This window comes from Pinus tabuliformis, chromosome 6 (genome assembly GCF_031772625.1).
Source record: "Pinus tabuliformis cultivar Carrire ecotype Pingquan chromosome 6, CPIR1, whole genome shotgun sequence".
NCBI classification, from domain to species: Eukaryota; Viridiplantae; Streptophyta; class Pinopsida; order Pinales; family Pinaceae; genus Pinus; species Pinus tabuliformis.
Genome location: NC_142292.1, coordinates 2000023645 through 2000095733, shown reverse-complemented (window position 1 = coordinate 2000095733; position 72089 = coordinate 2000023645).

Here is a 72089-nt window from a genome sequence, read left to right as displayed (position 1 = left end):
CATACCTTGTACCTAAGATTGAAAAGGATTTTGAGGTTGGGACCAGGATTCCAATTTGGTTGGGGTTGAAAATTCATAGAGTTGTTAAACCCTTCATTTTGTTGCCCCTGCCAAGGTCTCCTTGCAACAAAACAAAGAGATTCGATTGTATTTGGATCTTCTTGAAAGACAGCTTTGAGCCCAGGAATTGAAGGACAATCCTTGGTCTCATGGTTCTCTGAAAAAATTACACATGTTTCTACAACTTTTGCATCCAAGGGACATTCCCTTAGAGCATGTTTCTTCCTACACTTTGGGCAAAAGATGGCCAAAGCCTCAGCTTCTGCTTTCTGCTTATTGTGAATCTTAAGGGTGTATAGTTGCTCACTAAGACTCCCTAAGATGTCAGTTTTGAATTCATCAAGCATGTTGCCAATCTCAGCCCTACTTACCGATCCAGTTGCAAATTTATTTGCTCTGATGAGAGAAGGATCTCTAGGCCCTTTTTGAATTTTGGATTTCCCCCTTGAGAGATGGACACATAATTCTGCTATATCAGAGAGTGGAAGTTGAGATACATCTCCTTTTCCCATCATATTCAAAAGATCTATCCATTCATCTCTAATGGCTTTTAGTAAAAGGGCTTTCAAGGTCTCCTCATCCAAGTTACTCATTTTTTCTCTTTTCAGATTATATTGAAATCTTTCAAGTAATTCCTCCAAGTTTTCATCTTCTTTTTGCATCATTTTGAATACCTCATCCTTGTGATTGGTGGGCATACAATAGTCCAGGTACCTATCCAAAAATGCCTGTTTCATATCATTCCAAGACCTAATGGATTGAGTGAGTAATCCCATGAACCATTTCAAGGCTGCTCCTTTCAATGTTGAAGGAAACAGTTTGAGTTTTTGAGAGTCATCCAGATAATCATAAGTTCGACACACTACCTCAAACTCAAATAGAAATGTTTCAGGGTCCTCATTCCTAAACCCATGGAAGTTTGGGAGGACAGATGGTGAGATGTTTTTCATTGTGGCTCGGGAGTCCTCATCAACTATAGGAAACCCGAATGAGTTATCCCCATCCCTATTTCCTCCAATGTTACCTCTACCTCCTCCATTGTTTCATCCTCCTCCTCTACCTCTACCTCTACCAAATCCAGTTGCTCCTTCCTCTGTCATAGTAGTTTCCCTGGAGACTTCAAAGTCTTCTGGTTCTTCTACTAAGGGTGTACGAGGAAGAATTTCTCCCTCTTCTTCAGGTGATTCTACTTCTTCAATTACAATTTGTCTCTCTGGAGAAAGAAGGAAAGGATCTCTTTCTAATTCAGATTCGATGGAAGGTATGGGAGAGTCGACTCCTGCCTCTCGAATTCCAGGAATCCTAGGGCTAGGAGTGTAAGTTGGAGATGATGGAGGTGTCTCTTGTCTATTCCTTGAAGTAGATGGAGTTGTAAAAATTGAACTTTTGGCTCTAGCTAAAAACCTTCCCCTAGAATCTCTTGCTCTATGCATGTCATTTTTTATTTTTCTTCAAGTGAGGCTAATAATTTTCTTTCTGATCTTCTAGGTCACTCTAGGTGCAAGAAGAGAGCATACTCAAGAAATTATTAAACCAATAACTTTCTCTTTTCTGATCCTCCAGATCACATTAAGTGCAAGAGGAGAGCATACTTTGAGATGTTATCAATTTCCTTCCTTGAAATTTTCTTGTTTTTTTTTTTTAAGAATTTGGCTACCTAATTTCACTTCCCCGGCAACGGTGCCAAAATGTTTGGTCAATTTAGTGATGTCTAAATTGAAACTTTTAAATGTCAACCCGGGGCTCGTAAGCTGATGAAGTGAGGTGTACTATATGTACTTAGATAACCTTTTCTTAATCTTTTGTCGTTTTTATCTTTTTAGTTTGTTTTTTATTGTATCTTTCCTAATGTGATGTGATGGAGACGTAATAAAGCGAGTGAATGTGGGTGATTGTGATGATTTCTCGGTGACTTCTTGAAACTTAAAGAGTATTCTAAAAGAAAACTTGAGCAATAACTGAAATAAAATCAAAGCTTAAAATCAAATAAAGGACTAATGGCATCGGCCCAGTATCTCTGCTGCTGATGAAAATAAAAATGAAATCTATATTAACTCAATTAAAAACAAGAACAACTACTTTACACTACTTTACACTATTTTAACTCTTCATTTTAATCTAATCAATGTGAAATTTAAGTGAGACAAATCACACTATTTTAACCTTTTCCTAATCATGTGAGAACAATTATGAACAGGTCAGTAATGTGAGTCTTAAAGCAAAATAAACCAAGCTGCACTAAGTGATATTTTGGCTCCAATAAAGTTAGTTGATTATAGAAAAAGAACCATCAATAAATGAACAACTTGATCACTACTAAGCAGAAAGTAAAGTGCAAGTAAAAGAAATGATACTAATGAAAATCAAACTGCAGAAAAATAAAGGTCAGCAGCCTAGACAAGATGATCACACATGCCACTAGTTGTAAAAAGAAAAGAAAGAAAATTGTCCCGGGTTCGCCTAAGAAACCTGCATAACACACTGATCAGTCATGAACAAAAGTGCAAAAATGTAAATCAGCGGAATTCAAAGTTTATGTACACTAATATACATGTTGAAAATAAAATGCAACAATTCATAAAGATAATTGTACATTAATATACATGAAATCAGAAAAAGAAGTGCAAGAAATTAAAAGTAAAACTACTGTACAGTGGCTACAGCAAACAGGGGCCCTCTGCCTACTTCAGCCAATCCAAAGAGCAGTTACACACTTAGAAACAGAACAATCTTCTCATAGATTAACAACAAATGTAAAATACAGTGGGGAGCTTATAAAACGCTTTTACAAAAGAGGTTTCAACAGTTTTTACAAATGGATTAACGACTAACTATCCAGCGTTCAAAGACACTTTATTTATAACAGAGGAAAGCAAACTAACTTAACGAAAACTAAGCTATTCAAGCAGCTGTGTAAAAACACGTAATCTTGTTGTGTCCTCGGATTTAGGCAACGGTCGTTGTGGGCATTCAATCTGTTGTTGGATTCATGTTTCCCACTGTCTTCGTGGCTGAGGGAGATGCCACCTGTTCCTCACGTGCTCCATAATAGAACACACAGATCCGTGCCACCGCCAATGACCTCTGTTGACCGTATTTGCTTCCTCGTTGACCACAGGTTTTTATGACCGGTTTGGGTGAGCTGGAAGGACACACACCATGTCCTTGGTTCCACGAACTTGCGCATGTGGCTCTTCTTCCCGGAGGACACCTGGAACATATCATTTAATAAAATAGCTGCGGAATCCGGAGTTGGCTGCGGAAACCGGGATCAGCTGCGGAAACCCTGTGTGAGCTGCAGAAACGCAGCACTTCGAACCAAAATTCTAAACCAACAACAGTTATTAGCATAATTAGCAAACCATGTAAAAAGTCCTAAAATACAATGATTTGAGCAATTTTATGGAGGGAATGAGTGGCAAAAGAAGGAAATGAATAGGAAAAGGAGGCTAAGAGGATGTGTAAAGAAATGCAGGTTTGAGGCTCAACACAGTTCCAACACCGCGGTCTTGCAACAACAGGTCTAGGAGATTCAACAAGGAACTGCTCAGTGCACTGCCGACCTTGTGGCAGTTCGAACAGAGTTGGAGGGACTCTGCATGAAGATCTCTGCACTGATAGAGTGACTCAAGGATGAGTCACGATGTTTGTGTTAGGGGCCTGTTGGGCATGGAATCCCCCCAAGGCATGTTTTGGGGCTTAAAGCCCAAGTTTTGACCAATTCCTTTGTAAAGACTCTGTGATTTGTGGGCATGGACCACGAAGTCATAATAGAGTCATAGGTTTTTCCACCCTTGTTTTTGTAAATGTAATGTTGGCTTGAAAGATCCAGCCATGGTCCGCGGACCATGGGATTGTATAAATAGAGTGAGGCTCTAAGTGTAAAAGAGAGCTAAGTGAAGATAGAAGAAAAGCATGATGAGTCTAAGAGATTGATCCGAAGTGTAAAGTGTGTCTTTGGGTTGTAGAGTAGGAGAAGGCTCTGCAACTAAGTGCGCAGAGGCCTAGTAGTCCGCAGCTGAGTGCGCGAACCCTTGCAGGTATAATTTGCAAGTTTACTATTTATGTGTTGCATGAAGTTGTACGAATGTGCTGTATAAATAAATATAACACAAGGCTTCTGTTTACGTGAAGATAACTAACCGGTGTAAGAAGGTAAATAATATCTCAGGTGTGATTTATGGGAATAGTGCAGAGCACTGCTCCAGCAGCACGAAAGCCCCACAGCCCCTAGTTAGGGTTGCGTGAAGGCGAATCTATCCAGGTGCGAAGGCTAGGAAAGTACATGAAGCGATGTGCATGCAGGGACTAACTGTTGGACCAAATCAACCCCTCAGACATCTCAAGGGTGCAGAAACCTGGTTCTAGCACCCCCCCATACTACTTTGGGTGAGACCTCAGTCCACGCTCTGTGGATTGTTGCTGAAAGGGCCAGTAGTATAGGGATTTGTTTGGCTAATTAACTCCGAACCTAGGTGAGGCCCCAACATATGGACTGATAAGAAACCCTCTCTTTCACATTTGGGGGTATTTGGATGTGATTCATATGTACATGTTCCAAAGGAGAAAAGAACAAAGTTGGATAGCAAATCTGAAAGGTGCATCTTTATTGGGTATAAGGATGGTTTAAAGGGTTATAAGCTTTGGAACCCGGTAACAAGGAAGGTTGTGTATAGCCAAGATGTGGTGTTGAGAAAGGTGAAAAATGTTATTAAACATGAAGTCCCATCAAAGGAACTTGAGAAGATAGAGTTTGAGCTAAAGGAGGAAGAATCAAACTCTACAGCAGAAGAGGAATCAGAAGATGAAGAGCCACAAAATCTGATTGTGAGAAGATCAATTCGAGAAAGAAGGTAGCTAGAAAGGTATAGTCCATCTGCTTTCTATTCAGTTTTTTCTTTATCTATTACTGATGATGATCCCAGAACTGTGAAGGAAGCAGTAGATTCAGAGGATGGAAAAATCTGGAAAGAGGCCATGGTTGATGAAATGACATCTTTGCACAAAAATGAGGATTGGTATTTGGTGGAGTTGTCAGCTGGAAGGAAACCCATTGGCAGCAAATGGGTGTTCAAGAAGAAGACAGCTTTAGAAGGAAAGGTGGAGAAAAACAAAGCTGGGTAGGTAGAAAAAGGTTATTACTAGGTGTCGGGAATTGATTTTGGTGATATTTTTTCTCTTGTTGCCAAGGTAGCTTCTATTAGATTACTTTTATCTGTTGCTGCTACTTTTGATTTTGAGGTAGAACAGATGGATGTGAAGAAAACATTTCTTCATGGGGATTTGGAAGAAGAGATCTACATGAAGCAACCTAAAGGCTTTATAGTGAAGGGTAAGAAAGAACTAGTATGCAAGTTAAAAAAGTATCTGTATGGGTTAAAACAGTCACCAAGGATGTGGTATCAAAAATTTGATACATTTATACGGGGACTTGGCTTCACCAGAAGCAAAGAACATCACTATGTGTATTTTAAATTAATTGGTGACCATGTTATTTATCTGGTCTTGTATGTGGATGATATGTTTCTAGTTGGAAATGACAAAGAAATTATCTAGGATTTGAAGACCCAGTTGTCCTCCAAATTCGACGTAAAATATCTTGGTGTTGCAAACTATATTTTGGGCATGGAAATTAAAAGATATTAGGTAAAGAGGAGGCTTTGGTTAAAACAGAGAAAGTATGTCGAGAAAATACTACAGAGGTTTAATATGCAGGATAGTAAATCAGTGAAGGTTCCTATTCCGCTAGGTGAAAAGTTATCTGTTGAACAGTGTCCCAAGACACAAGAAGAGGAAGAGGACATGTCTCGTGTTCCATATGCAAGTGCAGTCGGTAGCCTGATGTATGTGATGGTCTATACTGGACCAGACATTGCACATGCAGTGGGAGTATTGAGAAGTTTTATGTCAAAACTAGGGAAGGAGAATTGGACAGCAGTGAAGCAAGTTTTCAGGTATTTACATGGCACTAGTGATTATGTTTTTGGATATTTGTGGGTTTGTTGATGCAGATTGGGCTAGAGATCTAGATTAGAGAAGATATACAAGTGGGTATGTGTTTAACCTATTTGGAGGTGCAATCAGTTGGATGATTAAGAAATAATTTGTAGTTGCACTATCAACTACAGAGGCAGGATACATGGCAGCCACTCATGCAATCAAGGAAGTAGTTTGGTTGCAGAGATTGTGTTCAAGTATGGGGTTAGTACAGGGAGCTATAAGGATAGACTGTGACAGCCAAGGTGTAATTTTCTTGGCAAAGTACCCTACTTACCATTCAAAGACAAAGCACAATGATGTTTAGTATCACTTTGTGAAGGATATGATAGAAGACAAAAAGGTATTGCTGGTAAAGGTGGACACTTTGAAGAATATTTTAGATGCATTGACAAAATATGTGAGCTCTGAGAAGTTCTCTTGGTGTAGAGAAACAATGGGTGTTGCAAAGATGGATAAATGACTAAGCTATCCTGTGGCCTCCTATGGAAATAAAACAACAAGTGGGAGAATGTTGGGTTATGTTATATTCTTTCAACAACTAGCCTCCCTAGTTAACCGGGTGGTTAGAGGGGGGGCAAAGCCCCCCCTTCGTTATGTCGATTGCGCAGCAGGGGCGTCACAGGGGGGCAATAGCCCCCCCTTCGTTGTGTCGATTGCATAGCAGGGGGGTCACAGGGGGGCAATAGCCCCCCCTCTCTAGGGGGTTTGAGGGGAATGGGTAGCCCCCTACGGGGTCTGAAGCAGCGCCCCAGGGAAGTTCTTCTTAGACCCTATATTAGGTGGGTTGAACGTACCTACAGTTTTGTGCATGATTTAGGGCACGATGGGTTTTTTTCCATGGTATTGGATGCTTTGGCATGTATATATATGTATTGTAACATTGAAAGGGACATAATGAAAAATCAAGTTAGTAGTCTCGGTTCTTGGATCCAGAGGAAAATCTCTGTGTATATGTGTTTTATGTGTTATGCTCTCACATTGTTTATTTTATGTGTTTTAAGATTTCATATGCAGTTAATTTCTGTATGGGATTAAAACCTACACAGTTGAAGGAGGGTTGTCAGATAGACATATTTTTTGGAAAAATGACTATGTGTGAAAGCAAGTGGAATTGTAAATTCATGACATTGTTGTTGGCTTGAGGGGGCCTAACCCAAGTTTGAAGTTAATTAGCCAAACAAATCCCTACACTACTGGCCCTTTCGGCAACAGCTCGTGGAACACAGACTGAGGTCTCATCCAAAGTAGTATGGGAGGATGCTGGAACTAAGTTTTTGAACCCTTGAGATGTCTGAGGGGTTGATTTAGTCCAAATGTGAATACCTTCGCACAGGTCACTTCGCACACTGCCCTGACCTGTGAGACCTCTGCAATCTATTATAATTGCCTTCGCACATCCCTAACTAGGGGCTAAGATACTTTCGCGCTCCTAAGGCAGTGATCTGCGCTATTTCCCCAAGTTACACCTCAGTTCTTACTTATCTTCTTATAATTGTTAGTTAACTTCGCATGTAAAAGATACTTTGTCTTATATTCTCTTAGTCAACATAATCATATAAGTTCGCACATATAAATAATAAATATGCAATTCATACCTGTTAGCTCTGCTGTGCAATGCTGATTCTCTAAGATCAGAAAGGATCATGGTATGATTGGCTACATTCAAAGGGAAGCTCGCATCAGTCATGTTTCCCTTTTCCTCCACCCTGCTCATCTCTGAACCCTTTCCATTCCCTAAATAAACCCTCTAAAATCTAACAAAGTCCCTTTTAGCCCCAGTTCTAAGCGCAAAGCCCAAACCCGCCATAAAACCTCACCCATATGACCTCGCGTGCTCATAAACCCCTCATTGAATCCCCACCATTGATCGACCCTGCTCCGATCCAACGGGTCCCATCACACCCGAAAAAGGCAACCTACTCTACGACTCCCCACCATTAGATCATCTCCATAAATATCTAACCTCTTTTCCTTTCATCGCGCCAGAAACTTAATCAAAAGTTAGAGCGCGATGAGATCAGTTTTCTCTCTCATTCGTCACTACATGTCGATCGATGAATGGAATCATGCGACCACGGAAATTTACCGCTTAGGGCCCAAAAGCAGTGTGATGAATACCATTTACCGCCCAACCAATCCACCCCACCCATTAAATGCCCGCGTTACTCCATTTCCTGATGATCGTCTAATCTGTCCACTGCAAATCTGATAGCCCTAACTCACCCTACTCTCACCTCGATCGGTAACCTCTGTCGAACCATCTCCACCGTCCATTTCCTCGATCTGACGACTATCCTCCTTGCTCATCCAAATCTTCCACTCGCCCATGCATTCCACGTCCTCTGACCATTTTGTTTGCCCAAATAAGGAGATAACCAGTTTTCCAGCATCAGTCACAGTCAAACTTCCAACAACCACATTCAACAGAAAGCATGGCCAAGGGAGAAAATGACAAGAACGACCTTGTAACTGAATTTATCGGTCATGGACTCCACTGATACGAGCACTCCAACCACTTAAAAGGATAGCACAACACCTGAACAGATCGGATTCACCCACTGAAGCAAGCAAACACGTTCAGGGACTCCATTAGGTAGTTAAATGTAGTTAGTGGTCAATTATGACCCCTCCATACCTAAATGGCCAAGTGCCATAGTATTGTAAACTTATAAATACCAAGAAGAAATATGAAATCAGGGTTGGCATTTCATGTAAGGTTCAACTTCTGGAGACTGTAGATATTTTGTCACTTGCAGCATCTCATCTTCATTTTCAGCTAATACGAGATTCTTTTGCTGTTAACTACTCACTTTCCATTTTCCTCTGTTCCAAGCTTGTGCTTGATACACTGTGTTCCTGATCTTTTGAAGTTTAGCACTAGATAACTGTCATCTCATCTCTATGTTAGATTGTTGAACACATCATTGAATAGGTTACTCAGGTTCTTTTCTATCTGATGCAAGAGAGTTTCATCCTGTCTGTGCATTAGTAGAATAGATTTATAGGTTTCTTTACTAATTGTAGCTGGCCATCACATGGTCTTGTGCATCTTTTGGTGTGGTTAGTATTCTCCATATTCACCTAATATCTAAACTGTGATCATTGGTGGTCTAAAGCCTTGTAGTCTGAGGGTGTTCACGCATGTCTAGAGTGAAACAAAGTAGAAGTGGTTATCTGGCTTGAACCAAACCATCATTCCTTCCATTAAACCTGCAACAATAGTTGAATTTATATGTTACCAGACATCTCCAAGCTACAACCTAGGAGAGTTTCTTAGAATCCTAACATAATTGGCGTCGTTTCTGAGGAGAGGAGATTGAAGCTCAGCTTCCCTGGGAGAACGACATAGATCCAACTTTGATGATAGACAAATTCTGGACACACTTTTGGTTGTAATCATCTATCTGGCGACTCTACTGGAGGACCAACCTCTTGGTGACTCCACATTACAGTTCTGGCTCAATTTGTGAGACATACTCGGAAAAATCCTTAGAAATCACCAGCTGACCCAGTACCTGACCCTAAGAAGATTGTCAAGTAGAGAAAGGCATCACAAAAAGGAGCATCAGGATCAGGTAAGCCTAAACAATCTTATGTATCTCTGTAAGAAAGGCTTGTAACTGAGCATGTACCTGTTGAAAATATAGAGCCTAGCACTCTTAGTGAAGAAATACTCTCAGAGATTCATAAAGCTCCTTGTCTAATAAGTTCCCCTTTTGATCTCAGTCCAAAGAAAACTTCCCCTATAGTCCATCCTATTCCCTTATCCTTGTCAGTCATTTCTCAGCTCCCTACCTTCCAAACTGCCAGTACCCTTCCATCTACCCCAGTCATGGCAGGCCCACAAGCACCTACCAAAATCGAAATAATCATAGCTGCTAGGTATGGACCCCTAGTCCTGCCTATTCCTTTGAATTCCATGCCTACAAGAGAATATCAGAAATACATGCCTAAGTTCACTGGTACAGAGGGAGTAACAACTGAAGAACACTTTGAGTATTTTTATAGCTATGCTGATAACCTAGATATCAGTGAGGATGATGTGTGGATGAGAGTGTTTGTCCAAAGCCTTGATGGAGAGGCAAGAAAGTGGTTTAGAGAGTTGACCACTAGGTCTATTGCAGACATTGAAGCATTAGATGATGCCTTTTTAAAGCATTGGGGAGATAAGAAAGAACTGTTATATTACCATAGTGAGTTTGGCAACCTGAAAAGGGAAAATGGGGGCCATTGTTTGATTTTAATAAAAGATTCAACCATATGTATAGCAAAATACCAGCTGAAGTAAAGCCTATGCCCACCTCTGCCAAACTCACCTATGCCAATGCCTTTGACTCTGATTTCTGCCTGCTATTAAGAGAAAGAAGATGTGCTACTCTAGCTAAAATGCAAGATGCAGCCTTAGAGGTGGAATCATCATGGCTACAAAGAAACTCAAAGGGCATGCTGATAGAAGGAGGTAGAGAGGTGAGGCTTCCTCCTCTTATTGATCTTCAGAACCTAAAATAGACAAAATGACTAAAATGATAGAGTCATTGGCTACTAAAATATCCAAACTGAAGGTTGAGCAGAGTTTTGGGAAATCAAGAATTCCTAATACATTTTCTCCTAGGAACCCAAACTCATTTAGAAGATCAAATGAGCAATTGCAGATCATTCAAAGGGGTAAAGAGGCAAGTGAAGAACAAATGGTTAAGACTCCTCTCCAGAAAGTAGTCATGGAAGAGGAACAGTTTGATGAAGACGATGAGATTCATTACATGGAAGACAAGGGCAGTGTTGCCTTTTTGATATTAGCTGCCTACGCAGAGTCATTACTTAAGGACCAGACCAGTCAAGAGTGGGACAGAGAAGCCGTTCTGCAGACTGAAGACCAGCAAAGATATAGCTTGAGGTCAAGAACAAGTAATGTCAAAGAGAATATTTCCCCACAGAGCAGTAGATCAGCAAACGGAAAAGACCAACAACTGATCACAACATCCTCAAAGCACTAGCTCAAGAGGTAAGAGGCCCTGAAAAGCCCCCTTCCCCTTTTAGTTTTGAATCAGAAATCCAAAAGTTGAAAATATTTGTACCTCTTATAGAACTTGTAAAGAGTGAGGCATTTAGGAAGCCCATCATTGATGCCCTTGAGTTGAAAGCCACACAAGCATCCAATGATTATGTGAACTTACAAGATGATAAACCTACAGTTGTGCTTAGCCCAATGACTGAACCTACTGATAATAATTCCCCATCGTTTTATGTCTCCTTGACCATTCATGACAAAAACCTCCATAACTATTTTCTGAACACAAGGGCCAGCCATAATCTGATGCCCAAAGCTATCATGGAAGAGTTAGACCTTGATATTACCTGACCTTATCATGACTTGTTCTCCTTTGATTCGAGGAAGGTGAAATGTCTAGGGTTAATCAAAGATTTGGCTATCACCCTAACTCAGTTGCCCATGAAGAGCATGGTGATGGATATTGTGGTAGCAGATGTCCCCCCTAAGTTTAGTATGCTACTTTCCAGAGGGTGGATTAAAAGGTTAGGTGGGACATTACAAAATGACTTATCTTATGCCATTGTCCCAGTTTTTGGAGGAGAAAGTAGAAGACTATACAGGGAAGCCCAACTGGCCTATATCATCAATGATGAGAAGAATCCCACTAATCACCCCATTAACGTTGTGGACACTAATTTTGGAGCATGTATTATCCAAATTGAAGAATCTCAGAGGGCCTCGCTGTAGATCAAGAGACTAGTATGCTAGGTCAAAGAAAAAGAAGGGATGCAAGTTTGGGATATGTTCTTTGATGGAGCCTATTCAAGGGAAACTATAGGAGCAGGAGTGGTGCTAGTGTCTCCTAAACAAGAAAGCAGACATCTGTCCTTCAAGCTAACTTTTCAGGTCACCAACAATATAGTAGAGTATGAGGCTCTGATAATGGGCTTAAACGCTTGCAAAGACATGGGAATTAGAGACATAAAGGTGTTTGTAGATGCTGATCTCATCATTCAACAAGTGAACAAAGCGTTCCAAGCAAGGCACCCAAGGCTAAAAATACAGAGATGAGGTATGGAGACTCAAATATTCTTTTGATAGTTTTTGTATCTCATATATTCCTAGAGTAAAAAATCATCTCGATGATTCCCTTGTTGTATCTGCTAGCATGTTCATCCCTCCCATGCCCCCTAAACTAGTTTATGAAGTCTTGATAAAATATAGACCAACCTTGCCTGATAATGTCCAGCACTGGAAGGTCTTTGAGGATGATGATGAAGTAAATAGATTTCTGCAAGTCATTGGTGAATTCTCCGAAATGCAAATTGATCAAGAAAATGAAACCTTGGGGGAAAGTCCCTAGCCCTAGCTAAGGAACAGAATTGGTGAAGACAGTATTGTGCAGTTGCCTAGCAATCATATACCTAAAGGCTATTGCCCCTAGAGAATTTGTTTGACCATAATGATGTGCCTCATAAGATTTCCCAAAAATAAGATCAGTTTTCAGTCCATAAGCATAACATAGGGAGTCCAGATCATCCAAAGTATATAAATCTATCCACTCATTTTTCTGCTGCCCAAAGTTCTGAGTACTTTACCTTAATGAAGCAATTTGCTGATGTCTTTGCCTAGGAATACAGTGACCTCAAAACTTATGACAAAAACATCATCCAGCATAAGATCCCATTAGAGAAAGACACCATTCCTTTCAAGCAGAAACTGAGGCCCATAAATCCTTTGCTCCTTCCATTGATTGAAAAAGAAATCAAGAAGCTATTGGCTACCAAAATCATAGTCCCTCTATGATATTCAAAATTGATAGACAACTTGGTAGTGGTGAGGAAGAAAAGTTGAGAAATCAGGCTGTGTGTTGATTTCAGGAACCTAAACAAATGCTCTAAGAAAGACAATTATCCTTTGCCCAAGATGCAGCATTTGCTGCAAAAAGTCTCAAGAGCCAAACTTATGTCTTTCCTGGATGGATTTTCAGGGTATAACCAAGTTTTTGTACATCCAGATGAACAAGAAAAGACTGCATTCACCACTCCTTGGGGCACTTTTATGTACTCCAAAATTCCCTTTGGGCTGATGAATGTTGGGGCTACCTTTCAGAGAGCTATGAATATAGCATTTGTAGGAGAGAAGGATAAATTTGTCCTAGTCTATCTGGATGATATAACGGTATACTCCAACAGCCATCAAGACCATTTTCAGCATTTGAAGAAAGTGTTTCTAAAGTGCAGAAGGTTTTGGATATTAGTGAATCCTAAGAAGTCACAGTTTGCTTTAGAAGAGGGAAAGCTGTTAGGACACATTGTTTCTACTGTAGGTGTCAAAATTGACACAAAAAGAGTGAAAGCCATACAAAACTTGTCTGTCCCAAGATCAAAAAAGGACATCCATTCTTTTCTGGGAAAAATAAATTTTGTGAGGATGTTTATTCCTAATTTTGCAGAATTGGTAAAACACATCACCTCCATGCTGAAAAAGGGATCAGAGGTCAAGTGGACAGATGCAGCAAGAAGGTCTTTTGAAGACATCAAAAGAGCTATTATAGAATCTCCCACTTTGATCAGTCCAGATTATAGCAAGGAATTCCATATCTTCTCCTTTGCCTCAATGACACCCTTGTAGCAGTCTTATTGCAGAAATATGATGAGCATTCAGAGCATCCAGTGGCATTCTTCAGCAAAACATTAAGGGATGTTGAACTAAGGTATGATATCATCAAAAAACAGGCCTATTCTCTTATCAAATCTTTGAAAGCTTTCATAATATACATTCTGCACTCCAGGGTAATTGCATATGTGCCCTCTGCTTTAGTAAAGGATGTCCTAACGCAGCTAGATGTTGATGGAAGAAGGGCTAAATGGATTGCAAAGCTTATTGAATTCAACATAGGATTGAAACCCACCAAGCTTGTCAGAGGTCAAGGCCTTGCCAAGCTGATGGCAGAAGAAAATTTCAGGATGCTGGACATGAATTGGATAGGCACAAATTCAGAGGATGGATAGACAGAAGAAGCAATAGTAGGACATGACCAGTCATTGGCTAAAAATATAGCTTCTTGTGAATGGTACTCTACAATAGCTCAATTTTTGCTGAAGCTAGAAGTTCCTCTGGGTCTTATTTCAAGAAAAGCTAGGACTTTTAAGCTCAGAGCAGCCAAGTATTGTATCCATGAAAACCTACTTTACTGGATGGATCCATCTGGAATCCTTTTAAGATGTCTGGACAAAGAAAAATCTATGGAGTTCATGCACCAGTTCCATTCGAGCATATGTGGAGGACATCACTTTTGGAAAACCACAGCCCATAAGATCCTCAAAGCTGGGTAATATTGGCCCACTTTATTTCCTGATTTCTTTTCATTTGTAAAATCTTGTGACAGGTTCCAGAGGTTTGAAGGAAAATAGCAATTGAAATACGTACCCTTGAAGCCAATACATGCCAGTGGCCCTTTTCAATAGTGGGGTTTGGATTTCATAGGAGAAATTAATCCACATTCTAGTGGCCAGCACAGATGGATCTTAGTAGCCACTGACTACTTCACTAAATGGATTGAGGCCATCCCTACTACGAAAGTAGATCACCATGTGGTCATGAAGTTCTTGACAGAAAACATCTTCACTAGGTTTGGCTTCCCACACAAATTGGTTACAGACAATGCAACAGCCTTCAGGGCAAAAGAGTTGGTGGACATGTGTGACTCAATGGGCATTAAGCTAGTTCATTCCACCTCATATTACCCTCAAGGTAATGGTCTAGCAGAATCATCCAACAAGAGCCTAATAAGGATAATCAAAAAGCTACTGGAAGACAACAAGAGGAACTGGGATTCCAAACTGAAATTTTCATTGTGGGCTGACATGGTAACCACCAAGAAATCCATAGGGAATTCTTCGTTCAAGCTAGTGTATGGCACTAAGGTTGTATTCCCAATCCAGTTGACCCTCCTTGTGGCAAATTTATTGCAGGAAGAACAGAACGAGGAAAATGATATGGCAAAGAGGATTAGTGACTTGGCTGAAGTACATTAGATCAGAGATCAATTGATTGAAAAGTCTGCAGCACATCAAAAGAGAATCAAGGAGGCTTTTGACAAAAAGGAAAAGATGGAAAATTTTCAGATTTGAGACTTAGTTCTTAAATGGGATGCACTGAAGGAAAAGAAAGGCAATCATGGGAAGTTCGATGCTCTGTGGACTGGACCTTTTGTCATTTCTCAGATCCAGGGGAACAACACTTTCATGTTGCAAAGTATGGAAGGAGAAATAGTTTTTTATGGCCCAGTAAATGGATGGTTTTTAAAGGTTTATGTTGTTTAAGGCCTCTAGGGCTCAGTATTGTAAAGATGTTCTTTTTACAAGTTTTAGTGTAGGCTTAGTTAGACTCCATGCCCAATGGAACACTAGGAAACATTGTTGATCTTGTTCTTGTATGAAAGGCAGTGGTCTACGGTTCTTGAAACCTCACAGGGAGGATTTCATCCCCGGAAGAAGCCAATGTTAGCTCTGATGTGCAATTATGATTCTCTAAGGTCAGAAAGGATCATGGTATGATTGGCTACGTTCAAAGGGAAGCTCGCATCGGTCATTTTTTCCTTTTCCTCCACCCTGCTTATCTCTGAACCCTTTCCATTCCCTAAATAAACTCTTTGAAATCTAACAAAGTCCCTTTTAGCCCCAATTCTAATTGCAAAGCCCAAACTCACCATAAAACTTCACCCATATGACCTCCCGCGCTCATAAACCCCTCATTGAATCCCCGCCATTCCAATGGCTCCCGTCGTGCCCGATAAAGGTGACCTACTCTATGACTCCCCACTGTCAGATCATCTCCATAAATGTCCTATGGCTTTCGCTCTCATCGCAGCAACAACCTAATAGAATGTTAGCGCGTGATGATAGTGGTTTTCTCTGCCATCCGCTACTACGTGTCGATCGCTGAATGGAATAGCGCAACCCCAGACATTTACCGCTTAGGGCCCAAAAGCGGTGCGATGAATACCATTTACCTCCCTACCAATCCACCCCACCCATTAAACGCCCATGCAACTCCATTTCCCGATGACCGTCCGATCTATCCGCTACAAATATGATGGCCCCAACTCACCCCGCTCTCACCTCGATCAGTAACCTCCATCAAACCATCTCCACCATCTGTTTCCTTGATCCGACGGCCATCCCTCCCACTCATCCAAATCCTCCACTCGCCCATTCATTCCACATCCTCTGACCATTATGTTTGCCTAAATAAGGAGATAACCAGTTTGTCAGCATCAGTCACAATTATACTTCCAACAACAACATTCAACAGAAAGCATGGCCAATGGAGAAAAGGACAAGCACGACCCTGTAACTAAATTTATCAGTCATGGACTCCACTGGTACGAGCACTTCAACCACCTAAAAGGACAACACAACACCTGAATAGATCAGATTCACCCACTAAAGCGAGTAAACACTTTTAGGGACTCCATCAGGCAATTAAATGTAGTTGGTGGTCAATTATGACCCCTCCATACCTAAATGGCCCAATGCCATAGTATTGTAAACTTATAAATACCCAGAAGAAAGATGTAATCAGGGTTGACATTTGATGTAAGGTTCAACTTCTGGAGACTATAGATATTTTGTCACTTGCAGTGTCTCATATTCATTTTCAGCTAATACAAGCTTCGTTTGTTGTTAACTGCTCACTTTCCATTTTCCTCTATTCCAAGCTTGTGCCTGATACTCTATGTTCCTGATCTTTTGAAGTTTAGCACTAGATAACTGTCATATTATCTCTTTGTTATATTATTGAATGCATCATTGAATAGGTTACTTAGGTTCTTTTCTATCTGATGCAAGAGAGTTTTCATCCTGTCTGTGCATTAATAGAATATATTTACAGGTTTCTTTACTAGTTGCAGCTGGCCATCACATGGTCTTGTGCATCTGTTGGTGTGGTTAGTGTTCTCCATATTCACCTAATATCTAAACTGTGAGCATTGGAGGTCTAAAGCCTTGTATTCTGAGGGTGTTCACGCATATCTAGAGTGAAACAAAGTAGAAGTGGTTATCTGGCTTGAACCAAACCATCATTCCTTCCACTAAACCTGCAACAATAGTTGAATTTATATGTTACTGTTGGCATTATGACACAGGTTTGGCTCGATAACATAAGTGTTGTCCTTGATGGAAACTCACTCAAATAACAGATCACCAGTTCAAGCTCTCAAAATAGTAGAAAATGAGATACCCACAGGTTCCCATTCACAAAGCTGCGGACATACGCAGGTGCGCCGAACAAAAGGTGCGGACATATACGCAGGTGCTCTGAAAAAAAAGTGCATACGTAAAGTACACACACTTTCATGCAGAGAAAAATGTGCGCACGTGGGAAATCTTGTGGTTGGTCCATGGTATTTAGTCTGACTTTTTTGATCCTATGGTTTTGGTCCGTGGTTTTGCATCTAAAGTATTGAACCCAGGTTTTGGGTCCCTAGTATTGGATCTTTATGGTTTTGGACCATGGTTTGAGTAAGGCCCAGACTATAAAAGGAAAGGAGATCATTTGGCTTCAAGTGACTAATGTGTTGAATATCTTGAGAAGAGCAAGATCTGAAATACTGGTGATCGGTTGGTGAGTTATAGCTGGACTTGAATCAAGGAGAAACCTGAGCATTACAAGATGGATCTACTGATGGGTCGAGATCTCTTTGGCGCATGATCAGATCTGTAAATCTAATAATCTAGGGTATAATTGAAGTCTGATAAATTATATATACCCACAGGTTTGACACAGCGCATGCACAGATACCCGCAGGCTCGACACAGCGCAGGCGCGGATACCCGCAGGCTCGACATAACGCAGGCGCGGATACCCACAGGCTCGACATAGCGCAGACACGGATATACGTAGGTTTGACACAATGCAGGCACAAATACCAGCAGGCTCGACACAGCAGAGGCGCAGATACCCGCAGTTTAAGGAAGTGAATACTGCGTATGTACGCAGGTTTCTATTGGTGAAGTTGCGGACTTTTCTTGAAATATGTTTTAGTTGCTTTTGTCTATTACTGCAGTGTTCTAAATTGGTGTCTGGTTACTGGTACTATGTTCTAAGAACTTATTGACTCGGTATTTGTACAAGGAAGTTGGTTGATTACAGATCTATTTGATGTTTGATTGATGTTCATGGATCCAGTCTGAAAATTTATGAAATGTGGTCCCTGAAAGAAAAGAGAAGTCTTATGTAGGTTGGCACCTACATACGAGTACCTTTACTAGTATAAGAGCTAAGGGGTTTGTAGCTCCCTTCCAGAAGAGTCTGGAGAATGGGAGAAGGTTTTAGCCCTCTGCAGGTTGAAGCCTACGTGCTGGTATAAGACTGCACCACTACAGAATCTTTGTAAAAAGAAGTTTCTAATTGGAAGAAGATAGAGACATATTGCAGCAGGTGGTTTTCACCAACATTGGGTTTCCACCTTATATCTGGTGTTCTTTTGTGTACCTGTCTGCTCTACTTTTCTGTTCCTGCTTACTGTTATATGGTTCAGACACACAGATTAATGATCAACATCTGAAGAATAAATTAAAATTATAAGTCAGGAAGGCATACACAAGTTTCATTAGTATCGTTGTATAAATTGAAAAAGAATCTAATAATATTGATTCACCCCCCCTCTCAGTATTATTTTCAACAATTGGTATCAGAGTAGGTCCTTCAGGAAAATCTTGATTGCTTGAAGGAAGATCTATCATCATGAGCAACTATAAAAAGGAAGCATCTATTAGGCCACTGATTTTTTATGGGAGAAACTTTGTCTATGGGAAGGTAAGAATCACTGCCTATCTTCAATATCTTGGTATAGAAGTTTGGGATATTGTGGAAACAAGATACACATTTCCATCAGCAACTCCTACAGATGTAGCTGGTAAGAAGCAGTATGAAACAAATGCAAAAGTTGTCAATACTCTATTAGGAAGTCTATCTCAATCATAATTCGTCAAGGTTATGCAGCTCAAAAGCGTAAAAGAAATATGGGACAAGATCGTTCTGAGCTATGAAGGAGATGAACAGGTAAAATGAGCAAAATTACAAACTCTTAGAATTCAATATGAAAGTCTCAGAATGCATAATGATGAAAGTGTGGCTAGCTATTTCCTACGTGTATAGATGAGATCGTAAATTGTATGAAAAAATTGGGTGAAGAAATAAAAGAAGTCGTTTTGGTTGAAAAGGTTCTAAGATATTTGTCTCCTAAGTTTGATTCAAAAGTTTTTTCCATAGAAAAAAAGCAAAATCTACAGAGCCTTACCATGTCACAACTGCACGGAATTCTAACTACTTATGAAATGAGAAAAGGAGAACCATCAGACAGAAGAGAAGTTGCATTCAAGGCTTCAGGAAAAGAAGATTACTATGAGTTAGGACATATGTCAGAAGAAGACGAAATCAAATTTTGTCAAGAACCTTCAATGGGGAACTAGAAGATTCAGAGGTAAGCGGCCTTTCAAATGCTTTGCTTGTGGAAGAGTCGGTCATTATGCTGCAAAATGTCCTCATAAAGATCAACTAGACAAAGGTAAGGAACCTGGTAGATTGCACAAAAAACAGAATGTAAATAAGAAGAGCTATTACGTGCATGAAGATAGTGATGGATTGTCAAATAGTGATAAAGATGAACAAGGTAATGATGATAGAATTTTGATGGCTTTTGAAGATGATGATTTCTTGGATGCTGTAAATGAAGAAGGTCTTTATGAAGAAATGTCTAAACTTAAAGTTTGTTTAGAGAAAAAGAATATGATTATAGATACTCTAACATTCCAACTCGCTGAAAAAGATAAACACAATGAATAGTTAGAATGTGAAATTGTGGGACTTAGAAAAGAAATTGAGAAAACAAAAGCCCTTAATCTCAGATTTGCTAAAGGATCTGAAACTCTAGATGAGATTATCAAAGTGTAGCATTCTCCTCTAATCAAGACTGGTCTCAGATATTCCAAAGAAGCGTCTCAAGCTCAGAAGCAAGCGCAGAATCCATCCACCTCCAAAAGTTATCTTGATGTAGCAAGGAGAAGTGAACAAGTTGACAATCAACAGCAAAAGCATAATGCAGATCACTAGGTAAATCAGGGACAATTTGCTTCAAGAATGATCAAATATTATCAAGTAAATCGGGGGCAATCTACAAGGATGAACAGAAGCGTCAACGGACCACAGGTAAATCATTCTCAATTTGTCTCAAGAATGGATGGAAACTACAATCATATGGTTGGTAGATTTGATAATCGCAGGAATTTATTCAATGGCCAATGTTTCTCTTGTCATAACTTTGGTCATAAAGCTGCTCAATGTGTTGCCTACAAGACCATCATGACTAGGGAAGCTCAAAAACAAAGGAGTATGACAGGAATCATGAAAAGAACCTACAATAACTTCTCTGCTCTTGAAAATAAAATAGAATGTTCTATCTATAACAACTTCGGTCATAAAGATTCTGAATGAAGAAGCAGGTTTTGGAAAACAACTCAGAAGGATCAAGCTTCATTGAGTTCCAAAACATGGAAAAGGAAAGAAACACAATCGGAAAGATGTGGGATAGCCTTATATGCTGAAGGATAGGAAAATCAATGGTACATTGATAGTGGATGCTCGAAACATATGACAGGTAATAAAGAAAAACTTCAGTGATATAGTGCCTTAGAAAAGGAAAAGAAGGTCTCATTTGGAAATGACACCCCTGCATTCATCAAAGGTAAAGGCTCTGTTCATTTGAAAGAAAAGGTCAAGGCAGGAAATGTTATGTATTTTGATGGCTTAAAGCATAATCTATTGAGTGTCAGTCAGATGTGTGATCAAGGAACTAAGGTAATATTTCGATCAAATGGATGTATTGTTCGTGAGCTTGATATAAGAAAGACAGTAATCAGAGGCATAAGAACTCCAAATAACTTATACGTACTCAAGGGAGAACAACAACAATGCTATTTAAGCAATAATTATGAACACTGGCTATGGCACAGAAGACTGGGGCATCTTAGCTTCTCTCAGATAAGGAAAGCATGCAAATATCAGGCAGTTCGTGGTCTTCCTAACATCATAATTCCAGATAATACAATATGCAAATGATGTCAATTTGGTAAGCAAACCAAAACTAATTTCCCTGAGAAAGAAGGATCAGCTAGCAGGCCTTTTGAACTTGTCCACACTGATATATGTGGTCCAACTAGGAAGAGGTCACCTCGAGGAGAAGAGTATTTCATATTGTTCATTGACGACTTTCCAAAGATGTGTTGGATAGGACTCTTGAAGTATAAAGATGAAGCTTTCGAAAAGTTCAAGTCATTCAAAGCCTTGGTTGAAAATGAATCAGATTGCAGAATCAAATGCCTCAAATCTAATCGAGAAGGGTAATTTACCTCAAATGAATTTTTCGATTTTTGTGAAGAGCATGGAATAAGAAGGGAATTTTCTGCTACAAGGACTCCTCAACAAAATGGAGTTGTGGAAAGGATGAATAGAATGGTTCAACAAATGGCTCGTGCTATTCTTGACGAGTCTGGAACTCCCGCAACCTTCTGGGGTAAAGTCGCATTTTCCGCTGTTACTATTCTCAACAAGACAAACGTCCAGGTAAACGCACTCAGACTCCTGATGAACTTTGGTACGATAAGACTCCCACGGTAAAATACTTCAAAATTTTTGGAAGCAAATGCTACATTAAAAGGACTGATGAAAATCTTGGCAAGTTTGAAACTAGAGCAAATGAAGGTATTTTACTTGGCTACTCTCCCAATAGCAAAGCTTACAAATGTTACAATAAAAGACTTGGTAAAATTGTTGAAAGCATTGATGTAGTGGTTGACGAAGAAGGAAACACTCCTAGGCAGGTAAAATCTGAAGATTTCGAAGATGGCAAAGACTATCCGTCAACATCAAATCAGATTCATGACGAAGAAGAAACCCATGAGGCACCAGAAGAACAGATAAGGATAGAAGAAAAGACTCCATCCAGATACGTTTAGAAGAATCATCCAGAATCTCAAATTTTGGGGCAGAAAGAGGCAGGTGTACAAACAAGAAGAACCATTTCAAAAGCTTCAAGTTATCTAGCATTGCTCTCCTCCACTGAACCGCGGAATGTAAGAGAGGCTTACAAAGATGAATTTTGGGTCAAGGCCATGGAGGAATAACTCGAGCAAATTGAAAAGAATAACACTTGGGAGTTGGTTCCTAGACCAAAAGATAAGAATGTCATAGGGACAAAATGGATTTTCAAAAATAAGCTGAATGAAAATGGGGATGTGGTTAGAAACAAGGCAAGACTTGTTTGTAAAGGATATGTGCAACAAGAAGGCATAGACTTTGAAGAAACTTTTGCTCCAGTTGCCAGATTTGAGGCTATAAGAATGTTCCTTGCTCTCTCTAGCTTTCAGAAGTTCAAAGTATTTCAGATGGACGTCAAATCTGCCTTTCTGAATGGAGAATTAAATGAAGAAGTATATATTGAACAACCAGATGGTTTTATTCTTGGAAATGATCCGAAACTTGTATGCAGACTCAAAAAGGCTCTCTATGGCCTTAAACAGGCTCGAAGGGTGTGGTATTATCGGTTGGATAAGTACCTCCATCAACAAGGTTTTATAAAAGGATCAACTGATAGCAATCTGTATATAAAAATTGACAATGATAAGTTGTTGATGCTTGTTGTGTATGTTGATGATATCATCTTTGGTAGCAGTGAAGAAGACATGAGTCAAAATTTTGCCTTGGTAATGCAGAAAGAGTTTGAAATGTCCATGCTTGGTGAGCTTACATATTTTCTCGGTTTACAAGTCCAACAAAACAAAGATGGCATTTTTCTATCACAAACCAAATATCTCAAGCAGATCTTGAAGAAATATGGGATGGAGGATTCGAAACCAATATGTACCCTTATGGTGATAGGATGCAGCCTCAGCGCAAATGATGAATCAGTAGTTGTACATCAACCAACCTATAGATCCATGATTGGTATTTTTCTCTATCTAACAGGTACCCGACCAGACATTATGCATGCAGTGGGAATAGTTGGAAGGTTTCAGGCAAATCCAAAGGAAACTCATCTTCAGGCAGTTAGGAGAATTTTGAAGTATCTTCAAGGAACTCAAAACTATGTATTATGGTATCCTAGAGGTACAAATCTCACACTTCATGCATACAGTGATGCGGATTGGGCAGGAAGCGTGGATGACAGGAAATGCACTAGTGGTGGTTCATTCTTCCTGGGTCCTAGATTATTATCTTGGTTTAGAAAGAAACAAAGCTCTATTGAATTATCTACAGCTGATGTAGAACATGTAGTTGCTGCATCTTGCTGCACACAACTCCTTTGGATGATGCAAACATTGCAAGATCTTCAAATCACTTGTACTCCACCTATCTCCATTTTCTGTGATAATACAATTGCAATCAATATTTCAAAGAATCCTATCATGCATTCAAAGACTAAGTACATACCGATCAAGTATCATTTTCTCTGAGAACAAGTGCTTGAACAAAAGGTCAGATTGGAGTATGTTCCCTCTAAGGAACAAGTTCTTGATATTCTCACCAAACCACTGCCCAGGGAGACCTTTGAATACCTCAGACAAAAGTTGGGGGTAGTTGATGCATCATCTTGCTGTTGAATCTTGTCTGTTTCAGAGATTGTTGGTTGTACGTGAGTTTCATATGGGGTATACACGTACATACGCTGGTTTATGTGGGTACAATTGGCTTGAAGAAAAGCAAGGATGAGAAGAGTCCGATATGGGTTTGTCAGAGACCATCTAGCACAAGTTTAGGGGGAGCATATATTCTTCTAATAATGCATTGTTGGCATTATCATAGAAGATCTTGGTTCAATTCTTCAGTTGTTTTGATGTCAGGAGGAGCAAGTGCAGAAGGAGAACATGGATACTGATCTATGATTGACAAATGCTGCTGATATTTTGTCTCTATATTTCTTTTTGTCAAGGTCATGTAACGGCCTATCTTGGTTGCCCCTCTATGCCTGGGATGGATAATGTAATGTGCTTATTATATCATGTATCCCCTCTTGGTTGAGAGTCGTATGTATGAGTCTTTGGTGATAGGAAGGTTAGTTATGATGTATAAAGTTAGATTTCTTTTGTAGAACATCTTCTTGGAGATCTTGCCTATATGTCAGGGGGAGTTTGGACAGCACAGTAGAGCAGGGAGTTCAGTATGTACTCAGGGAGAGCATAACCCTTTTCCCTTGATGTCAAAGGGGGAGGGAAGACTTTGAGTGACTTTGGGTTGCCATCAAGTCCAAAGGGGGAGATTGTTGGCATTATGACACAGGTTTGGCACAGGTTTGGCTCGATGAAATAAGTGTTATCCTTGATGGCAACTCACTCAAATAGCAAATCACAAGTTCAGGCTCTCAAAATAGTAGAAAATGAGATACCCGCAGGTTCCCATTCACAAAGCCGCGGACATACACAGGTGCATCGAACAAAAGGTGCGGACATATACGCAGGTGCTTCGAACAAAAAGTTTGTACGTAAAGTACACGCACTTTCATGTAGAGAAAAATGTGCACACATGGGAAATCTTGTGGTTGGTCCATGGTATTTAGTTCGACTTTTTTTTATCCTATGGTTTTGGTCCGTGGTTTTGCATCTAAAGTATTGAACCCAGGTTTTGGGTCCCTAGTATTGGATCTCTATGGTTTTGGACCATGGTTTGAGTAAGGCCTAGACTATAAAAAGGAAAGGAGATCATTTGGCTTCAAGTGAATAATGTGTTGAATATCTTGAGAAGAGCAAGATCTGAAATACTAGTGATCGGTTGGTGAGTTATAGCTGGCCCTGAATCAAGGAGAAACCTGAGCATTACAAGACGGATCTACTGATGGGTCGAGATCCCTTTGGCGCATGATCAGATCTATAAATCTGAAAATCTGGGGTATAATTGAAGTCTGATAAATTATCTATACCCACAGGTTTGACACAGCGCAGGCGCGAATACCCGCAGGCTCGACACAGCGCAGGCGCGGATACCCACAGGCTCGACATAGCGCAAGCGCGGATATATGCAGGTTTGACACAGTGCAGGCGTGGATACCCGCAGGTTCGACACAGCGGAGGAACAGATACCCACGGGTTAAGGAAGTGAATACCGCGTACGTACACAGGTTTCTATTGGTGAAGTTGCGGACTTTTCTTGAAATATGTTTTAGCTACTTTTGTCTATTACTGCAGTGTTCTGCATTGTTGTCTGGTTACTAGTACTGTGTTCTAAGAAGTTATTGATTTAGTATTTGTACAAGGAAGTTGGTTGATTGTAGATCTATTTGATGTTTGATTGATGTTCATGGATCCAGTCTGAAAATTTATGAAACGTGGTCCCTAAAAGTAAAGAGAAGTCTTATGTAGGTCAGCACCTATGTACTAGTACCTCTGCTAGTACAAGAGCTAAGGGGGTTGTAGCTCCCTTCCAGAAGAGTCTAGAGAATGAGAGAAGGTTGTAGCCTTATGTAGGTTGAAGCCTGCGTACTGGTATAACATTGCACCACTGCAGAATCTTTGTAAAAAGAAGTTTCTAATTGGAGGAAGATAAATACATATTACAGCAGGTGGTTTTCACCCACATTGGGTTTCCACCTTATATCTGGTGTTCTTTTATGTGATTGTCTGCTCTACTTTTTTGTTCCTGCTTATTGTTATATGGTTCTAATACACAGATTAATGATCAACATTTGAAGAATAAATTAAAATTATAAGTGAGGAAGTCATATGCAAGTTTCATTAATATCCTTGTATAAATTGAAAAAGAATCTAATAATATTGATTCACCCCCCCTCTCAGTATTATTTTCAACAGCTACCAGGCATCTCCGAGCTACAACCTAAGAGAGTTCTTGGAATCCTAACTATACCTAATATACTCAATGCATAAAATAGGAAAAAGATACACAGGAATGCTCTAAAAAATTTCTTTATTAATGCTTCAATCGGTTACAAACTCATCCTACCATACGCACTTAGCTACAGGGATCCACACACTCAGCTGCAGACTACCAAGCCTCTGCGCACTAAGCTGCAGAGCCTTCTCCTTCTCTATGACCCAAGACTTGACTCTACACTTAACTAAGAGTCAATTCTTCATCCTTCATTCTCAATTGATTCGGTGATTTACAACTTAGAGCCTTGCTCTATTTATACAATCCCATGGTTCGCGGACCATGGGTAGATCTCTAAAGTTGACACTACATTTACAAAAATGAGGGTGGACAACCCTATGACTCATTTACAAGTTCGCGCTCCATACCCACAAAACACAGAGCCTTTACATCAGATTTAGTCAAAATCTAGGCTTTAAGCCACAAAACTTTCCTTGGGGGATCTCGCACCCAACAAGCCCCTAACACAAACATCATGACTCACCCTTGAGTCACTCTTTCGATGCAGAGATTTTCCTGCGGAGACCTCCCAACTTTTCCTGAACTGCTGCAATATCGGTAGCACACTAAGAAGCTACCTTCTGCTACTCTGGTGGCTAGTCAAATGGTGGGGCCACCTGTGTATGGCTTCAACTGCCTACCGTTTACTTTTCCTAAGAAGGGTTCGCCATTCAGTTTCACCAACTGTACCACACCACCATCTGTGATTTCCTTAATAACATAAAGTCCAATCCAAGGCTGCATCAAACTGATCAACTCTCAGCGGTAGTCCCCAAATTTTTCAATGTAATCATGTGCATCCTATTTTATTACCACGGTTTTCTTATCAGGAAAGTCCTTCTTTATTCCTTTCTCAAGCTTCTTGACTTCCTCTTTTGCCATGGTGCTTTCTTCCTCCAAACAAACTCTTTCATTCATGAGTTCTTGGATCCTAAGATTACCCTGCCTCTTCATCAGTTCACAAGTGTTCTTCTTTGAGCTCTTCCAACTGTGTGATCCATTCTTCCAAGGCACAATGAACTGTCATATCCATGGGTGCTACTATGTGTAGACTAGGCATGATATATTCCATAGGCCAGCCTAGAATGCATCTGTTCTGTCAGTTTCTTGCACGTTGTCTTATAAGCCCATAAGAATGTTGGTGCGTGCAAGTCCCAATCGCTTCGCTGCGAATTACATACCTTGTTTAGTGCTTCGTACACTTCATTAAATTCTTCCGCATGGATAACGCACTCATTCTCTCCATAGTCTATCATTCCAACTTGAGGAACCGTTCACGCATTTTCCCCCCCAACACATGCTTATTTATCGTACTTCCCAACACGTCGTTCATGTGTATCTGCGTAGGTTGTTTACCATATGCCTATACCGACCTGAACAAATGCACACATGGACCATCTTGTTCATTGTATTTATATGCCAATTTCCCTATAAGTTTCCCAAACTGAGTGCGCATCCTCCTCCTACATGTGTGCCAGTCTTCAAAGCTTCCTTTGTGCATACTCCACCACCTTGCGGGAGTAGCGCATAGTACCCAATTTAAGGCCTGGAAATGTTTCTTTTCTGGCACCTCCCTTTCGAATCTATCTAAGAGAGCATCTACCTCACCTAATCCATCATAAGTAGGGAGATCTCTCACTTCTATTGATATGCAGCACAGTGATCTTGTCATCATATTATAGTTTAGCATGGTTACCTTGTGTAACTGGTTCTTCCATCACTCTATCTCCTCATCAGAATCTAACGTACAGGATCTTTCGCACTCCCATGAGATCCATCCTTCTCCGATGGGATTTACCCAATCTTGCTCTCACATGGTTATTTTGTAGATGTAGTCTAAAGAATCTTCACTTTCATAGTCACGCACCGGTTCTGTATAGCATGATCCTTCAGTAGGGTCCAAGGGTATAACTACGCACAAAGAATTCTTCTCAAAAATCATCTTGCACTTCTTCATATTAATCACCTCGTTCATGTCAGTGGCCCAATCAATTCCTAAGAGAGCGGGGTAGGGATTGCTGTCATCAACAATCTCTATTACTTCAAAGTCTGTGAGCGCGCTCACTCCCTCAATATTCGTCATGATTCCCTGCAATCGACCCAGCGGTATTCTCTTCTGCTGGTTTGCCATTCATAGCTAAATAAGAGACCATTGCAGTGTAGGCCTTCCCATGCACTCCCATGTCTGCTTTGGCAAAACGTTCACATCCAATTCTAAATCGAGAATTACTTGGTCCATCTCATATTCTCCAATCTGCACAATTAACCTCACTTCTCTTCCCGTCCTCGTCATATGCTTTCCAATCTTCTGGACTACATGCAGTTCTCCTAGCGCGGTCCCAATGTATATGTTAATGAGCTCCTATAGTCCCTTTACAGCCTTACTATAGCGTAGTAGCTTCATGCACGTTTCTAGGAATGTTGTAAGCATGTATGGGTCCATTTCTAGCTTCGATCTATCTTTGCTTCCTGAAGTGGAGGCATCAATGAAGATCTTCTTAGCTTCCATGAAGGTTTCCTTATTGCACTCCAAATCAACCTCTACTTCTTTCGTTGGAGCCATGCGAACCCAAGTACTATCTTTGGGCTATACCTTTATCATCTCTCGTCTTGATTCCACTTTAGAGCACAATGTTCACATTTGGATCTTCCTCGCGTGGATAAGACCTCATCATCTGCAAGATCTAAGTCATGGGAGGCAATAGCGCTCCCTTGTCGTGTATCCTATCTATCAGTGTAGGACAATCTTTTGTCTCATGATCAAACAAGGTACAATACAGACATGATGGATGAATTGGGTTCATACAATCATTGGCATAATGTCTTGGCCCTTCGTAATTGTAGCATATCAATGGTCCACGACCTCTTCCAAGTCCCCCTCCACCTCGGCCTCATCCGCACCCCTGAAATCCTATTCGCGTCACTCCTGCATTGAGGTCTAGGGGCTGCGATTTGGCCTGAACTCTAAATTTGGGAGTTCTTGTCACCATTAACTCATAGCTTCTACAAATGCACTCATCATGTCCCACTGATCTACAAAAGTTACAGAACAATTGCTACGAATTTTGTGTATACTTCTATAACAAATAGCAGTTGTCCGTAGCGTGTTTCCCTCTTATTGGACAAATCTCACACCACAAAGTAGGTGTTGCGTTAGGTCCTGCTTGTGCCTATGATCTTAATGGAATCGGTCATCCTCCCATGAGGTAATTCATGAACACCAGGTAGTGGTCCTTGTCATGACCCTGACCCTTACATTTTACCCACCACACCTCTTCGCGCACTTCTGGTCGAGTTGTCCTATCCTGTTTTAGACTATGCATCTCAAGACATAAGTTTTTCAACTGTTCAAATGTGGCAACAAGAATATTCCAATTTTAATTTTTCCTTGAATTAAAATTCGAATTTAGTCTCACCAGCTGCTTGGAAAATAATTAATTAATTCATCTTGGATTAATTAGTGGGAGAAATTCAAGTTAGAAGTCTTTGTGAAGTCATGCAACAATTATCCCTTAAATTAAGGAGATTATCCCTTAATTAAGGAGATAATATTGAGTTGTATTTGAGTTGTAATTCTAGTTAAATTAGTTCCAAACTGTTTGAGGAACTAATTGTGAGTTCAGTTAGTTAATGCATGCATGCATCCAACTAGTGTACTCCAAATAACTGAAGATTCTCTCATAAAGAACTCATGCATATCTATTCTAAGAAAGACCTAGATGAGATTAAAGAAGAGCCACTGTACTATAAGTTGCATGTGTTCTCTTATAAACAAAACTCATCCATGCAGAAGGAAGATCATTCCTTGAGGATCGCGCAGTTCTAACAGTGTGTTGGAGCAGTGTGTCAGATCAGTGTTACACTTGGTAATAGTTGGATCACCCAGGGAAAATTGTGCAAGGAAATAGGAGCTTGGAGGGTAGAGGAGAAGGCTTATAAGTAGTCTATTTTGTCTGTGAGTGACTGGGAGGGATTATATTGAGAGCTAGCTAGCTATGAGAGCTAAGACCTTGTGTAATCCTCATATATTTCCACTTGTATGACAATATAGATAGTGGGGTTTTTAGCTAAGGCTTTCCCCTGAGTATTTTTTGTGTTTCATGTGAATTTGTTCTTCTTCTGGTTATATGTGTTCAGCTCGTTCTTGCTCAAACATTTAAGCTTCCACTAGTTGAATAGTAGAAGTAGGTTATTGTATTTTGTTTTGGTTATATTGCATTATCGAGTTAACCTGCTGCAGATCTACAGATTGAATTTGTAGACAAAATTTTTGCATGGTATCAGAGCAAAGGTTATCAGAGCTGTGAATAGTATATGGAGAAGAGAATTCAAAGTTTGAAGTTCAGGGTTGGAGGTACAAATCTAATTCATCTCATACTTCATGTTGGTCAATGGCATTATATGGCTTGAGACTCGAGTATGCCTTGGAAGGTAGGTTGAATTACATAGCATGGAAAGACAGAATGGAAGTTGTATTAGAAGACAATGGCTTGAAGGATTTCATTGATCAAGAAATCCTAAAGCCAGCTGCAGCTATTGCACAGGAATTGGCTAAGTGGAAGAAGTGTGTGGCGAAGATGAGATGGATCATCCTAGAGGAAGTTTGAGACCATATTGTCTCGATTCTCCATGGGAAGGATACTCCGTTTTCAATGCGGAAGGCATTGAATGACCTCTACCAGAACAGTAGCGACCAAAGGAAATTTTCGCTCAAGGATAAGCTTCAGAAAATCAAGATAGAGAAGGGCGATACTATTTCCACATATCTAAACAAGCTCACCACCTATAGTGATGAGCTTGATAGTGTGGGAATAACTACAACCGATGATGATATGGTGAGACTCGCTCTCCTTGGCCTTCCAAAGAGTTGGAATAGCTACCAGGACTCTGTGAATGGAAGGAAGAAATTGTTGGATTGGGAACGACTGTGGTCAGATCTGATGCAGGAGGAGATCAGGAGGAGCACATGAGATGGTTCTTCATCAAAGAATGATGATGAAGAAAATCTGGCCTTAGCATGTAAGGTAAGGAAAGGGAAAGGGAGGGCTTCCCATTCCAAATCTAATTCTTCTCATGGAGGGAAGAAGGGTGACAAGTCTAAAGTGAGATGCTTTAATTGTCACGAGATGGGACATTATGCAACTAATTGCCCATCGAAGAAGTCCAATAAGGGGTTCAAAAAAGGATCAGAAGGTGAAACATTAGTCTCTCAGTTCAAAATGGACTTTACCCTCATCACATTCATGGTTTCATCGATGGTGGGTTGTGTTTGGTATCTTCAGAGTGGAGCCTCATTCCACATGACCGGCGATAAAATTTTATTCAGTACCTTGGAGGAGAAATACATCAAGATGTGTATAGAGATGGGTGACGATGGAAAATACAGTGTTGCAGGAGTGAGCACAGTTGCTTTTCATAGGGAGCATGGAGCTCCTCTCACCTTGACAGATGTGAAGTATGTGCCTAGACTGAAGAAGAACTTGGTATCAGTTGTGATGTTGGAGGAAAAAGGCTACGATGTTGTCTTGAGTAAAGGAAAGACATTCCTAAGACACATAGCCATAGGTCAGACCAAGAGGATCAGGATTCGAGTGAAGAATCTCTATAAACTAGAGGTAGATGATTGTGCAACATTGAGTTCGAAAGTAGAATAGGTGCAAAGCCAAGACATTGGCGAGTTATGGCATAAACGATAGGGCCATTTGCATCATGTGGCCTTGAGGATAATGCAACAGATATCTACAGGACTTCCCAAAGGTAAACTTGAGCAAGTTGACACATGCAAAGGTTGTACCTTGGGAAAGTATGCCAATTCTTCCTTTCATGATCGAGACGATCGAGCAGAAGCGATCTTAGAGCGAGTTCATACAAATTTTTGTAGAACATTCTCGATGGAATCCATAGCGAAGCAAAGGTATTATGTGATTTTCATTGATGATTATTCTCATAAATACTAGATTTATTTCATGCAGAAGAAGGACCAAACCTTCTCAAAGTTTTGTAAGTTGAAATATTTGGTTGAGAAAGGGTCGGGGAAGAAGATCAAGGCCTTGTGTTGGGCATGGAATCCCCCCACAGCAGGTTTTAGGGCTCAAAGCCCAAGTTTTGGTCAAAGATGTTGTAAAACTCCACGAATTGTGGGCACATAGTGTAAAGTATACAATTTAGTCATAGGGTTGTCCACCCTAAACATTGTACTGTAAATTATTGTAAATTCAGCCTACCCTTGGTCTGCGAACCATGGGATTGTATAAATAAAGTGAGGCTCTAAGTTGTAAAGATAGTTAATAGTCGATGGAAAAAGAGAGTAGCGAAGGAATGGCTCGAGCTTAGAGTAGAGTTCTAAGTGTTTGGGGTTGTAGTAGTAGGAAGAGACTCTGCAGCGGAGTGCGTAGAGGCCTAGTAGAGTCCATAGCTGAGTGCGCGGACCCCTGTAGCTGAGTGCACAGGGTGGAGTCGAGTCTGTAATTGGGATAGAAAGCTAATAAAGAGAAGTTTATCCAAATTATGTGTAATTATTGTGCATTATCTTCTTTATGTTTATATTTGTTTATGTATTGCGCGCACTGAAATGATTGTTGATTATATTGCAATAATCATAAATCTCACACACACAAGTTAAGCAATTGTTTTAATAGCAAGTAACTTGGGTATTACATGGGTCGCACCTGGAGTAGCGCTATCCAAAAGCCACACCGGAGATCGATAAGGTATCACAAGTGCACGCAGTGATAGGTCAAACCGCGGACCTCCAGAAGCCCATCAGACATCCCAAGGGTGCATAAACCTAGTTCTAGCACCCTCCCATACTACTTTGGGTGAGACCTCAACCCGTTCTTGGACTGTTGCCGAAAGGGCTAGTAGTACCAGGATTTTCTTGGCTAAATCACCTATGAACCTGGGTTAGGCCCCACTAAGCCAAAAAATGGTTCTGTTGTTGGGACCGGGATCTGCATAAAGGATGTCTAATGTCATGCCACTGGAACGCTACAAAGAAATAAATTGAAGAGTGGTTGCACAAGAAGATTAGCGAGTTCATGGCACAAGAAAATAGAAATCCATGAGTATCTAAGGAGCAATGGTTGGATCGCTACTTGTACATTGAAATCCATGAAATTTTCTTTACATCTTTTCCATTTGAGCTATATGAGTGGATCGCAAAGTTAGCAAATAGCCAGGGAAAGTGTAGGCTCGATAAACCAATAGTGTGAACTCCAAAACTAGTGAACAGACTAAAAGCCTCGGAAGAGAAGATAGCGGGAGTTGTGGACCACCAGCTCGATCGAATAATAGGAGGATTTATCACTAAGTTCGTGGTAGAGACGACCATCGGCTATAGTGAGGTAGAGCGACGTTTTCTCAAGGGACCGTGAGGTAAGTATGCTAAATCTTTGAACACTTGGATTAAGATGTTATTGTGTGAAAAGTGGGCTATGCGAATAAATTAATATTTGGAACTACGCAAAGCAGAAAGATCTACAGAAGTGGAAGTAGTGAAGAGTTAGAAAACATCCCCTTAATTCACCCTCGTGGGAGAGTGAGGACGAGATCGCGAAGGTTTCTCCGAGAAGTGCGGTCAGCTTGATAAGGCATCGAATTCCATGTTTACCACCTCGACCCACACCGCCACCCACTTCACCCCCCTCACCTCCATTTCCACCCACTCCACCTCCACCACCTCCACAGTTCAGTATGGCGAGCGCAATCAAACTACCAGTATTCAAAGGAGTATGGAATGAAGATAAGGACCAATTTTGGTTGTAGTAAGAGCAGTATGGGAAGCACAGGGTGTCATGGATGATAATATAAAAAAGGTTACGCTGGGGAGCACACTGAAGGAACGCGCATTATCATGGTATATCAAGCATTCTAATGACCACCTGAACACAGGTATTGTAGAGATCTAGAATGCATTGAACAGGGAATTTAGCAGGCCAAATTCAGAGACGCGACCAATCATTGGGTTTAAAGAGTTTGTGATGCTCCTAGGTGAGGACCCCTAGTATCTAGACCAAAGGCTAAAGAGTACGATCTGTGAAGCCAATATGAATTTAATGGATGCACAGCATCGCACATGGTTTGTGGCCTCACTTACACCACACTTAAGGACAGTGTTGTCACAACAAAAAATTCCCACCCAGGCCGAAGCGTTGAAGATGGCAATGAGGTTGCATGAGACCCCTATACAAGACCCTAGATTGCAAGTCCAATAGATCCACATGCAGTTATAGAATTTGTTTCTGGAAATGTAGATTTTGAAACAGGATAGGGCACCTCGGCCAAAGGCGCACGAGGAAGTATGGTGCATAAAATGCAATGGCCAAGGCCATGACAAGGATCATTGTCTAGTGTTCGCGAACTACTTGGCAGGAGGAGGGCCAATGCCATTAAGACTGGAGGCACAGGTGGGGCCAAGCATATCATTTTCATTATGGTGTGTGATCTTCTAGATAGGAGGAAAACATACCATGAATAATTGTCATCTTTTGCAAAAGTATACGCAGACATCCCAACAGTTGTTTTGTAATTTCTGCAGGTCAGTAGGCCATGACGAATGCACCTACTGAAGCTATGAAGTAATGATGGATCAGACTCCTGCATACAGGGTACAGGCCAAAATGCTAGCCCTTGACCCAAATGCAGGGATGGCACACGCTGGGTTTCAAGGGCGTGGTCGGGGTTGAGGTGGAATGGGACCAGGAAGGGGTCACGGACAGATTATTTGTTACAATTGCGGAGGGCCAGGGTGTTATGCCCACGATTATATGAACCTGACCAGGATATCATGTTGGTATTCTAATCAGTTTGATCACGAGGCAGAAGGCTTCCCTTCATTGATAGCAAAGATGCGCGAAAAGGGGATACTCTAGCCCCCTCCGACCCAGAATTTACAAATGATGAGATCTGAGCCACGCAAAGAGTGGTATGAAAATGGGAGACGATAAAGGGAAGCAGTTAGAAGAAAGCATGTGGGTTCACAAAGCTCCTATAAAGGAACCCAAGTTTGATTTAGAATGCATGAAGGAGACATTCATGGAAGCTAAGAAGAGCTTCATGGAGGCCTCCACTTTAGGTAGTAAGGATGAACTAGAACCAGGGATGGATCCTTCCATGTTGACTACCTTTTTGGAGAAATGCGTAAAACTATTGCACGATGTCAAGGAAATCAAGGGGCTACAGGAACTGATCACTAGGTGGGCGGGGTCAGGAGAACCGTGAGTGGTCCAAAAACTGGGAAAGCATACATTGTGCACAGGAAGGGAGATGAGGCTAACTGCGCAAATAGGTGAGTACGAAATGGATCAGGTAATCCTAGACCTGGGTTCAGAAATAAATGTACTACCAAAACAAACATGGGAATGCATGGGTAGACCCACATTGCAATGGTCCCCTATTCAATTACGAATGGCGAACCAACAGAAGATTTTGCCCATGGGAATATTGCAAGGGGTGATAGTTGATATTGAAGGTGTGAGCGCGTAGGGAGGATTTTGAAGTGATAGAGATTGTCGATGACAACAATCCCTATCCTGCACTACTAGGAATAGAATAGGCTACCAATATGAATGGAGTCATAAATCTGAAGAAGTGAAAAATGACCTTTGAGAAAAAGTCCCTACGCTTAGTCGTACCATTGGAACTAGCCAAGGGAAAACGATACACTGAACTAGTGCGTGATGACGATAGTGATGATGATCTCGACTGTATCAGTAAGATAACTACACAAGGCAAGGATTGTGTGAATCCGACTGCGGATGGAAGGACTTCATGGGAGCGTGAAATCTCCTGCACTTCAGATTCCGACGAAGATATAAAGCGATGGCAAAATCGGCTGCATGAAGTAACAACACTAAATGGCAACATGATGATCAAGTCATTGTGTTGCGTAAAAGTGGAGGCAAGGGAGCTACCGACATACGATGGATTTTCAGTGGTGGATGAATTTCTGAGAAAATTTGAAAGTGCAGTACCAGAGCAACAACGGTTCGATGTGCTAAAGTGGGCACTGTGCACAACACCCGAATGATGGTGGGGTACGCATCAAGGAACCTTTGAAGACTGGCGCGAATGTAGAAGGATGATGCGCCTATGTTTTGGAAAACCCCAACTTCGAATGAAAGCCAATTAGATGGGGTACAAAAACTTGCGTGTCCACCTTTCTCGATGGATACAGGCATATGTTGTATAGTCTACACAAGCACGCAACCTAGAGAATCAGAACAAACCACTGCAGCAGGAAGGGCTATGCGCGTTACCAATTCTCCATGATGAGGCATTCGATAGGATGCGTGGATTATTGAACAAGGTTTACGAGACGAAATGAACTAATTGGGACCTACACGAGCCAGTGGTTCGATGGGATTATAGGACCATGTGCAAAAACCTGAGTGTAGAAATGGCTCCGAAGGTGAAAAATGGAGTAGAAACCAAGATTTCTAAACGGAATACCAAAAGGAATCCACATGTAATATCTCTCGCAGTGATGGCAGCACGTAAAGACCAGGATGAAGGAATCACACAGCTACGTGAGGATGACCATATAAGGATTCGGAAAGCCATTCAACAAGGGAACCTTAGACTTCACGAACTCGAAGAAGATCGGGTACGATTAATGAAGAAAAGAATGTTGATGGATGTTGAGATCAAAAGACTGGAAAATAGGGTCACGCAAGTATGTCTCGTCAATAAACCAAGAATGACAAGGCAAGATCTGGATGGTCATACCACTGCATTAGAAGATTGTCATCAAGAATTTATGACTCTGCTACCATGGTTGAGACTGCACCTTACCAAATGCAGTAACAAGGGAAGCACAACACATAAGATAAAGCACGTAGTGTTAGTTGTCACGAGGTAAATTGAGGAGTGTCCATAGACTATATTGGAAGGTGGATCAAAGTCTTGCACAAGTGGTTCAACCACCTGACTAGCCGTAGGGAGCACAGTCTCAGTGCTCCAGAAAGTTGAAAGAGAGCACGGGACTCTAGAATAGTCTGTTTTGGAACTGCGCAGTGAGGGAGGTGCACACAGAATCAACATGGTACAAGGTTTTCACCCGTGTATGGGGGTTTGCACTACCACGCGGGTCAACTAGGAAGTAACCATTGACGTCACTGTTCATGAGGAGATGTCTAATTTAAGGCAAAAGGGAGCAGGTGACGGGAAATTAAGACACGAATTAAGAGCTAGATTTGGGATGATCTGCCACCAAGAATGCATTAATGAGTCAAAAGTGGGGGGAACAGTCAAATTCAAATTCAAAATGCACTACAAAACTCCTAAGGCTAACCACGAGACAACACTTGGTCATTTGAGATTTGAGCTATTACGAAGAGCACAGAGTGTTGAGCACCAAATAGTATTTGAGCCCCCAAGTTCGCGAACAACCACAGAAAGTTCGGGCAAGATGACAACTACCAGGAGAGGTGTGGGATTTGTAGAGAGTACAGCTGAGGAAGCCACATAGATCCCTACGGTGTAGATTCGGGATGCACCGAAAATTCCGAAATAACACCAGACGCCAAGGCCCAAGAAGGATACACAGGCAGCAGGACCAGTCCACATGTCCCCACGAAATCCATGGTTTGGTAAGATTTCCATGGAAGAATAGGGCACGACTATCAACCTTGAGACAAATGATGAGGAGGAGGACCTCCAGGCTTTCATAGAGGAGATAGAGGCAGATGAAGAAATGGAAGAAGACATCTAGCCAGTGTGTGCTACGGAAAAACTACCCAAGTACATTCCTCCGCGAAAAGGGAAAGCTAAGGTACCCAATGATTTGGATGTTGCTAACAGCACACTCCAAACCCCACTCCTCCTAGATGGAATTCTGTTTGAGGTCTTGGCTCTGGGCCATGTGCCCACGATGAAATTTGAAGACTAGGACCTCGAGGACAATGAAAAGCTCCCCCATTTACAAATGGAGAACCTCACAGAAACGGAGCAAGGAGGGGTTAGTAGCAGTACTAGAGCTGCAGAAATGGCTGAGCAGTGTGGAGAAGGCTGAGCTATTCCACCTCCTATGGATTCTGTATTTTCACCGCACACCAATCATGATCTTTTTCATCAAGCAGCTGCTTTGCCTAGTGCACAATGGGTACTTATGGCTGGAGGAGCCTCTTCCCATCACGATGGAGCTTATTCACAAGATTTCTCGGCTTCCTTGTAAGGGAAATGACCCCACGGAGATAGCTAGCAAAAGCAGAGATTTGGTGCTCGCAGAGGCCATGAAGAAGAAATATAAATTGGAAAAGAAGAAGAGAGGCTACTTAATAAGTAGCATTAAAGATATAGGGGTGCACTTAGCCACCCAATTTCTAGCTGGGAAGGTGATGAGGAAATGTCGCTGAGATGAGGTATCGACGCTGATCGTTACGTTGGCAGAACAATGCACAGAGGGAGTCCAATTCAACTGGGTCGCATTCATCTATGAAGAATTCCTAACCAACTGCAAGGAAGTTTAGGGGCAAGGCAAGACCTTCCACTACACGTGGTTTCTCTTGTCCATCTTAATGGTGACAGGGGACCTGCTTGAGGACAGTCAGTTCCCTCATCTTGAACAGGACTTGCCAAAGGATACAAAATATGCGTCACTCTGGGCTACGAAGGACACAACACGGATCTATGAGACTAATATCTTCTGGGTGCTCATGGAGGTGAGAATCTAGATGTGGATTAACAAAAGGCTATGCCTATCCCCCTCAGTGTACAACAGTCTGCAGAGCTTTGTGGACTTCAAGGCGAATATGCACAATGTGTATATCAAGGTGCGTAAGGATCCGACGCAAAATTGGACCAAGCTTCTTTTCATCACAATTGACGATGTCATCTTCTTTGTGCTTGACTCATGGCCTCCCAAGTGGCACACCCTGGATTTGGTAGAAAAGGATAGAACAGTAGCACATAAGTAGAAGGATGCAACCAAGTTGCATGTCACGAAGTTGGCCTAGCAGAGGCGCAACAAAAAAGCAGCCGCAGAGGTAAGGGCCACCTGTGAAGTAGCAAAGGCAGCCACAGAACAGGAAAAGGCCACCGAAAGAGCAGCAATAGAACAAGAAACAAGTGCCACCATGTCACAGGAGGAAGGAGGCCAAGACTTGTCTACAGGATAGGGACCAGATATAGCAAAAGGCGCAAACCCAAGCACAACATCCACTCAACCAAAATGGCCGCACATCATGAAGCGGTGCGGTCCACGAAAGAAGTCTAAAGCTTCCAAATTGGACATTGAGCCCATTACATTGACAGAGAGTGACATCTATGACATCAGCGACACTGTTCGCAATGTCATGCGGGAAGCACTCCAGGAAGCTATGACAGAGCAATAGACTATGTTGGGGGACCTAAGGGTGTAGCTGCAGGAAATTTAGGTGCAGGCCCTACAGGAAGGAACAATAGTTGCTTATGGTGCCACAGGTACATCCGCAGCGGAGCAGCTACTGCGCGCAAGAATGGCCAACACCATAGTGCTGCCAGAAGGAGCACTAATAGCGGAAAGTGAGGAGGACAGAGCCACGGTGGGCAGGATCAAGGGACTTGGCCTAAACTTTGCTACGCTTCTGCGGGATACATTATATCAGCTGCAGGACAGAGCAAGAGGAGAACTTCGTGCTAAGGAAGGACGCATAGTCTAGATGCTCAGCGAATAGAGAATCAACATTGAGCAGCTTAGTCCCCAGTGCGATGAAGTGCTTGCACAAAAGCAGCTGTTAGAAAATTATATATTACAGAGCAATGGAACACATATAATATTGCAGAAATATAAACACAGAAAATGCATAAAACAAGAGAGAAATAGATATATGTAGTTCACCCAGTTTGGGCTACGTCCATGGAGAAATAGCCAGTCCTTCTTTTATTATATTATCTAGCAAACTGAAGAGATACAACCTACAACAGATTCATTGTAACACCCTCTTCGCTCTCAATCTCCTCTCTCTTCCTCACTCAGAAACAAATATATAGAGACACAATACAATTCCCTCATATATAGTGAGGGGTTCCCTTCTAGGGCCAAAATTCCTAAATTAAACATAACTTATACCGTCAAATAATTTTCCTAATGAACGGCCTAGATTGACTAGAAATTACTAGACTTTTACAAGGCAATTTTACATCTATTTTTAGCTTCGAGAGCACTGTCCTCGAACCCCAGCCGAGGGGGGATTTACCCCCCTAGACCCCTGCGGGGGGGACAAGTCCCCGCCATATGGAGGGGTGTACAGTCTTCCTGGGGTATACATCCAGTTGAAACCTTTGAATACAAAAGATAATCAGGCTCCACACCCAACAATCTCCCACTTGGAGACTGATTATAGCAACTCCACCGCTGCTTCATTTTCTAGACAATGACTCCACTTTGGACCTAGCTATTTCTCATCTTCTTCATCATACTTGAAGACCAATTGAAACTTAGAAAATTCTCAGTTTCTCCCTGGTTACAACTTTTGTTAACATATCTGCAAGATTCTAGCTAGTGTGTATCTTTTCCAGCTTCAACTATCCATCTTCCAATGTTGACCGTATGAAATGGTACTTGAGATGTATATGTTTAGTCTTGGAAGGAATGCAGATTTCTTTGCAAGATGCATCGAACTCTGGTTGTCACTGTATAACCTACCCAAATCCTACTTCTTAACCAATTCATCCATAAACCTTTGTAACCAAATCATTTCTTTACTAGCCTCTGTAGCAGCAACATACTCTGCTTCTGTTGTTGAAAGTGCAACAACACTTTGGATTTTTTAAACCCAACTGACAGTTGTTCCACCTATAGTAAATACATATCCTGTAGTGCACCTCCTGTTATCTTTGTCTCCTGCCACATATGCATCAACATCTCCCTATAGAGCAATGTTTGAACCACCAAAGCATAATGCTTGATTTGTGGTACCTCTCAAATACCTGAGAATCCACTTCACTGCCATCTGTGGAGCTATAAAAAGGGTCTCTTTCACCTCTAATTATCTCACATTATTATGTCAATCCAGGAGCGTTTGGTCATTACAAAGAGTGACTCAATCCGAGGCTATTTGTCAGAGTAATGCTAGTAGTACAGAGTTCTTAAAAATACAAGAGTAAACGGATGCTGGCCTATAACTAAATTACTTCAAATGACTAAAGCACACACTCTTAAAACTAGGCAACTGATTAGTCAAGGGTTTGGTGACGATAACCTATCCCTTTGGAAACTGATAGAAAGGAAATAAAAGCAAGGAAAATCACACATTCAAAAAACTAAGCAACTTACCAGTCAAGGGTTCGGCAGCAATAGCCCATCCCTTTGGAAACTGATGGAAAGGAAATTAGAGCATGGATCACGGGTCTGGGAGCGAGGCAGTGAATGTCGAGGCTCACTACAGCCTTGGATCGTCTCTCACACCAAAATAAAAAATGCAAGTAAATGGAACAGCAAATAGCAAAATGGAACAGCAAATAAAGAATTGAACGGCAAATCTGGAATGGAACAACAATAATAAAATGGAACAGCAATCAAACAACTAAGTCTCGCGAGTCATAACCAAACTTAATCTATTAACCCAAATGCACTCTTCACAATCAAATATCAATCTCTCACTCTTAAGGAAAATCAAGCAGAACTCACTAATGGAACAGCACTAACTATTGATAAGTTATGGAACAGCGCCAATAGATCATACACACGTAACACTCTGAAACAGTAATCTGATCAATCTTAATTTAACAGCATTATTTCTTAATACAACTTCGAATGAATCTATGATGTAAATGTTCAGTACAAGAGCTCTGTAACGAGACAGTATTAATATTCAGCCAAGACTAATAATCATTCAATCAACTCTGAAAGGATCAGTAATATAATGCGAGCCAATACACAATTCTATCTGTAAAAACCTTAATGGATTAATCTTAACCGAGCATATAATGGCGATTCATAAAGCATATCTGTTATAGACATTTTTGTGCCTTACAGCATGAAGCATGAAATGTCAATAATCTAAGGGATCCAAAGTCCCTAAACATGTTGTTCCTACCCCTAGAGGAACAAGGTCAGCAAACCACAGCACTAAATATCAGTTCTCCACCTGAAAACACTCAAAAACAGGCTAATTCTGGATCATGTCAACTGCTCCACTGAGCATCTGCGCTGAATGTCAAGAGCTACACTGTCTACCTGCGCTGAATGTCAACTGCAAGGAAGGCTACCTGCGCTGGGCGAGTTGGGACATGTGGCACAGTCATTCCTCAAGGTGTCAATGCCCAGGAAGCTTCCAAAATGACACTTGGATCAGGGAATTCGACTTGTGATGAGTAAGAGGGTCTAGATATCCAAGTGGAAGCAAGAACCTCCAAGTGGACTCAAGAACTGAAGAATAACTGAAGTGGGAGAGGACACTAGTCAGCTTCATGCCAGCTACAAGCTGACTCATCCTTTCTCCAAGTCTCCTATATATAGAGCTCTCTCATGAGGTCTATGGAGGCTGGAATCTTGTGAATGTAAGGAAGTGCTGTTGGTTTGAGTATAGAACTATTGGGTGATTTGCTTGAAGGAGGTGAAGAGGAGATTTCTTTCTGCTGGGAGGTGATGCTGGATTGGGCCTTTTATGGTTGTATCACTTCCTGAACTTTACTTCTTCCATTAATAAAGCATTTGAGGTTCTTCTATATGCATGTGTTTCAATAATGTATTGTTATGCTTGTGTATTTGATTTATTCTAATCCTTGAATCAATTATGAATGTATGCTTCTTGTAGTTTCCCTCTCTTGCCATTTTGCAGGATCTTGGTGTAGCTGGGCCAGTGAAAGAGCAAGGAGCTAGGAGCAAGTGGCAAAGAGGGAAGATTGGATCAATCATTAGCGGAAGACAACGGTTAGTGGATCTCTTTCTCCCCTCTCTTACATCTCATAAAGAAGTAATCTCGAATAGCTTTGCTTTGATTGTTGCTGAGGTACTATCACCCTTAGAGTGGGATAGGGTCATTCCGTATTGGATACTTTTCCCAACAACAAATTGGCGACTCCGCTGGGGATCGTATCTGGTTGGTTGTTTGTGTTTTTGCTATTCATTTCATAAACACAGCGAGTACTGAATCAAACTGCATTTGGATCTTTCAAATGCAAAGTAGAGGGCAGCTACTCTAGCTCAGTTTCTGGGCAAGTTTATGATTTGAACAGCTGATCCACAAGGACTCTGAACAGCTCTTAGTGATAGCTTTTCATCCTCCTTTTCATCCCTTAGTGTGTACTTGACTGATAGCTTCTGATTTGGCCAAAAACTATGAATTTTTGAGCAATCTGTGACCCGGAAACTGAGAAAAACGAAAGTTTGAATCTTCAGTGCAGGCACTGTGAAGGCAATCTGCATTTCAGCGCAGTTCCTGAAGGGTCTACCTGCGCTGAAGGTCAAACTGCCAGTGTACTACCTGCGCTGAACCAGTTTTGCCTAGTGCTACTGGGGTTCCCTCCTGTTTATTGCCCTGTTTTCACCCTTGTTTTTGCAGCCTGTTACCAGTCAATGTACCTATCTGAAACCAACTTTCCTTGCCACTATTCCACCTCGGTTGTATAAAGAAACTGTATTTGTTCTTTGTGTATTTCTTATATCATTTGCAGTTTCCCATAACGAAAAGTGAACTAGTCTTGCTGTGGCCTCTTAGATCTAGACCTGTGATAAGTGTCGTTTTGATCTTAAGAGTTAGTTTGTTTGCTATTCATAGCTGATTGAGCTTTTGCTTTCGTCATATGGTTTGAATTTATATATTTCTAGTGTTGAAACAAGTAAATCTTAAGGTGTCTTTTGATTTTGGACAAGCTTGTTTGCTTTCACTTAAAATTGAATTCAAAGTTATACAACAACTTTCTTTTTGTATTACACCAACATTAAGAAAGAGAAAAGAAATACCTGCATTGTGCATGTGCATTTTGACGGCTTGCATGTTGATTTAGAGAAAAGTGCATTAGTGTGTGCTCTATGATCTGTGTGAAAAGATGTTGTCTTTCTTTTCCCTCAGTAGATAAGATTTTCAAAGTTGAAAGATTGAAAAGCTTGCTTATCATCTTAGACTGCATTTAGGAGTATTACTATACATCTCGTGGTGATCCATAAAGGCAAATTGCTAAACAAGATCAACCTTAATATAAATTGAATTTACATAACAACGCATTGAAACATAACGCAAACACATAGAGGTCTAAGCTAGAGACGTGTTCCGGCGTCGTTAAACGTGATATCTTTGCGTTGAGTGGTTGGGTGATTCCTCCACGGTGAAGCGATAAGTATCAATACGGACTTGTGCTCCCACGTACCGTCGCGTATATATTGGGAGACCCCTATAGGAACAAAGCCTTTATCCATAGGAAGCCGTGTCGGCCGCCCTACTGATCGCAATGCAGTGAACACAGCATTCACGAAGATCGACCACTCGTACCGTAAAACGTATTCTGTGGTTTTGCGAAAGGTTTGGCACACCCTCTGCCTAGATTTCCAGAGCAGTTTCTTTTGGCCTTTTTCAAACTCTATAACTGAAAAATTCCATCCGAGCATTTGTCACTTCGGGCTCGTTAAAACATCGAAGGAGACTAGAGTCATCTTTAGCTTTTTCTCGACTCTTAAAAAGTGAAAAAGCAAGTTGTGTCTAAAGCGTCGTTATAAAATTTATTTTAAACGGAACATAATCACCTCCTATTCCTGCGTTGATCTGTAGGTTGAGAGCATGGAACGCCCCAACCAAGGAATTCCACATGATGGAAATCCTAGTCCTTTCTCCTCTTGGGGAGAAGTTGGTGCACCCCACATGGCCACATTGTCGCTTCCAGGACTGACAATTGGCCTGCCTATTTGGCTATTCTCAACCAATGTAGTTCAGAACACCATGGTTCCTGAACAGTCGAGTCAACAGTTAGATCAGTCTAGAGCTACCCACCAGCCTTCTACTTCCTATAACTCTTCCTCTGATCCTTCATCTTCGCAAGGTAGAGCTGGAAAAAGCCAAGCTCCCATGGAGAAGAAGGAGAAGAAGAAGAGAGAAAAGAAGAAGAAGGAGCCTAAGGCGACTGGGGGCAAGCAAAAGACATCTGACAAAAATCCACACACAGCACAGACCGGGCCTAAATCGCCATGTGTCATATGTAGAGGAGACCACTTCCATAGAGATTGTCCCTGTATTCCCCGGATACTAAGGGACTGGTCCCCTCGTCTGCACAATTCGGGAGCATCAACCTCTGATAGCCATGTTGAATGCTTACCGTCAACCAGCGAAAGTGAAGGTTCAAGACAAAGAGGGGGGGCAAGATCCTCCTACAGACTGTGTGAAGGTGATCATGCCATCCACCGTTGTCCCTTCTTAGACGAAGCGAAAAGAGTTTTGGAAGATCGCCCGGTTTCACCGTTGAGACTTCCTCCTGGATACAAAAAACTCGTGCCAAGTCCTTCGTTGGTTGAGAATACAGCTGGCCCACTCAAGTGGTCAGCTGAAGCGTCAGTCATTGAGAATGAACCTATTGAATCCAGACCGGACGAAAGTCCAAAGGTCAAAACGGCAGTTGACCCGGTTCTTCCTTCAGAGGTTTCATCTTCAAATGACACCGTCATTGAAGATTCATCTTCAAATGACACCCTCACTGAAGAGAATAAGGATGACACCATCCAGATTCTTTTCATCAACACCGACTCTGATGAGCATCAGGGCAATGCGCCCATTCCTTTATCGCAGGAAGGAACATCGTCAGAGTCATATCCGGCCGTATATTCGGTCCCACCACCAAGCAACCTGGTTGTATCCTTTGATTGGAATCAACTAGGCAGACCCCGGTTGCCAGAAAGTATGCCATTCAGAATCATAGTCCAAATTTATAGAATGGTAATGGCTGGAACTATCATTGATGAAGGGGCATCTGTGAGTATCCTTTCCTCTATTGCTTGGAAAGCACTGGGTTCCCCGGAGCTTTTGCCTGAGATAAGAAATCTCTCGGGTTTTGATAAAGGAACCAGTCGACCATTAGGGATCCTCCCCAATGTGCCTGTTACATTGAAAGGGAAGACCGTTCAAATGAATGTGATGGTCGTTCAAGGACCCTTGGATTATAACCTACTCCTTGGACGAGACTATATATATTGCATGGGAGCTATAGTCTCCTCACTCTTTAGAGTAATGTGTTTTCCACACGAAGGAAGGATGGTCAAGCTCGTAGACCAACTTTCATTTCCGGGATCACGCATCGCAAATAGTCACATACCAACCCTCAATGGTCTATTCACTCAAGAAATGTCTCCACCCCCAGTCCTCCTTCCCGATGAGTGCGAGTGAATTCAGAAAGATGGGACTGGAACCTAGGGGGCATGCATCCTGGTCTGCTTCGGGCAGAGAAAACCCTGAGTATAAGGTAGAATTTCCGCGAGAGAATATGACTAGTCCGTACCCCTTCCGTGGATGGAAGAGGGGTTGTTCTAGAACAGGATTCTTTTGTCAAGGTTACTTGTTTGACAAAGGTCATTCACCATTGTCTACTTCGGTAGACAGTGCCGAGGAGATGTTTTCGTTTGATGGTGTTAACAAAACAATCTTTGGGTAACCAGAAAGAGGCAAGCCTCCCTCAATAACACCAATGTTTTGTCTTTGAGTAGTGTTCTTCTCTTGTCGCAAGTAGCTGCTCTCTTGTCGCAAGTAGCTGTTCTCTTGCGATCTTGCAAAAGAGCTGTCAAAAGTTGGGCTGACGGGAAGACAAGTACCGCATAAGACCTGTTAAAAATAACGAGAAGACAAGTATCGTTAACATTAGACTGGCAAGACGACAAGTAGCTGTGAACACCCAAAGAAAAGCAGAGGTGGGGGAGAGGAGGGGCAGCCTTGAAATTGTATTTTATACCTGGGGGCATGCAAACCTTTTGGAGTGCAAGCAAAGAGTGGTTATTTATCTGTTTTTTGGATTAATCATTTCCGAACTTGCATAAAGAAAGGATGTGGGGCAAAGGTCAAAATTTTCCAAATTAGGAGCATAGCTTCGTGAGATAAAGCTCCATAAAAAATAGCTATCTCACAGGAGACATTCTTATCTTATGACTGGTATATCGAGCAGTTTTACCGCGGAATTTATGCTCGTTAAAAAATAAAAAAGTGAGATCCGAGCAGTTTTAACGCGGAATTCATGCTCGTTAAAAAATAAACATAAGCATTGAGCAGTGTTTTGGCGCATTCAAACTCTTTAAAAAATGAACCCAGTAACGGTAAATAACCATCTGTGATCGTAAATTTGTTAGCCATAAAAAAGCCTTGGTCGTGTTTGCACCTGCCACCTCCATTCCATTTGGCCGATCGTTCACCTCCATATGATTGTTTACCCATTTTGAGGAACAACTGCGAAGAGTGATTTCACTTAGCCATCCTTGTGACACTGCCGTGATTGGAAAATTCCAACCTGTACCTGGAATCCACTGCTATCCCTGTTTATCACTCGTTCCTCAAAAGACGAGTCTTCTTTGAGCTCTTTTCATCTGACTCGTAAAATATGAAAAGTTTGCCGAGTTTTGGCCTTCCAGCTCGCTAAAGTGACCGGAAGAGCTATCCCTCCTCTAGATTTTAATCTTTTTGGACCTGAGGGATTATTACACAAAAAGGTCGAGCGCTTGTTTTATTCGGCTCGTTAAAGTTATCGAAAACTCATCCTTTCTGTATTGTTTTATACTTTTTCGGACTTAAGGGATTAGATGACGAAAAAGGAATTTTGGAGTTAACTTTCTGTACCTTTTCAGACTCTCTAAAAATGAAAAGGACCGAGTTTTCCTTGTCGTTAGACTCGTTAAAATGATTAAATAGCGACAAACTTGTCTTTAGACGAGAACGAGTTTCCCTATCGCTAGGCTCGTTAAAACATAGCGATGGGCTTGCCCGAAGGGTAGGTTATAGAACAAGCATATGTTATCCTCCTCAAGCTTGACAAAAATAAAGAGGTACTGGTCAGAAATGACTGGGGAAAAATTGGGAGAACCTCAAAGCTTTAATGGTAGCAAGTCGCTCTTGAACATGACACTTTTCCTCCGTATCACATCGGGTTGGGTTTTTTCATTCACCGGTCTCATCACCATGGTCTTCGCCAAACCATCCACATTTGGGGTAATGCTACCGATCCATCACATCAGTTTCGTTATATGTTCAAGAGATGTTGTTCAGAAAGAGTCAACCGTGTCCCATCCACTACCATACATTATCCTTCATCCACCCATGATCGCCACCTTGAATCATATTTCACAGATTGTTTTCACCTCCACTAAAATCATTAGCTCTGTTCCGTGTCACTGATGTGGGATTCATTAAGGCCCTCCTTTGACGGATCGCTTCTTGTCGACTTCAGCTCATTATCCAAGAAGTTGATCTAGGAACAACCCCCTCAGTACTTTGAAGCTTGCATGCCTCAATGGCAAGTTTCTCACTTCCGGCGACAGGTATACATCAATGACCTTTGACCAGAAGATTTTGCGTGGTGTTCGACGCCAAGTCCTTTATTCACACCACGTGAATTGTACTGCAGTACCTTGAGGGTCATTATCATTATCGGTGATTCCTCTCGCGCTTGTTAACGGTTTACATTATTGACCGGTAATCAAGCGATGTCTTTCCATGTTCGACTTCAGCGTAATTCTCACATGGATCGACTTGTACTTAAAGTGAAGATCGAGCGATTTTGAAGACCCCGGATCTAGTTTCATCCATCCGGGCTGCGATATATATTCAGGAAATATAAAAACATTTGACATGTACATCATTGTAGCAGATGATCATCCTACTCAAAGGATGATAATTTCAGCAGAGAATTATCAGTCTACCATCAGACGATCGTCTGTTATATGTACCAAAATGAATTTATAAAGCTAAGCATGGGAATGCCCGCCTCAGCTAGATCATGAAAGCAGAATGAAAAATAATGTATTGTATTGTATTTTATTACAGGTCACCTCTCAGCGATTGAATGAACTTCGGATCCTCCTGATAAAGCATTTCACCCGATAAACGACCTCATACTTTAGGGGGCAACTGTTATAGACATTTTTGTGCCTTACAGCATGAAGCATGAAATGTCAATAATCTAAGGGATCCAAAGTCCCTAAACATGTTGTTCCTACCCCTAGAGGAACAAGGTCAGCAAACCACAGCACTAAATATCAGTTCTCCACCTGAAAACACTCAAAAACAGGCTAATTCTGGATCATGTCAACTACTCCACTGAGCATCTGCGCTGAATGTAAAGAGCTACACTGTCTACCTGCGCTAAATGTCAACTGCAAGGAAGGCTACCTGCGCTGGGCGAGTTGGGACATGTGGCACAGTCGTTCCTCAAGGTGTCAATGCCCAGGAAGCTTCCAAAATGACACTTGGATCAGGGAATTCGACTTGTGATGAGTAAGAGGGTCTAGATCTCCAAGTGGAAGCAAGAACCTCCAAGTGGACTCAATAACTAAAGAATAACTGAAGTGGGAGAGGACACTAGTCAGCTTCATGCCAGCTACAAGCTGACTCATCCTTTCTCCAAATCTCCTATATATAGAGCTCTCTCATGAGGTCTATGGAGGCTGGAATCTTGTGAATGTAAGGAAGTGCTATTGGTTTGAGTACAGAACTATTGGGTGATTTGCTTGAAGGAGGTGAAGAGGAGATTTCTTTCTACTGGGAGGTGATGCTGGATTGGGCCTTTTACGGTTGTATCACTTCCTGAACTTTACTTCTTCCATTAATAAAGCATTTGAGGTTCTTCTATATGCATGTGTTTCAATAGTGTATTGTTATGCTTGTGTATTTGATTTATTATAATCCTTGAATCAATTATGAATGTATGCTTCTTGTAGTTTCCCTCTCTTGCCATTTTGCAGGATCTTGGTGTAGCTGGGCCAGTGAAAGAGCAAGGAGCTAGGAGCAAGCGGCAAAGAGGGAAGATTGGATCAATCATTAGCGGAAGACAATGGTTAGTGGATCTCTTTCTCCCCTCTCTTACATCTCATAAAGAAGTAATCTCGAATAGCTTTGCTTTGATTGTTGCTGAGGTACTATCACCCTTAGAGTGGGATAGGGTCATTCTGTATTGGATACTTTTCCCAACAACAATATTAGATTACTAGATAACAACAATAAGCAAACCACGCAGAAATAAAATTGTAGTGGTACAGAAGCAAGTGTCCTCCGGGGCCGGGCCCTTAGCCTCAAGGGTACACCGCTTTGAGTTAATCGAGATGCAGAGATACGGTAATCACCAAGTTTATATTAACGCATAAGACAAAAGTACAATGAACCAGTTCTCAACGAGACTCGATGATCAAAGTTGATCTTTTACAGAAAATTACATAAAAGTATATATTTTCAGGTTAACAGTGTTGTCCCTTTATATAAAGGTGACGGCGGAGATGCCTAAGTAACAAGATAAATAAAGCAGCAATCCCTCAGGATCAAAGATCCTGGGGGATTCGCCAAACTATCAATCCTTAATCTTTCCTTTTCTTCTCCACCGAGCTGGTGTTTTCTCCTCCTTTTCCGGGCCGATTTGCTTTGATCTGCTTAGCCTTGTTTGCATTTGGTTTCCCTTCAAAGGGACAACAGTTACTTTGTCTTTATCTTTTACTTTGGAATGGCAACTCTTCATTTTCACCCTTTCCTGCACAGAAGAAGAACAATTATCAGTGATTAAGTCTTGCATATTAATTCACATGTCTTGTTATAATTCTTTATTGTTTTCCAGATTCATGATGCAAAAAGGTTTACAAATTCTACTAAAAAGCTATTGAAATGATCATCAAAAGCATACCTTTTTGGTACTCCACACACCCCCCTGATTACCCTGTTTCATGCCCTCATAAAAACATTGTAGTTGACATGCAAGGCAGTGAGAGAATAGGCTGGAGAAGGAATCTCATGCAGGGTTCTTGTCTTGAGATCTCTTTTCCATAGGTCAGTGGAGGCCGGGAGTTTTACCTGAACTTTCTTATTACGCTGTTTGGAGTTCAGAACCCTTATTACCCCTGAGGGTGGTGCCTCTGTCTGGATTTCCTTGTTCTCCTTTTCTTTTTTAACACGAATATCAGCTTGCTGCTATTCCTTTTCAAATGGAACAGCAGTATGTTCTTCAGCAGGGTTTGGAACAGCAGGGCGATCGTTGGTCCTTCGCCTTTTTGCCTTGCGGGATTTTACTGCAGTGGCCCTCTTTTTCTTCCCTGCGGTCTTCCTTACCTTTTGGTTTGCTTTCAAAATTCTAATTTGCTATTGGAGCTGGACTATTGTATTCAATAATTTCTGTCGTTCCTTTCGCAATTTCTTAATTTCTAGCGTTTTGTTAGAAGGGGCAACAGGCTGTCTACTGCGGTCTGGACTAGTCTCTAGATCTTTCTCCTGGGGTGCTTCTTCGCTGTTCTGTTCTGGCTGTTCTGGGGTAGGAACCTTAGCTGGTTCCGTCTCTTCCTGGACAACTGCTTGTTCTTCTCCTACTCCCTCCGGAATTTCCTCTGGTGACTTAGGGACAGAGTGTTCCCACTCAGTATCTCTTATCTCCGCTTCATCATGACCAAGCAGTTTTCCTTCTTCTGCCTCTACTGCATGTGATTTTTCAGACGCATTTTCTTCTTGGGGTTCATCGTGGAGGTCTGCTGGACTAGAAGGTTGGCCATACTCACCCATATTGGCCAAAACTGCGGCCAATTCGTCTTCTCCCACTGGATCTTGTGGTGGGCTACCCTCCTGCTGTCCTATTTCCTCCTCTTGCTTAGATTCGGAATGCTCAGCTTCTGTTTCTGTTTCGGAATTCTCAGCTGCTTCCTCATTTTCCTTTTTGGATTGCTCAGCCCTCTCTTCAGATTGCTCGGCCTCCTTTTCAGATTGTTCTATCTCTACTTCCAGTCGTGAGGGTTGCTCGTCCTTGATTACCACTGGCTGGCTGGTGCTCCCCTGGAGCTTTTCCAGCCTTCCTCTTATTCGAGCTAACCGGGCTGATTTTCTGGGCCTCTCTGGCTGTTAGGGTGTATCGATGACATGCTTATGCTTTGTCGATTCCTGGTGTATTTCTGGTTGTTTAGATGCACTAGCAACATGTTTTTGTTTTTCCAATTCTCTGCGTTTTTCCGGACGTTCTGGTGTGCTTGTAGAATGTTTTCGTTTTGGGGATGGTGTTGTCACTCCCCCCTCAATCATTGCAATCAGTTCATCCCAGCTGCTTTGCTGCTGGGTAAGACTATGACCAACTACTAATCGAATTAATCCATGGTGACTGACGACTGACTCTGCATGTTGTGCCTTTTTTAGGCTTCGTGCAGCATCATGCTGTAATGAATTCAGAAGTGCAGGTAGATTTACAGAGCATTTTTGCTTTAAAACAGCTAAGAGCTTAAGATGTCGTGGCCTTACCACGTCTTTCCTCCCCTCGCAGATAATGTAACTCTGAACTGTTCTTGCTAATTCGATCCAGGGTTCTCCAAGGGTTGCTGGCAGAACTCCCTTCCCTTTAATTGTCAAGCTCTGGCCTTCGTCCTAGAAAATTTCCATGATCTTCTGTAATCTTTCCTTCTTTAGTGTCCATACTGGTCCGGTGGCTGGTAGTCCTGAGACTTCTGCAATTATATCGTCGGTGACCGCTATCCGCTTCCCCCTTATTATGGAGTGGTTCTCCTGCAGGTTTTGCAAAAATTCCATCGCTACTATTTCATTAGACTCCTGTAGGCAGCTGAGATAATTCAGCCACCCTGCTCTTTCCAGGATCTCCCGGGTAGCAGCGGAGACTGTCAACTTCTGAGGTTTGCTTCTAATTGCCCTTCCTCCCATGGTTTCACTGTGGATCCTCAATGGAACAGAAACTGCTTGTGTTGTTTGAAACACAGAGAGGGTGCTAATCGCAAGCTTTGGAAAAAAAAAAAGAAACACAGAGTATGCAACAAAAATGGATTATGAACAGCAGCTTGCGTAAAAATAGAAATGTCATGTCGTTAAGCCATGCCATATCGTCGTACGCTATCTTTCCCGAATAGTGAGCTGACACGTAGTTCAGGGAATAATGAGGTTAACCTCCCCCCCGCAATGTGATAGGCTATCCCAGCCGTCAAATAAAGGAGCAGCACCCGATCTGCAACCAAGTCATAAAGGAACAGCGTGTGGAATTATGCCATGTTTTAGAAAGACAACGAATTACTTAAATCGAGGCGGAGAGTTGATCGCATATTACGTAAGAGGCTGCTGTGATATGATATGAGGCTAGGGGATAGGACGTCTGTCGTACTTGCCAAATCTCAAGTGGTCATTGTCACTTCCTTTGCCATGATTGGTGGTAATAAATGTTCATGCGATGTATAAATCAGGAAATAATATATGATTAGTTCCTTAGGATATAAGAAACAAAAGAGTATTAGTATCTTACCCATTGAAATAACTAATGTGACTTCAATACCATTAACAGTGCTCTGCTACCGATAGGTGTCCATAACCTTGGCAGAGTTGTTTCTTTTGCCCCTGGAACCATGATCCTTTGTGTATACTTAGGAATGTTGTTATGTCAAAGTGTAGGCCATTATGCTGGCTTGATGACCAGTTAATCATAATGCCATTCACGAGGAAGGAGTGAAAGATGGGCAGGCCGGCTCGTGATGAGACCTCCTGTTCCAAGGTTCAATTTTTTTTTTGATATACCTTTTGGACCATATCCCTGGTGTGGTGGCCATAGTGGGAATGCCACTTCACTTTCATCCTCATGATCATGGTAAGCTGGCTCTTGATGAGACCCCCTATCCTGCATTTGACATCTCATAAATCATGTTCACACACATTTTTTCTTTTTCATAGAGTCTTTTCCTTATTTATACATAAAGGGTGGTTCAACACTCCTTAAGAGTAGGAATGGTGGAAGAAGTCTTATCATCTCAATAGGAAGATATAAGCCCTTTGCTCTTATTCCTAAATAATCAAATAGGGTTAAAGGGATCAACATGATAAAGATAACCAATCAGAGCAAAATTAGTAAAACAATGACAACAAAAGATAAGAAATAAGTATATCCTTCCTTTCGTCCTCTTACCAATGCAGAGCCTTATAAATATAGTGATTTATGATTTGCGGATTTCGGTATGTTGTGATTTTATATTCATTGCATAAGTGCATAGCTGTATTTTAAAGACTTGAAAGAATATGGGCAAGAAGCATCCTCTTGTTGAGATCAGAAAAGGAGTAAGCTGTTTCACAAGGAGAGCAAAAGTATGCTAGTGGTGTTCCTCTTGGAAAAAGACGAAGAATGTAAATGCAAATGCCGTTCCTTTTGAAAAAGGAACAGCAAAAATAAAAAAAATGGTATGAAAAAAACACTCAAAATGTCGTTCCTTTGAAAAAGGAACAGCAACAACCAAAAATGTTGTTCCTTTGAAAGAGGAACAGCAAAAGAGGCAAAAATGTCGTTCCTTTGGAAAAGGAACAACAGAAACCAAAATATGTTGTGCCTTTGGAAAAGGGACAGCAAACACACCGCAGCGCCGTTCCTTTTGAAAAAGGAACAGCAAAAATCCAAAATGTTGTTCCTTTAGAAAAGGAACAGCAGAACAAGCAAAGTCGTTCCTTTTGGAAAAGGAACAGCAGAAAATCAAAGATGTTGTTCCTTTGGAAAAGGAACAGCAAAAAATCAAAGATGTTGTTCCTTTGAAAAAGGAACAGCAAAAATCGAAAGTGCAGAAATCAGAAAATCAAGAATGATGTTCCTTTTAAAAAGGAACAGCAAAAAAAAAATCCAAAGTGTTGTTCCTTTTGAAAAGGAACAACAAAACACGCAAATGTCATTCTTTTAGAAACAGAACGACAAAAATCAAAATTTTGAGAAAGTAAAAAAAACATTGAGTTCAAACATATATACAAGAACATCTTAAAAAAATAAATTATGTACAGACTGTAAAAAAAAAGAAAGGAGTGAATTCCTTAATGAATTACAGGTGAGGAAGATTTCTCTTCCTCTCCTAAAATCTCCATATCAGTGTCTCGACGTAGCTGCTGGCAAAAGGACTCCCGAGTAAGTGGTTTGCGATAGAGATGAGCTCGGTGGCCATTCACTTTGAAGGCGTATCCAGAACCGTTAATGGTGATTAACGTGATGGTCCCATTGTCATGCACCTTCTGGATTTCATATGGTCCCAACCAACGAGTCTGGAGTTTCCCAGGGAAGTCCTGAAATCGAGAGTCGTATTACAGAGCCCAGTCTCCCTCATGGAAGACTTTGTTCTTGATGAGCGCATCATGCCATTTAGCCTGCTGCTGTTGAATCAGTGCTGTATTTTTTAGTGCAGAGAGCCTAATTTCGTCCAATTCGTTGATCTGCTGTAGTCGATTGATTTGTGCCTCGCTTAGATCTAGGCCAACTTTCTGTGCGGTTCGTAAGGTTTGGATTTCAAATTCTATGGGAAAAATAGATTGTTTTCCAAACGCTAATTGATAAGGTGAGTAACCAGTGGTGCTTCTCCATGTTGTTTTGTAAGCTCACAGTGCTTCAGGTAGTCTAGTAGCCCAATCACGCCTATGTGACACAATGGTTTTCGTTAGGATTGATTCTATTATCTTATTGTTGCTTTCTACCTGCCCATTCGCTTGTGGATGATATGGAGTAGTAATTTTATGCTGGACATGATAATTGTTGAGTGTTGCAGCTAATTTATTTCCAATAAATTGTGGTCCTCCATCTGTAATTATTTCCCTTGGAAGGCCATAACGTACAAATAGATGGAACAGGAACTGTATTACAAAGTCCTTTGTGGCTCTTGGCAATGCTTCTGCCTCAACCTATTTGGTGACATATTCTGTTGCCACCAAGATATATGTTTTCTGATTTGATGATGGGTTAATGGGGCCAACGAAATCAATAGCCTGTCGCTCGAATGGTTCAATGACTAATTGTGGCTTCAGAGGCATCTCGTCGGCTTGACCAAGTCATCCTGCTCGCTGGCAGCTGTCACAGGCTTGGACAAATTTCTTTGCATCTTTGAAAATCGTGGGCCAGTAGTATCCTGTCTACAATACTTTATGTCCAGTTCTGCGCTCAGCGAAGTGTCCACCACACGGTCCATCATGACAGGCTTTTAGGATGTCAAAGATTTCATCTTCTCGAACACATCTCCTGATATGCATGTCTGCCCCTGTGTGAAACAAATAGCCCCCAATCCACAAAAATCGAGTACTCTTCTGAACAATCCGCTTGCGCTCATTAGGGGTTAAGTGTTTTGGTAGCTTACCTACTGCAAGGTAATTGGCAACATCAGCATACCAGGGTGTTTGAACAGTAACAGCAAACAGGTGCTCATCTGGAAATTGATCTTCAACTGCTGCTGCATCGATTGCTTTTGGTATTCTTGAGAGGAAATCGGCTACAGGGTTTTCTTTGCCAGGCTGATCCTTGATTGTGATGTCAAATTCCTGCAATAAAATCAACCATCTAGTTACTCTGGCATTTGTGACAGGCTTATTTGCTAGATATTTAATGGCAGAATGATCTGTATACAAAATAACAGGATAGCCTGTAATATAATGTCTAAACTTATTGATAGCATGTATCACAGCTAGGAATTATTTTTCAGTAACAGTGTAATTTAATTCAGCAGGGGATAAATTTTTGCTGATGTAATAGATGGCATATGGTTTTTTATCCTCTTCCTACCCAAGGACTGCACCAATGGCTGTATCTGAGGCATCAGATGATATCTGGAATGGTAAATCCCAGTTTGGTCCTCGAAGGACTGGGGTTGTAGATACGAGCTTCTTTAGATCCTCGAAAGCACGGTCACATTTTTCTGTCCAAAGAAAATCAACGTTACTAGTTAGTGCATATAAAGGTGCAGCAATGTGCAAATAATGTTCTGTAAATCGTCTATAATAACCAGAAAATCCAAGAAAGTTGCGTACCTCTGTTTGAGTAGTAGGAGTGGGAATAAGCAAAAGTATTTGAATTTTGCCCGGGTCTACCTGAATGCTGGCTGCTGAAACATAGTGTCCTAGGATAAGTCCTTCGGTCATCATCATGTAGCATTTTCCGTGGCTTAAGAAAAGCCTGGTAGCAATGCAGCGCTGTAGGACTTTTTCTAGGTTGTCTAGTGCTGGATCAAAATCATCTCCATATGGTGTAAAATCATCCATATATGCCTCAAGTCCATCATTTATTAAATCTAAAAAAATGCTAAGGATAGCCCTTTGGAATGTGGCAGGAGCATTACATAGGCCAAAGGGTAGAACTCGATAGGCAAATGTTCCCCAAGGACAAGTAAAAGTAGTTTTGTCTTGGTCTTCTGGGGCAATCTGAATCTGATTGTATCCACTGAAGCCATCCAGGAAAGAAAAGAATTTCTTTCCTGCTAAAGTATCTAATACTTGGTCTATGAATGGGAGAGGAAAATGATCTTTTTGTGTTGCTTTATTTAGTTCCCTATAATCCACACAAATTCTCCATTTTCCATTCTTTTTTGGTACCACCACAAGCGGAGAGACCCATTTACTATCAGAAATAGGATAGATAAAATTGACATCTAAAAGTTTCTGAAGTTCAGCGTTTACCACATCCTTTAGATGAGGATTAAGTATTCTTTGCGGCTGGCGAACAGGTCTGGCATCTTTTTCTAAATGTGATGTGTACATAATTGGGGATCAATTCCTTTCATATCAAGGTAATCCCATGCAAATGCTTGTTGATAATTTGTTAACAGATGGATGAGCTTCGTTTCTTATTCAGGTGTGAGATTGGCATTGATGTTTAAAGTTTTTCCCGGTTCAATTTCCACAATTTTACTATTTGTAATAGAAGTAACGGGTATCGTTTGGTCATGTGTATCTTTCAGAGGATCTTCTTCTAATTCATTATCAAACGCTGCTTCTATCATGTGACACTGTGCGTGGGATCTAGATTCAGTTTGACTGATGAAATTATTAATGGCATCATCTTCTGTTTGATCATTGAAATCAAGTGCCTCTTGTATAGTCAATGGAGATCTAATGTTATCAATATGGTATGATATAGGGTGTTTATTAGTTTTGATTATTGTGACACTTGGCTGCGCTGGAGGATATAAAACTAAATTTTTTATATTCGGTCCTCTGGTTATAGTCATATTTCCCTGTCGGCAGCCAATGTAAGCATCGGCAGTGGCGAGCCAAGGTCTACCTAGAATTAGCGGGTGTCCATCAAGTCGGGTTTTTGGATTGATTATCAGGAAATCGGTTGGATATTCCCAGGAGTCTACAGAGACCATGAAATCATGTAGAGTACCCTTTGGTCTCACCACAGATCGGTCAGCTAGTTCTAACAGAGTAGAAGTGGGTTCTACAAATGTAATGCCAAGCTTTTGGCAAGTAGCGGTTGTTAAAATATTAATTGCAGCTCCTAGATCAACTAAGGCATTAGACAAAGTCTGACCATAAATTTGAACAATTACAATTGGATTTCCTGGGTCTTCATATTTAATGGGTGTTTCTTTCCCGGACAGTAAATCAGATAAAGTACCGACTACTTGGACCCTTGGATTAGTTGTTGTATTCCTCCTCGGTTTCTTGATGCACAATTCTTTGATAGTTTTTGCATATATAGGAATGTCTTGAATGTTAGAAATTCTAAAATTTTAACAATGATTCTGCATGCGGAATAAACTCAAAGAATCATTAAACCTTATTGCCCAGGGATACGAGTTACCTCCAGCCATCGGTGATGTATTGATGCAGGCCACAGTCCACAAGCTTCTTCTTCAGCACTCCAGCTTCTGTCCAAGCAAAAGAACACAAAATTCTGAAGGCACTTCCGAGCTTTTCTATCTCAGCTAGATGGTGTAGAACTGAAGGGGGTTGAGATATGAGCTTGGGGACCAACAGATAAACATATAGCTAAGCTTCCATCAAGCTTCTAAAAACTATGTGTTAGAAAAACCACAAATCAAGGTAGAGATGAGATCAAAGTAATGGACCACTTTAGTAGCTCCCAATTATAAATTTAGTAATTGCAGATGATTTTCTTAACTTAAGGAAACTACTGCAGTTGGTTTCCATAAGTTAAGAAAATCTGCAACTCCATAAATCAAGGTAGCTTTTGTGTTAAATTAATGGAGCTTAACATTCTCCCACTTGGTCCATACTTCCAAACTTAATGTCTCAACTTAAAAACCATTGATAATCTGTATTAAGTAATAGATACATGAATCATGGCGATAAGTCCTCTAATGACGAGTATTACCTTCCATGTATTACTATGCATTTATTCTTATTATAATTTATGTGGCAACAATTTCTTAATGAATAAACCCTATGTTTATTCTTGGTCCTTCTTAAATGAATTTTCTCAAATCAACTTAAGGTGCACATAATATGAGAAAAAACATCACAATAATTAAGAATTTCATTAACATTGTCCATACAATGAAAAAACTGCATAATGGAACCAAGTCCCATATTCAATACATGATCCTTGAAATTAACTGTGGCATGCCCTCAATCAAAGGATCATTGATCATTAACTCATTGCTGACGTGCTCAATGACCACTTTATTTTCTTTAACACGTTCCCTTATAGCTAAAAACTTAATGTCGATGTGTTTATTTCGACTCCCACTTTTTTAGCCATAAAACCAGCAGCTGAATTATCACAATATATTCTCAATGGCTTAGATATAGAATCCATAATTCTAAGCCCAAAAATGAAATTCTTAAGCCATACACCATGTAAAGCAGCCTCAAAACAGGATATACATAAGCATGTAGTCTTTGGTCCCTTGAAGGTACCTCATTACTTTCTTTGCAGCTCTCCAGTGGTCTAAACCTGGATCACTCTGATATCGTCCCAACATTCCCACAACAAATGCAATGTCAGGTCTAGTAGATCTTCTTAATGTTGTACCATCATCTTCCTGAGAAGTATGTGGTTCAACTTGTTGTTCAAAAGTTCTTGGCAACTCTTGAACTCCTTGATCTACTGGAATATCGTCAACAGCTTGTGGAACTTCAACAATTGGTTATTCAACACCAGTTTGTACTTGAGGGGTGCTATGAACAATAACCAATCTTTCACTTGAAGTGGAAAGTTGAGATTCTGAATGATCTTTCTCAGAAACTACGTTTCTGATTTGATCGCTCCCACTGATCAAGTCATTTTCAAGAAACTTTGCATTTCTTGATTCCACAATCCTAGTGCTGTGAGATGGAAAAATCTGTAAGTATGTATGATTTCTAATATGTCTGAACTCCTATTGGCACCTTTCTTTGACTTGTTGGTCTGCTTTTCCTTTATGCAGTCCACACAAGTCTCAAGATCAGTAAAATCTAGAGTATTAAGTGTTCCTTCATTTACCAATCTTTTAATTCTATCTATGGAGATATGACCTAGTCTCTGGTGCCATAATTTAGAGGAATCTTCATTAATAACACATCTTTTAGTGCCAGTGTGAACATGCGTTGAGTCATATGTGACTTTGTTTTGTAAATTAATGCAGTAAAGACCATTAGACAAAATACCATTCCCAACATAATCAGTTTTATAGAATAGACTGAAAGATTTTTCTGAAAAGTTTAAGGAATATCCAAAGGGTACAAGCCTTGAAACTGAGATCAAGTTTCTAGAAAAACTTGGAACATAAAAGGTCTTTTCTAACTCCAAAACAAAACCACTACTTAAAGTTAAATAACATGTTCTCATAGCTTCCACATGTGAGCCCATCTTGTTTCCTGATAAGATGCTTTGCTCACTTCCCACTGGCTTCCTTAGGTTTTGCAAACCTTTGCAAGGAATTCGAAATGTGAATTGTTGATCCAGAATCAATCCACCATGTGTTAATATTAACATTAACCATATCAGATTCATAACAAACAAACGAGATTACTTCCTCAAGTTCGGGAATGTCAGAACGAATTTCAGAGAAATTTGCAGGTTGTACTACTGCATCAAAATAAAGAATGACATGCTTATGTTGAGGCTTAATAAACTTTCATGTTCTACCAATGTAAAACATGGTAAAAAGAATTGAATCAAATGACATGAAAATTGCCTGTGGGCTAAATTTTCAATTCAAACAGATTCAATAAAACTTTATGAACCTTCATGTTTTACCAATGTAAAACATGCTAAAAAGAATTGAATCAAATGAAATGAAAATTGCCTGTGGGCTAAATTTTCAATTCAAGCAGATTCAATAAAACTTTATGAAATTTCACGTTTTACCAATGTAAAACATGCTAAAAAAATTGAATCAAATGACATGAAAATTGCCTGTGGGCTAAATTTTCAATTCAAGCAGATTCAATGAAACTTTATGATAAAACTTATTAATTCATAACTCCTGTGGGTAGGTTATGAAATTTTATCCTAATTAATCACATAAATATAATAAAAATTCATGTGGGATAAAATTTATTATATTCAGTGTAATTAATTACAATTTAATGTCTAAATAATCTTTATGTGATCTTGCCAATCAATATATAATTTTATTTAATTAAAGATGTTGTGGCTACTCTCTAATTAATTAAAATTACATGGATCACTAGACATTAATTTTGTTGCATAAACAAACCTTAACCCGGAGATTGACTGAAGCAGTGTTGTTCTACTTTGCACTTGCATAGAAAATGCAGTTCGAAGGCTAGCTGGCTTGACTTCAGGCTCCGTCCTTAAGTTCAGCGTAAATTTTACAATGAATATGTAATCAATTATAAAATTTATAGAGTGCCATTATTCGATAATGATGGGTCAGGAGACGCAGCTAACAAATTCAAGAACCATCATATAAACATATATTGAATAGCATGGCACACACTAACACACAAATTGTGCAAGTCTTTAAGGCTGCTAACTGCACGAAGCCTTGCTACATAAAGACATCCATTTGAAAATATGGCCAAGTTTACTCTTCCATAAAAATAATTATCAAATAATAAAAATGCTCTATCACCTTAAAAAGTTAAGGAGCACTGGCTCTTACCACATGATAAAAAAAAACTTTGTTCTTCAAAAAGTGATATAATTAAAAAACTTCATATAGCACTTTTAAAGATCTCGTGTTTATTTTTATCAAAAGGAAACCTCTTAGGCTATAATCCCAATAAGAGTTGGACGCTTGCTCTTAAAACATGATCAGAACTACTTTGCACATCAAAACTATTAGTGCCCTATTACACTCAGGAGAATTCCAGAACTTCCCCCTCCCAATCCTCCCCCAAGCGCCCGCTTGTGCCATGTTTTCACATACAATGACATCAGGAGGCAATTGGAATCATGATCACTAACAGGGCAGTGGATGAGGAAGACCTGCAAATCGAGTCCCTCAAGCATTGTTTTTACTTACTGGACTCCAAATTGCAAATCTATTTAATAATCTTGTTTGCTTTGGCTTCCCTTGGGTTTGGTCCCAACACACCATCCTCCTGATATGATATTGTTCTTGACAACGAACTCAGATGATCACTGAATAGTCTAAGTATCTGTAATGGATGCAAGCAGCAGTTAAAGAGAGAGATATATATAGATATATGTTGATCAAATATTTGTTGTCATGGTGATCAATAGTCAAACATCGAGAACATACTTATCTGTTTCGACAATAAAAGTCCACCTTCGTCGACTATATGACACGTTAATTTGTTGAGCGGACTGGACTTTATAGCCTCATCGTAGATGGCTGAAATTTTGATATATTTCAAACCGCATTTCTCCTGCATCACATTATTCGGACATGTATGCGGGTCAGGCATCAGACGCATTTAAATTGCCTCGTTTAAAATAGGAGAGTCAACCAATGCTCAGGGTAGGAGGGTTTGTGAAGTCAAATTGGGAAAAACAGTTACAAACCCACTGTACCAATGTCATGGAGTCAGTCAACCAGACAAACTGAAAAGCTTGCCATCAATATGGGATAAAATTGGCAATTGGCTAAACTTTAAAGCCATAGAACGGAATTGTTCCTAATTATTTGTCAAAATATTTGCTGAGTTCTGTTGGGTGACAATTTGAATGTTTCTCTTTGGTTTCCTGAGTTGTTTCCAAGTCCAAGTTATACAGCTTTGGTTTCCCATAACTCAGATCACAAGAATTCCTTTACACCACAGACACATATAACCTGAAAGAAACTACCATGGAAGGCAGAGTCAAAATGACTACCATAATATGTTTTTAAGTTCATACAACAGCAGTGAGTACTCACCCTTATACGTTTAGTATGAAGATGTATTTCCAGACGAAAAAGATTTATTCTTGAGGAATGTGTACAGTGTGACTAGTATACATATAGAAACCATAACGCGCTATGCCAACAGAATACCATCAAAGAATTTATATGATTTATTTACCATAGGTATCGTATGTCACAATCTGGAATTTCTGCATTAAGCTGCGCAATTCCAGCAATTATTATGAGTGCACTTCTAATTTAACTTGGATGAAGTTACAATCGAGGTTGGGAGTCCAATTTCCGCTACTACTATAGTGCTACTACATGCCCTTGTACCACAAATCAAAGAATGCTTAATTCCAAATCTGAGAGGAATTCATGCAATTCGCTGTGACGAAAAAAACTGACTACTGTCGGCATTAAACAATTTCAAAGGCATCAAAATACGTTTGTATCTCGGTGAGATATTGATTATAATAATGAAGCCTTCATCTTGCACAATAATACAGCGTGCAAATCAATGTCATCGGTGAATATGTCCAATCTGGTTGAGATTATTATGGTATTTGATTATTTGAGTCAATAAATTTAGTGTTCCTTAATGGCAAAATAAGGTAGTGTTAAGAGTTATAGCAACAACCCCAGATTGCAGGTAAACGGCGTCTATGAACCAAAGGCTACATAATTAATTTCCCGTGTAGACACCGCAGCTCGACCAAAAACAACACAACCGAAACCAGCATCGCAGACAAACTGATGGGATCTGGAGAACCAGGAATTGGTCTACGATCTAGATATTTTTCACGATTTGCAGGCTAAAAAATTATATCAAAATGCAAAAATTGACATTTGAAAATATAATAAGAGATAAAACGCCAACAGCAGCCCCAGATACATGTCGTAAAATAAAATAATAATATGCGTTGCCAAAGAAGAACCTCAACGCTGCACCGTGCTCTGAACTCGCCTTGCTGTAATTCCTTCAAATTATTTCACATGAAAAATCTAGAGAACACTTCTAATATAACGAGAGCATATGTTATAATCAAGCGTATGTTTGTTTTCTTGTAATGCAGGGTCGCCACTGGTTGAGGGACGTTCAGATGCACAGAAAGACAAAGGGCTACGAGAGCACACCAAGGAAGAGGTAAAACATGGCTCTGATACCAACTGTTAGAAATTCTACAATTTTAACAATGATTCTGCATGCGGAATAAACTCAAAGAATCATTAAACCTTATTGCCCAGGGATACGAGTTACCTCCAGCCATCGGTGATGTATTGATGCAGGCCACAGTCCACAAGCTTCTTCTTCAGCACTCCAGCTTCTGTCCAAGCAAAAGAACACAAAATTCTGAAGGCACTTCCGAGCTCTGATATCTCAGCTAGATGGTGTAGAACTGAAGGGGGTTGAGATATGAGCTTGGGGACCAACAGATAAACATATAGCTAAGATTCCATCAAGCTTCTAAAAGCTATGTGTTAGAAAAACCACAAATCAAGGTAGAGGTGAGATCAAAGTAATGGACCACTTTAGTAGCTCCCAATTATAAATTTAGTAATTGCAGTTGATTTTCTTAACTTAAGGAAACTACTGCAGTTGGTTTCCATAAGTTAAGAAAAGCTGCAACTCCATAAATCAAGGTAGCTTTTGTGTTAAATTAATGGAGCTTAACATTGAATGGCTTGGAGGAATGGTATTTTTATGTACAGATTTTGTAATTCTCCCAGAATGTCAAAGTCAGGATATTGTATGGGTCGAGGGATGACTAATCGTTCTGGGAATGGAGGAGAGGATGTGGTTGCTTGATTATAAGTTTGTTGCTTGTTTACATCCTCTTGTTGTGATTGTTGTTCTCTAGGTAACTGATCTTCAATATGAACTGTTTTATCTCCCTCAGTTCCAATTATACGTCCAGATATTAACTGAAGATCATTGCACTCCTTCAGATCGGGTCCTATTTCTGGTGATTCGATGATTTGGAGAGATTGGACCGGTCTGTTATTTGGATTGGGATTGGGTTAAGCTGGGAGTTGCGGTCTCAAATTAGACTGGGGATTTTGTTGTAAGGCTGGCAGAGTAGGTTGAGGGAGCGGAATAGTTCCTATTGGCTGGTGCATCGGTCTTTGCCAGTTTGTCTGCCAGAGTGAACTTTGTGAAGTAGGGGGGGTCCATTGTGGAGAATATGGGCCATTTTTCCAATATGGTGGAGTGTAAGGAAAATTCGGCCAACCAGATTGGCTTGTCTGATTCAGCCATGGGTTTGAAGAAGGAAACGATTGTGGTGACCAGTTTGAAAATGGGGGTTGAGATTGATTTTGCCACATACCATATTGTTGAGCATTATACTGTGGAGGCTGAAAAGAAGAGGTTGGGTCTGGAAACATACCAGATTGTCTCGGCTGCCACTGGCGACGCTGGTTGATCAAGTACACTAATTCTGGTTCTTCTTCCGCTTCCTTATATACCGCTTTCAATCCAGGAAGTGAGGGGCAGCTCTCTGTAAGGTGATCTTTTGTACAGATGGCACATGTTTGGACTGTATCCAACGGACATTCTCTGTGGCTATGTTTTTTTCTGCATCGGGGGCAGAAGATCGCCAAATTATGTTCTGCCTCCATCTGCTTCTGTTTAGCCTGCACAATATCAAGTTGTGTAGTTAGTGTCCCCAGAATATCAGTTTTAAAATTTTCTAATAAATTTCCAATTTCTACACGTGTTACTCCTTCTGTTGATACTTTGTTATCAAACCGATCATATTCTGCCAGTTTTATTCTTGTGTTGCCTCTCGAACTCCTGATACATAAGTCAATGATGTCAGCAAAATTCTCTTGATAAATATCCCCTTTTCCCATGATGTTTAATGTTTCTATCCATTGTTCCTTCATGCCCCTTATCAATGCAGTTTTTAATACATTATCAGGTAAAGGTAGTGATGCATAAGGGGATCTTTGTAGATTGTACTGAAAGCGTTCCACATATTCCTCTAATGTCTCATTCGGTTTGGCTGTCATTTAAAATATTTCATCTTTTAATTCTTTGGACCTACAATAATCCTAATATTTCTTTAGGAAGGATTATTTCATTTGATCCCAATTGTTGATAACCCCACCACCTAATCCCATGAACCATCTTAAAGCAGCCCCTTTTAATGTAGAGGGAAATAGTTTCAATTTCTGGGGATCGGTGGTGTAATCATATCCCCTGCATAACACATCGAATTCGAATAAAAATGCATCTGGATCTTCTGATGTGAGACCGTGAAATGTAGGGATATGCTGAAGAGGGATATCTTTCATGGGCGTATTTGCTGTAGAATCCACTCTAGGATATTGTAATGTAGAGGTTTGAGCATTTGGCTGGTTCTGAGCCATAGGATCAAATATATGCCAATAACCTTCTGGGATATCTAGGAGGGTATTCCTAGGTTGAGAGGGAACGGTTGGGGTAGTTTTAATAGAACTTCCCTTATCTGGGATAATGAGAATACCTGATGTCTGAGGAGATTGGATTCCTTCAACAATGATTTTTGCAGCACTCCACTTATCTGGGCTATTTAATGGCTGATTTGTTTCAAAAGGAGATTTTGGTTCCTTGGTTTCCCCTGTTTCTCCTTCTCCTTCACAAAAGTTGCTGAAATTCCCTTCTTGCAATAGTCCTGGAGCAGAATTTTCAATTTCTTGAAAGTCTTGTTCTTCAGTTTGACTATGCACCTCAGCAAAGGCTACAGATAGTGATCCTGTGGCCTGAAGGGAACTAGTAGGTTGTTTAGAAATGATTTTCCTAGGGCCTACTAATGGATGAGATTCTGTTTTCTTATAGATTTCGTCTATGAAGGTTGTTCGGCCAAGGGGCACCGGCCCCTTAGCTTTATTGGGTTTGGATGGAGGTTTGATATTCTTTTCTATTTTTTTCTGCTTAGTCATGCACTCAAATGAACTACTATTCGAACAAAGCAAAAACAAATCTATTAGGAAAGCGTACAGTGGAGCAGGGCTTTTACATGCTCCGCACGCAGGTTCTTACCTTCCGTTTTTAAAATCCAACTCTTCCCTAGCAGGTTCGTACACTACTCTGAAAAAAACAAATGGCTACACTCTTTTCCCCAGCAACGACGCCAAAATGTGGAGCTATAAAAAGGGTCTCTTTCACCTCTAATTATCTCACATTAGTATGTCAATCCGGGAGCGTTTGTTCATTACAAAGAGTGACTCAATTCGAGGCTATTTGTCAGAGTAATGCTAGTAGTACAGTGTTCTTAAAAATACAAGAGTAAACAGATGCTTGCCTATAACTAAATTACTTCAAATGACTAAAGCACACACTCTTAAAACTAGGCAACTGATCAGTCAAGGGTTTGGTGACGATAACCTATCCCTTTGGAAACTGACGGAAAGGAAATAAAAGCAAGGAAAATCACACATTCAGAAAACCAAGCAACTTACCAGTCAAGGGTTCGGTGGCAATAGCCCATCCCTTTGGAAACTGATGGAAAGGAAATTAGAGCATGGATCACGGGTCTGGGAGCGAGGCATTGAATTCCGAGGCTCACTATAGCCTTGGATAGTCTCTAACACCAAAATAACAAATGCAAGTAAATGGAACAACAAATAGCAAAATGGAACAGCAAATAAAGAATTGAATGGCAAATCTGGAATGGAATAGCAATAATAAAATGGAACAGAAATCAAACAACTAAGTCTTGCGAGTCATAACCAAAATTAATCTATTAACCCAAATGCACTCTTCACAATCAAATATCGATCTCTCACTCTTAAGGCAAATCAAGCAGAACTCACTAATGGAACAGCACTAACTATTGATAAGTTATGGAACAGCGCCAATAGATCATACACACGTAACACTCTGAAACAGTGATCTGATCAATCTTAATTTAACAACATTATTTATGAATACAACTTCGAATGAATCTATGACGTAAATGTTCAGTACAAGAGCTCTGTAACGAGACAGTAATAATATTCGGCCAAGACTAATAATCATTCAATCAACTCTGAAAGGATCAGTAATATAATGCAAAGCCAATACACAATTCTATCTGTAAAAACCTTAATGGATTAATCTTAACAGAGCATATAATGGCGATTCATAAAGCATATCAGATTACCAGATAACAACAATAAGCAAACCACGCAGAATTCAAATTGTAGTGGTACAGAAGCAAGTGTCCTCCGGGGTCGGGCCCTTAGCCTCAAGGGTACACCGCTTTGAGTTAATCCAGATGCAAAGATACAGTAATCACCAAGTTTATATTAACGCATAAGACAAAAGTAGAATGAACCAGTTCTCAACGAGACTCGATGATCAAAGTTGATCTTTTACAGAAAATTACATAAAAGTATATATTTTCAGGTTAACAGTGTTATCCCTTTATATAAAGGTGACGGCGGAGATGTCTAAGTAACAAGATAAATAAAGCAGCAACCCCTCAAGATCAAAGATCCTGAGGGATTCGCCAAACTATCAATCCTTAATCTTTTCTTTTCTTCTCCGCCAAGCTGGTGTTTTCTCCTCCTTTTCCGGGCCGATTTGCTTTGATCTGCTTAGCGTTGTTTGCATTTGGTTTCCCTTCAAAGGGACAGCAGTTATCTCGTCCTTATCTTTTCATTTGGAACGACAACTCTTCATTTTCACCCTTTCCTGCACAGAAGAATAACAATTATCAGCGATTAAGTCTTGCATATTAATTCACATGTCTTGTTATAATTCTTTATTGTTTTCCAGATTCATGATGCAAAAAGGTTTACAAATTCTACTGAAAAGCTATTGAAATGATCATCAAAAGCATACCTTTTTGGTACTCCACACCATCCAATGTTCTTTTCCTGGATTGTTCATGTACCTGCTTACAACTCCCACTACATGTGCAATATCATGCCTTGTGTAGACCATTGCATACATTAAGCTTCCAACGGCTGATGCATATGGAACTTTAGACATATGAGCCATTTCTTCCTGAGTCTTGGGACACGCCTCCTTACATAATTTGAAATGGCTAGCAAAAGGTATACTAACTGGTTTTGCATTCTACATATTAAACCTTTTCAGCACCATTTCTATGTACTCATTTTGAGACAACGTTAATTTGCTATTTTTCCTGTCTCTAGTTATTCTCATACCAAGGATTTGTTTTGCAGCACCCAAATCCTTCATTGCAAATGAGTTTGCCAATTTCCTTTTGAGCACATTTATTTCCTACATGTTAGAACCTGCAACAAGCATGTCATCTACATACAATAACAATATAATATAGCCGCCTTCATTTTTCCTTTTGAGATAAACACAATGATCAGAGTGACATCTAGTATAACCTTGTTCAGACATAAACCTGTGAAATTTTAGATACCACTACCTTGGAGCCTGTTTTAAGCCATACAAGCTCTTCTTCAACCTACACACTAGTTTCTCCTTCCCTTTTACCTCATATCCTTGTGGCTGCTGCATATATATCTCTTCCTCCAAATCCCCATGGAGAAAGGTTGTCTTTACATCTAACTGTTCAAGATGCAAATCTTCAACTGCTACTAGACTTAAAATAGTTCTGATTGAAGTCATTTTAACAATAGGAGAAAATATTTCATCAAAATCAATACCTTTCTTCTGTGCAAACCCCTTCACTACAAGTCTAGCTTTGTACCTTTGTTTTCCTCCATCTTCTTCCTTAAGCGTCTAAACCCATTTATTTTGCAATGTTGTTTTACCTACAGGAAACTTGACTAAGCCCCAAGTCTGGTTATGTGCTAAGAAGTCCATCTCTTCTTTCATGGCTTGCTCCCACTTCTTCCTGGTTTCTACCTACACTGCTTCTTCATAACATTCTGGTTCACCAGAATCAGTCAACAATACATAATATAATGAAGGAGAGTATCATTCATGGGGTCTACTTATCTTGGTAGATCTTCTAACACCACTTTCAGGTGTTTGAAGTGCTTTTTGCTATTGTGGTTGTTATTTTGGTTGTTGATTATTATTATTTTCAGGCACCATCACTTTTCCAGTGATATTGTCAAGCACCATGTATTCTCTGTTTTCTTTTTCTTGTTTCTTTTCCTACAACTGATTCTTATACAAGACCTTTTCATTGAATATTACATCTCTACTCCTAATGATTTTGTGATTTTCATAATCATATAAGCAATAACCAAAATCATTAACACCATATCCAATAAAGGTACATTTCTTTGATTTTGCCTCAAGCTTTGTTCTATTTTCTTTATTAATGTGGACAAAGGCTTCACAACCAAAAGTCTTTAAAAATGAGTAGTTTACCTTTTTACCTGTCCATGCCTCCTTTGGAATACCACCATCCAAGGAACTTGAAGGTCGTCTTTTTATTAGATAAACAACGATATCTACAACATCTACCCAAAATTGTAAAGGAAATCCTACATCCAATCTCATTCACCTTGCACGCTCCATGATTGTCCTATTCATCCTTTCTAACAAACCATTTTCTTATGGTGTTCCTGGAACTGTCTTCTCTTTGAGAATTCCATTCTTTGAACAGTACCTATCAAACTCTTTGCTGCAATATTCACCTCCATTATCTAATCTGGGACACTTCAACCTTTTCCTTATCTCATTTTCAACCAAAACTTTCCATTTCTTGAAAGTATCAAATACATCAGATTTATTTTGAATACAATAAATCCAGGTTTTTCTGGTTGCATCATCAATAAAAGTAACATAATAACGAGAGCCACTAAGAGATGATACCTGAGCAGGTCCCCATATATCTGTATGCACAAGAATTTTTCGTTCTTCTTTTCTTTCCCAACTCTAAGAAATCTGACTCTCTTCTGTTTTCCATAAACACAATTCTCACAGAATTTTAAATCAACATGCTTCAAACCTGGCAACAAATTTCTTGAGTGAAGAATTTGCATCCCCTTCTCACTCATGTTCCTGAGCCTATGATGCCACAATGTCGTATCTTCTCCTATAGAGGTTAAAGCATTAACAGAATTAGAAATACCATTTCATAAATACAATGTACCAACCTTTTCTCATTTCGCTATTACCAAGGATCCTTTAGTGACCTTCCAGGTTTTATCTGTGAAAGTACTTACGCAACCTTCACCTCCCAACTGCCCTGTTGAAATTAGATTTTTCTTTACATCTAGAACATGCCTTACATTCTTCAATAGCCATTGATTTCCATTTTGCTATTTTATGAAAATTGTACCCATTCCAATGATTTTATAGGGTTTATCATCACCCAATCGAACTTTTCCAAAATATCCTTGAACATAATCATGAAAATGTTTCTTATCAGGTGTGGCATGGAATGAGGCCCCTGACTCTACCACCCAAGCATCAATAATATTTTCTAATGAAAGAATCAAAGCATCTTGCAACACATCACCTATTACATTCACTTCATGATTGTTTTCTTGTTGCACGTCTCCTTCTTTTCCCTTTTGAGACTTGCAGTCTTTCTTCAGGTGTCCTTTCTTCCCACATTTCCAGCACACTATCCCCAATCTGGACTTGGATCTACCTTTTCTTGACTTACTGCAATATCCAGAGCTCTTTCGTCTTTCCATTTTTCTTCCCCTAGTCTCTGCAATCAAAACATTACCTGATGTCTCACCGGAGCTTTTCCATCGCATTTCCTTGCTAAGGATTGCACTAACAACATCATCAAACTTTAAAGTGCTAGATCCAGAGACAGAGTTACTAATGGCCATAACTAAGCCATTCCAACTTTCTGGCAATGAGCACAAAAATAACAAAGCCCTAACTTCATCATCAAAATTTACCTCTACAGAACTTAACTGACTTGTAACTGTATTAAAATCATTTGAATGGTTTGCAACAAATCCACCTTCTAACATCTTAATATTAAATAAATGCTTCATAAGAAATAACTTATTTGAGGCCGAGGGTTTTTCATATATTTTGGCCAATGCCGACATTAAACCCTGTGTTGTCGTTTCCTTTGAAATATTAACGCTACCAATGCCACTAGGCAC